This window comes from Marmota flaviventris, chromosome 7, assembly GCF_047511675.1.
Source record: "Marmota flaviventris isolate mMarFla1 chromosome 7, mMarFla1.hap1, whole genome shotgun sequence".
Taxonomy (NCBI): domain Eukaryota; kingdom Metazoa; phylum Chordata; class Mammalia; order Rodentia; family Sciuridae; genus Marmota; species Marmota flaviventris.
In genome coordinates, this window is record NC_092504.1 from 135,709,578 (window position 1) to 135,781,666 (window position 72,089).

Below are 72,089 nucleotides of genomic sequence, written 5' to 3' on the forward strand. Positions count from 1 at the left end.
TTTTTTTTTTTTTTTTTTTTACCAATGACTACCTTCATTGCTGAGTGGTTGATTTCTCGAAATAGGGACCAGACCAGAGAAATAAGTCATAATTCCACAGGCAGTAAGACTGCCTAATGAAGCACCTAGGCCTTCACCTAGTGAAAAAAAAATACTGTTTATCCTTTCTATTATGAAGTTGGGAATAAATTGTGTAAATAGGAAATACAGATTTCACATAGAAGCCTGCAATGCTGTTGAACAACACCAGTTGTTCCAGATGGATCAGTTGTATCTTGCCACAATAATGGTGTAGAACAAATCACACCCTAAGTTAGTGCCTCTGAACAAAAATCAGGTGATCTTAGGTAGGCTCAAGTATACACTTGGTTTATTAATAAGCTCAGTGAATTCTGCCTGATCCTGAGTTTTCCTGCATCCATGGTGTTGATCTTTGTCCAAGCCCAATGAAGCATAGTAAGTAGCAACAGATACTCTGCTAGGGTGATTGATGTAGAACTGGGCTAGGACAAAGACAGGACAGGTGCAACCAATCCCAGCTAGTCAGCAATTTATATAGCACATGAACAGAATAAAAAATGATATAATATGCATCAGATTTCTCTTGGTTTCTGTCATTGATCCTGGTACCCCAGCCTGTCTCTGACTATGTGGCTCAATGTATTTTTTTCTGCTAATGTCAAGGAGAGTTTGCAGTTCAAGTTCTGACCTAAGGTTGCCTCCTCTACTGGGTCACTGCACTGATCCTCCATCGCTCAAAGCAAACATGTTCCTTGCTAGTTCTTAGATCTAAAAGATGAAACAACAAACAATACTTTTCCTTGGATTTTCTGCCCTCTCTTTTGCTCTTGGATGGAGTTGTCTTTAGACATTTTCTAATTTTCCTCCTAGGTCTCTTGATTCCAATCCAATCAGACTTCAAAACCTGCACTGGCTGCACCCTCTGCCCTCAGGCTCCCTGTGCTCCAGCCACTCCACCAGCTTGCTGTTCATGGCGCCCCCTAGCAGCAGGTCCCGCCTTAGCACCCGTCCCACAGCTGTTCCCTCCTCCTGAGATGCTTTTTGGCCTGGCTTTCTTTGCAGCCTTTTGAAGTCCTCTCATTCTCATTGAGACATACCATGCCTGATTTGGTGCTTCAGGTTTTTCCATTCTTTCAAATAACTTGGTTTGTTTGATCTGTCTGCCAGTTTTTAAGTTTAAATAATCTACTCTGAATGTGATGTAGTTAACTTTGTTTTTAACAATGTTAGATTTCGAACCCTATTTTCATGTTGTATTGTTAGGTTCATATATTTTTATTATTATTGTATCTTGTGATTTTCCTGCTTGCTATCCTCACTTCCTTCTTTTCTTTCATGCTCAGTCTTCTTATACTGAGCTTGAGTGTGTATTCCCTTTGGTTAGCCTTTGCCTGGTTCCTCCCGGTGATTCCTCCAATGGCCCCTGTCTGCAGGGATACGCTTACCTGTGTATTTGTTGCATTGTTTAAAAAGCAGTGTGTGGGAGAATTTTTAAATAAAATTTACAATTCTTGTTTCTGGTCAGGGCTTACATTCAATCTTTTATCACTTATTGCCACTATTTTTGCAACTTACTTCATTATTTTCACTTCTTTGTTATTTCTCTTCACTTCTCTTTCAGCCTCTTTCTTTTTGCTTCATTAATCCTGATTTCTGAATGTTTTCATCTCAGGCATGTAGTTTATATCAAGTTTACAGTAATTTATAATCTTTAGTAAGCATCTTCTCATGTCATTATATGAGAAATTTAATTTCTTTTTATTTTAAAACATATACCTACCCTATATATTTATTAGCATATTGAACATACAAATTTGAAGCAATTTCTTACTTATTTATCTATATAAAATTTATTAAAATACAGTTTCACATTGCTCAGTGTTCCCTTTTCCTGTAATTTCTTCCAGAACTTTTTTTTCATATTTTAGTTGTGAATCTTACTTTTTGTCTGAGCAGTTATATTTAATTTTCCAATGTGGGTCTACAAGTTCATTTTCACTAACTACATCTGTTCTTACCAACCTGTTTAGTTCTTGCATTTTTTTTTACTCCAATCTCCTCCAGGACAGCTCTAAACTTAGGCTCATCTAAACTGTTAGGGTTGCTACCACATTATGACACCGGATACATTTTACATCACTTATGTAGACATTGGGCATCTCACCACAGCATAAGTTCTGTCCTGGTTCTACTCTGGTAATAGTCCCCTGTTATTTCCCACATACATCTCATGAGAATAAAGTAGTGACAATAAATCACATACTCACATTTGTGTTTGGGGTATTAAAGTTATGAATAAATTATAAGAGCAGATTCCAAGCCGTCTCTACCTTCCACCACACTTAGGTGCCTCCAACTTGTAGCCTGACAGCACTTCTATTCCAAAATCAACTTGTTTTAGCTTAATTTATTTTTCTTTATTTGTTTAAAAAATGTCTGTTCATTTCGATTTTTAAATACAGTATCATAAAATAAGACTTATTCTGGAGAAACACAAATGAGTTTTCTACATTTTGGGTCCTCTTCTTGAATTTGTCCAGTGCATATGAAAGAAGAGTGCATGGTCTGTATTCAAATTAGAGAATATTCTCCATCAGCTATGGTGTCTACATCCTCCTGCTTCGCAATGCATAAAATAAGAAGATTAATAAGATATGGGACTGCTATTCAAGGAATCTGTAATCCAATAATTGGAATTAAATAAAAGCAAATTACTAGAATGCAAGGGAGACTCATATGATGGTTCCAAGCAAAATTTAACAGAGAAGATCGAAATAGAATCTGGGTCTTGGTGGAAATATCAGCAAGGAGGTATCTGAAATGATAGTCATTCACATAATTAAACAGGGAGGGTGACCTATTTCAAGAAATGAAATAGCATGTGAAAGGCAAAATCCTGGACAAATGTTTTCTTTGGTTTGAAATAGGTCAAAAAGTAGAGATCGGGAAAAGAAGCTCAATGTTAGCTTGGTGACTGAGCTCTGGGCTGCAGAACTCATCATCAATGTTGTTGATAACCAGAATTTTCTGATGGTATATGAGATAAAGAGGATGATTTTTTATGAACACACTCAGTTGATCACATAGTTGAGACATTAACATTATTGAGAACTTAGGGTTGTGCACTTCCACATATAAATGCTACTACCTAGGATTTGCAAGTAAATATTTTGTTGTTTGAGAGTTTTCTCCAAAATCCTTAATGGACATATGCTATGTACATATAACTTAACTATTTTACATGAATTCACTTATTTTCTCTTTATGATAGCCCTACAAATTCTACTTCTCCTTACTTACACACAGGTAAATGAGGTTTAGAAGGTTTCCAGGGCTGGTAGGTGATTCAGTGATAAATGGTAGGAGCTGAGTCTTAGTTCAAACTGCTCACATGTAAACACCTCCCCAGTAGCTACCTGCAGCATGGGGGATACTAAAAGGCATGCTTACGTATCTTGCATTTATCCATCTTGTTATTTTTCCCTACTCTATTGTTTCTCATTTTTGAGTAAGAATTTCAGTCTTTGAAATTATATTTAAGTATAATGAAAAACGTGAATATGGAATAATTATGCTTAACAAGTGGGCTTTTGGTGGGGAAATTTCTGGTGAATTATGAGTCAAACCTATTCTTGAGACTTATTAACATGGGTATAAGTAGAATAGAATAATAATGGAATGATAATGGAAACCACATTTCTGTAATTGAGATAATCCATATTCTGTAGTACCCAGGTTAATTTGTAAAATTAGAATGCAATGATGGATGAATGGACAGTGACGGCGCTGGTGTGCAAAGTTTAATTTGCTGAAGCTGCGATCAGTTTAGTGATCCTACTTGGCATTTGCTCTAGATTTTTTTCTTTGCTGATATGCAGATTACAAGATTTAATGATGTTTAAAGCACAATAAAAAGCTCAGTTCTTAGTGTAATGTGCTTCTCTATGTGTTAAGAATTATTCTCTTTTATTTTATCTCATATCTCATACTTTCTGTGTATATTGTGTGCTTTTGGTTTTAGACTTAATGGTTCTTATAACATAGATTTTATGGTATGAAATTCCTTGCTTCACTAATTTTTACTTATTTTTAAAGTTATTATTATTATTATTATTATTATCATCATCATCATCATCATTATCATTATTATCATTTATATTAGGGATTGAACCCAGGGCATTTTACCACTGAGTTTCATTTCCAGCCCTTTTAATTTTATACAGCATCTAAGTTGATTAGACTGGCCATGAACTTGAAATTTTCTTTTCTCAGTCTCCCAAGTAAGTGGGATTACAGACCTGTGCTACTGTGCCTTCCTGGACTTATATATAAGTATTATAATATTTAAATCTAAATAAAATAGATAATTTTATATTATATTGATTCTAATCATAAACAAGTTTTGTGTCAACTGAAATATCTGTCACTTTGTTGGTGTATAGTAGGCACTGAATTACTGGGTAGAAATTATTTTATATTAAATCCAGGCACAATAAAATATATATGAATATATCATTACTAAACTGCTAAAGTAGCTTTTAATATATCTTTATACTCATTGGCAAATAATATATTTTAGAAAAAAAAATGTGTATGTTTTTAAAATGTAAATCCATTTCCATTGTGAAAACTTGCATACTTAAATCTTTGTAGCTCTATAACCTATTGTGTGTCCTTGAATCCCACAGGGACTCAGAATTTGCTAAGAAAATGGAATCATTCTTAGACAATAATGCTATTCCCTTTACTTAATCAAATTTATCCACAATTGTACCATTCTCACAGTTCTGTCTAATCATTAATCATACCTATATGATGAAATCTTCAGTGCATAAGAAATTTGAATGAAAACACACAATACAAAATTGAGAATTTACTTGATTATAAAACATTAATTATTTTGAACATTGAGTTTTATTTTTAAAGAAACTACTAAAGTCTCTTTAAAACCATTTAAATAACTTTTATTTTCTTCTAAAATTTTTTATAGCTACAACTTTTGTTCAAAATTGAGAGAAATTAATTTGCATTGTAAGAGAAGGAACTTACGAGTCTTACTAAATGTTCTGTAACATTTTGCTGATATCTACTAAGAAACAACAAAAAATATAGTAGTCTAATAGAAAATTTTACTTTACAAATTAGGTATATCAGTGAATATTACTGATTTCATTGATTCAGCAATCTTTTGGAAAGGCAAAGATAAAAAAAATAATCATACTTCTGTTAAAGGGAGCTTTTCAGTTTTTGATAGCAAGAAAGAGCTTAATGATAATATAGTTCAGTTGACACAACTACAGACGTATTTTAAAATGCTGTAGGAGAGAAAAGGAGTGAAATAGCCAACTTTGCATAAGGGGGATGCAGAGAAGGAGAAAGTAAAGTCACACTGTGAAGATGGTAATGTAGGAGTTAGAGAGTTTATGCAAGGTTAACTGCTGGGGAATTAATGCAGGCTTGGAAATAAAAAGACTTTAGACACACAATTCAGGCGGTGCATTTTTTTGGTTGTGCTAGTGGTTCAGTTGCAGAGTGCTTGCCTAGCAAATACAGAGTCCTAAATTCAACTCTCAGTATCACACATGAGTGTGTGCACACACACATACACATATGCACTAAGACATTTTCTAGAGTATCAGGAATAATGCTTAGTATAATATTAAATTTAAAATATCCTCATAGTGTTGCTATGAGTATGAAAGCAAAATAATGTTTATAAGTAATACAGGGCACATGCACAATAAATCATCCCCATTATTTCTCACTCATTCACTCGACAATCCATATCTTGAATGCCAATTGGATTTGGGCACTGTTCACAATGGTGGAAAAACAGTTAGTGAACAAAATGCAAAATTTCCTGCCCTGAAGGAGTTAATATTTTAGTGGGGAGAAACAGAAAACATGTTATTTAAATAAGTTATAACAGAAGAAAATGAATACTATAAGAAAGAAAATCTACAAAAATAAGAAATATGGGTGAGGTGGCTTGCATTTCCAAAAAGCCCTTGCTGAAAAAGCATGTGAGGAGGGAATGGAGAGACACAGATACCTGGGAGGTGAACATTCCAGACAGCAGTAAAAGCAGTGGCTAGTTTTTAGCCTCAGGAGTGACCAGCAGGTGAAAGAAGAGAAAGGACATCAGAATGTGTCTGCAGCAGCATGTCTGATGGAGGTAACCAGGAGATGGAGTCAAAAGTACAAGGGCACATTTGGGGTGTCACTTTCAGTGGTAGGTCTCTTACATGGATGATTTGGAGATGCTGCTGATTTTTTTAAAATGGGGACTGAACCCAGGAGTGCTTAATCATGTTCCCAGATCTTTTTATATTTTATTTAGAGACAGAATCTCACTGAGTTGCTTAGGGCCTTGATAAATTGCTAAAGCTGGCTTTGAACTTGTGATCCTTCTGCCTCAGCCTCCAGAGCTGCTGGGATTACAGGCATGCACCACTGTGCCAGGTATGCAGATGCAGTTTGGGGAGTGGGGCAAAGTTGGAATCAAGATCAGAGACAGGGACTTCAATGAGAGACGAAAGTGGCTTATACTAGTAGTTATCAGTGGAGGTATAAAATGCTCAGATTCTGAGTATTTTTTATTTTCTTTGTATGATTCTTTTTCTATTCTTTTGAGACAGGGTCTCACCTAGTTGCCTGGACTGACCTCAAACTTATGATCCTCCTGACTCATTCTCCCAGGTAGCTTGGATTTCAGGTGTGTACCCCCCTGCTCAGCTTGGAAGTACTTTTAAAGCAAATCCTGAAAAGGAAGGGCATTGCAAAATTTTAAGACTGAATGGGGAAAAACAGGAAATCTCCATGAGCTGAAAGTTGAAAAACTGTAGATGGCCTAGATTTGGGAAAGATGATGGATGAGGACATGTTAGTTTTGAGTTTTATAAAGGCAAATACAAATTAAAAATAAGACATTTAATTTTTCCTGTCAAAAATAGATATCCTACCTCCACCATTTTCTTAGAACATTTCCATATTCCTTTTCTCTCTGAAATATACATTAATCATTGTAAAAGCTAAATAGTCCTCTTGTCAACTCATGACTTAGAGTGACTTTTTTAAAGATCTGGGAACCATCTCTTTGAAATGTAATCATTGAAGAAAAATAATGGTCCTGTATCCCAGTTTGTGTGAGAATATAGGACGCTGAGGTCAGAGGGCTCCTCACCCCAAGTTATAAAACTGTCTCTTGCCTTAAAGATAGGAGTTTATTTTTTTCTTTGCATAAAGTCAATTAGCTAACACAGATGGTCACCCCAATTACTGAAGTGAATTTAGAATGAACTATGTGTGACAAATGTTGCTGTCAAGTCCCCTCACTTGAGCACTAATTACTGTTTATCTTGAGAATGCATATGAGCTTAGCTATATTACAAGGTGAGATTCCTTCTGTCTTTGTTATCTCTTAGTAGAGTGCCAGAGATGCAGATTGCCTTCTGGTTTCACAATTATTCTACAATGAACGTGTTTTCTCTCTCCACCTTGGTGAGAGCAACAGGTTGAAGCATGGTGCTGGGAATGTCCTGAATGGGTAGGCCACCAGAGGGGCTGTCTCTTTTTCAGGTAAGGGACTCCCAGTTATAAAAGTCTCCTTTTGATCTCTTTGTTCCTTTTGAATTCTAAATTTGGACGACATTTTCCAAATTCAAATTTGACTTTCTCAGCTTTTCATGAAATGTGTAATGGGTTCTTGGGAATTGTACTTTTCCCGCTGTGCAGCCAACACTGAAAGGGCTGCACAGTTTTAGAACCCATAACCCAACCTCCAGTTGACAGTTCGTCCTTCCTCTTGTAAATGACAAAGTGAAGGAAATGCTTATTACCCTAATTTTATCAGTGCACACTACCTGCCTTTGTTGAAATAGCATACCGTATGGCATTAATATGTATAACTATGCATCAATTGAAAAAAAAATTAACAAATTCAAACTTGTCTAGTAAGTCAGAGTAATGTGGTTTCCAAAATCCCATCCTGGTCACTGTGTGATTGAAGTGATGAGGAATCAGGAATGGGGCTTCAGGTCTTCCTCTTAAAGTTCTTATAGCTCTCCCTGAGAGTCAACCTTGCAGGGCTCAAGGGTGGTTCTTCTAATTTGAATAAATTTACACATTTGCTAAGACTCTGAGACAGGTCCCATCCCAAACAAATAAATTACTGTTATTTATGAATGGATATCATTCTAAAGAAAAAAAAATGATTTAGATAGCAGAAAAAAAAATATTTCAAACAATGAATCAGTGGAGGGGGAAACGGAACACTAAACATGCTGAGGCTTTCTCAGAACCCTCCTCCTTTTTGCTCTGACATCCTTGTTCCCTTTTCTTGCCTTCTTGGTTTTTATTCATTCTTTCCCCCAAATCAACTCAGAGAAAGGAAGTGATTCTACAACTACAGAAAAACTAAGAATAGCAGAGAGCCCTGGAGACCGCCAGGAGAGAGGCTTCTAATGGCCATCCTGCAGCTTTTGCACTACAGGGAGCTGAGAGAAGTTGCAGTGATGCAACCCGAAGACAGGTGAGTCCCCGCTCATTTCCATCAAAGTGCGCCTAGGTTCTCCAAAAATTTACGGGTGTGGACACAGAGATCAAAATCTCATTCTAGTTCAGTAACCTTTGTGTTGTTCTCTGGCCTGCTGTTCAAATCTAAGACCAAGAATTCTAAAGACAAGGTACTAAGATGCCAGAATATAAGATTATTAAAGATCAATCACAGCCACTCAGTTTGGGAAGAAAATAGAGCAAAATAAAGAAGAAAAAAAAAAAAAAAACGTAAAGACTCCAGTGGTGGCTGTTCTTGTAGAACTCTGACTAAAGAGAGTAATTGTTACATTGGCCACTATGTAAAAGGAAATAGGAAGAGGAAATCATTATCATTATTACCAGAAGCCAGATGGTACAAAAGGGATGGTGGAAAGAGATTCTAGAATATTCAGGAATTTCAAGAATAAGAGTATCAGAAATGCTTCCAAGGACATGACTGGCTCCGAGTCAGGCAACACCAGCAAATGGATCACAATTGACCAGCTGGAATACCCCCAGGGGTGGGACCCAAGATATTATATGTGTCCATGACTCCTTGTCCAATCATTGCTCTTCCAGATAAGCACCAGCGCGACTTGTTCTGCAGTTTTCTCAGAAGCGCCTCCCCTTCATTTGTTGATAGAATAATGCAGGCTGTTGGTATTTGGGGTCAGCCTTCTCCATCTGCCTTTGTCCTGCGTTGCCTTACAGAGAGATCCTCCAACTGAAGAAGTTTTTTTTTTTTTTTTAATTTTCTCCTGATAGTCCCACAAATCAATTGGAAAAGACCTGCTGTGCCATGTAAAGACCACCATATTCTCTGCTGCAGTTGGAGCTCCTGTGGGGCAAGAAGGCTGGACTAGTGACAGAGGATGCACCTCCCAGAAGTAAAGGTATCCAGCAGGTGCTCTCACGCAGTGCTGAAAAGGTGTCCTGGTGAAAACCAGCTGATGCATTGCTTCAGTGCAGGGAAGACAGAACCAGTAAAAATTGTCCACCTGGAGAATATCCATGCCACATGCAGAACAGGGGCCTTTGTGGAAAGCTTAATTTTGAAAATAAAATTAGTATAAAAATACCAGGAAAAAAGGAAAGAATTTGCAAGGGTAGTTTTCACCCTTAAAACTTCCATACCTTTGATCAGAATTTGGTAAAGATGGTCGATTGTTATACTTATTGTACAAAATGTTAATCATGAATCCCTATAGTTCCTAACTATGCAACTATTCGGACTTATGACTTTGATATTTTGTCTGTAGACTTTCTTTGTAATTTATTTATTTTCCTCAATTTCTTTCTGTTCCTCCAGCAGAACAATCTAAGCCATTGCTTGTGAATGAGCTTAGAATTTGTAGCAATGGCTTTCTCAAGAGTTTCACTCGCTTAGTAAGGTCACAGATGTTTGTAATCCCAGCAGCATGAGAGACTGCAGCAGGAGGATCGCAAGTCTGAGGTCACCTCCAGCAACTTAGTAAGACCTTATCTCAAAATAAATAATGGAAAGGGCTGGGTACATAGCTAAATGGTAGGGTGCCCCGGAGTTAAATCCTCAGTAACACTCGTGCACATACACTCATGGACACACACACACACACACACACACACACACATACACACATACAGCTTCAAGACTCATTTAACAACAATAACAAAAAAAAAAAGTTTTAGATTTGTCTTACCAAAGAATTCCATAATTATTTAGCAATTAAAATGTAGATTACTTTCTGAGGATACCAGAAATTAAATTGCTGCTATCCTCAGAAATTAGAAAGGTATGCAATATTATAATTTTGATTTATTAGAATCTGTTACTTCACAGGGGCCTCAAAGCTTCGTAGAAAGATTGTAGTAATGCTCAACTGAGATAAATGTTTGGTAGATTGTTGTCAGCCATGGCACTTTGAGACTACATAGGCCACAGAGTATCACAATCTAGGAGTCAACTCACATTGTGAACCAAATGGCCTACTACTAAAAACAAAAACAAAACAACAACAACAAAAAATTTAAAAAAACAGTAAAACGATTCCTATACACAGATGGCAATGGTGGCACATTCCTATAATTCAGTTACTTGGGAGGATGAAAAAGTTTGAGGTTACAAGTTTGAGGTCCATCATGGCAATTTGGCAAGAGGCTCAACAACTTTCAAAAAATAAAATAAATAAGTAAATAAAAGGACTGCTTATGTATCTCAGTGACAAAGTGCCCCTTGGTTCAATCCCTAGTAGTGAAACAAAAAACAAAACAAAACATACTAAGATGGAAAAAAAAAAAGCCACACACAAATTACATGCCAACTCTTCAGATCCCCCAGATTGAGCTCTAGGATCTAAAAGGGCTTTTGAATGATTGAAATTGTTTTTGGCCTCTCTCCATGGTTGGAGATTGAAACTTTTGACAACCCCAATCCAATTTTTCTGCTCTTCCTATTCATACCGCACATTGGACAGATCACTGAGGTCAGGTATTGGGGATAGAAAGGTCTCCAGTAAGGCCTTCCAGGCTGTGCTGACTTACAAAACTTTGGCAGCTTATATTTTATCTGGAATAAAGTCTGCACAAACAAATGAGTTAGTAGAAGTGACTACAGCTGTCAAATTTGCTCTGGATTCATACCTACCACGCATATACACATATGGGTCTGTCACGTAAGGTAACAATTTTTAATAGTTTTTGGTTTTCTTGTTTGTTTCTACCTTGGTAACTGAGATATCCCACGAGAAATTGATAGCTGACTTGTCAGAGGCTTCACAATTTCCTGCTCAGATGTCAGTAATTCGTTGAAGAACCCTCACAGGGCAGAAAGGTAAAGCTTCTAAAAGCAATAATTACTTAGATAGAGCTACAGAAGTTACAGTTAGAACATTCCAAACTTACAAACTCCACTTTTAATACAATGACATACTTTTGATCATTTAAAAAGTATGCTTCATAAAAGAAAATTGAATAATGGACTATAAAAGGGGCCATTTATTTTTTTACCGCTATTCAATTGCCAAAAAATAGCTCCCATACCCTTGTCCCTGTTAACTTTGTTAATGGTGTTGTCATCAAGAAAGCCACCTGAATAAAAGAGAGATTTTAAAGACACTAGGTGCGTTCCCTGTCAACCACCCAAAAGGAAAAATATACTCAAGACATAACAAAGAAATGTGTAATTTATCAGCATAATTCTTTACTTTCCAAGGTAAGCAACTGGTGCTCTCCCTGAGCCACCTCACTAGGACCCCATGAGTGTTGGATTTCATAGAACTAACACTTGTAAAAAATAAAAGATTTTATCTGATTCTGTTCTGTGATGTGATGCCTGATAACTTGAAGTTTTCCCCTCTTTAAAAACTGACTTTCAGGTGATAGTAGAGGCTCTATTTATACACATAATTGCCAATTTGGTGATACTAGAACACAATGACAAGGACAAAGGAGATAATTTTATTTCTACTGTTTTATAGAAATTACGTAAATATTTGCAGATTCTTTAAGCCTCCGTCTTTTGGGCAAGTAAAGAGAATGAAGCTAAGTATGACAATCTCATTGGTTTAAGGAAAGAGTTTTTCCACAAATGTAGCTAAAATAACTCAACATCCACATGCAAAAAAAAAAAAAAAAAGACTCTGGACACAGACCTTATACCTTTACAAAATTAAGAAGGATCATAAAGCTAAATATAAACTACAAAACTATAATTCCTAGAAGATCTCACAGGAAAATTTTAGATGATCTCAGTTATAAGCACAACTTCCTAGACACAAAATCAAGCACGACTCATGGAATGATGGATGAGCTGCATTTTGTTACAATGGAAACTTCTGATATGCACACGGCACTGTTAAGACTATGAGAAGACATGTTTCAGACTTGGAGAAAATATTTGCAAAAGACACATCTCACAAAGAATAGCAATCCAACTATAAAAAGGACTAATTTGTTTTTCTTTTTATTTCTTTGCATCACTGGAGATGAAACCCAAGTTTTGTGCTAGCAAGGAAGCACAATAAAATGCAATAATGTGAAAATTCACAATTCATTTTAAAGGCCAACAAAAGACTTCCATCCACGAAAGACATGGTAAATAGGCGTCTAAAAAGATAAATAGGCGTCTAAAAAGATAAATGATAAATAGGCGTCTAAAAAGACGCTTATCATCATATTTATGTATTTATTTAAAAAAAATAATATATATATATATATATATATATATATATATATATATATATATATATATATATATATATTTAGATGTTGATGGGTCTTTATTTTATTTGCTCATTTATATGTGGTGCTGGGAATGGAACCCAGTGCCTCACACATATGAGGCATGCACATGCGCTCTACTGATGAGCTACAACTCCAGCCTCTCATTATCATATTTCATTAGGGAATTGCAATTTCCTAAAATTGTTAAATCCAATATTTCATTTTGGGCATCTACTTGTTCCATCTAATACACACCCATGAGAATGGTCAAAATCCAAAATAGTAACACCACCAAGTGTGGAGTGACAAGAACTCTTATTCTCAGCTGGTGGACATGCAAAATTGTGAAGTCACTTTAGGAAGTAATTTGACAGTTTCTTACAAAACTGACTGTATTCTTACCATATTAACCCAGCAATTGTGCTCCCTGGTACTAACTCAGACAATTTAAAAACTTCAGTTGACAGTAAAACCTGTACGTGAGTATTAAAAACAACTTTATTTATAATTGCTCTAAATTTGGAAGCAACTGAGAAGTTTTTCAGCAAGTACTTGGATAAGTACATCCAGTCAATGGAATACTGTTTAATACTAAAAAGAAATAAACTATCAAGCTGCAAAAAAGACATGGAAGACACCTAAATGGCTATTACTTCATGGAAAAAGCCCATGTGAAAACACTACTATGGTATAATTCCAATGGGTGTGTCACTCTATAAAAGGACAAAAGTATACAATCTGAAAAAAATATCAGTGGCTACCAGGGGTAAAAGTGAAAGGAGGACAATGGAGGAGAAAGAAGGATTTGGGGGAAATGAAACTCACCTGCCTGATGTTATAATGGCAGAGACATGTCACCATACATGTCTCAATAGTACAGTGGCTCATAAGGTGGGCTTATCTTTAAGACTTAAGGTTGCAAACAGGATTTCCATATGCAGACATATACATCTGCCTGAATCAGGGCCTCACCCTCTCTAGATGGTGTATACAACCAGAAGTTTGGCTGAGATCACGGAAGAAGCAGATGTGCAACTTTTCTCCAGAAGATGTCAAATTCTAGAAGAGGAACATTCTAGCATTAAAAGTCTTAAGAAGATAAAGAAAAGAAAATCTAGTAAAAAAAGCAGAGGAAGAACAACCAAGGAGGTCAGGAGACCATGAAGAAAGTGGAGAGTCCTGGAAGGAATTGAAGAGAGTATTTAAAAGACTGAAATGAATCCAACTGTGTAAAAAAAAGAAAAAAAATGCTGCTTTTAGATGGAACAAGTAGATGCCCAAAATGAAATACTGGATTTAACAACTTGAGCTCATTAGTTATCTTAGCAGAGCTGTTTTGGGCCTTGCAAGGAATCCAATGCAAAGGAAGTGGAGTCTACTGCAGTGGATTTAAGAGAGCCATTTCAAAGAGGGGCCGGCCCCTGGGATGCAAGCCTGGGATGCCTGAACTGGCTCCTGGGGAAAAGTACCTTAGGGCTGTCAGTCCAGCTCCTCGCCTCCAATCACGACATTGGGCAGCTTCAAATGGACCCCGATGGCTTTGAAATTGGCCTTAGTGAGAGAACATATTTATACCAGGAATCTCAGAAAACACTTCACATCAGAGCTTGCTCTTCAGAAAGCTGGTCAATGAACATTTACCCACTTATCACCAAGTAAAAATCAGGCGAGAGTGAGTTTAAAAGATAGTGGGGGAAATCAATGAGTAAAAACAATGTCCTCTAGTGGTTTCATACAACTGAGTAGTAAAGAAACTCTGCAGACACCGAAAAAAAGAAATATGAGGTTGCTCTTGTTTGGTGTCTTTGTTTGGAATTTTCTTGTGATACAGAAAAAATAAAGTCCATGGGTAAGCATGATAAATGATTTGGTCAAGAAGAGAATGATCTGATACAGGGCAGAGGAGGAAAGATATCAAGAGTGACTGGCTGGGTGTGTAGGAAGGAGTCACCTCTTGAGTTAGAAGGGGCCAGGACAGGTGTCAGTGTCAGGAACTTAGAGGATTGTCAACCATCCCTGAGCACCTGCCAACAGGTGCATAAATCAAGAGGGATCTTCTCTGAAGATGTTCATTTATTTTTTCTTCAAGAGGCTTAAATTCTGAATATACATGGCCTGTGTGCATTTCATTCTTCACATAAGAACTTCAAAACGTAGTTCCTGAACATATGTATTAAAATATACCACATTCCAATACTAGTCCAGTCTGTTAGGTTTGTATATATAAATAGGTCACAGATCATGCCACTTCTGTAAGTAGTCCATAAAATGAGTTTCCAGAAGGGCCAGGTGATGTGACTTTCAGAGTCCAGAAATTCTCTCAGGTGTGTTAAGCTCATTTGAGTCATACCAAAATATACCAGCACCAGCAATGAATGTTTTCTGACACCACCTATCAATGACCCCTTCACTAAATACTGGCTTCTATCTGTTTGCTATTAGTGACTGATTGGATAACTATCATATTTACTAACATAACCTCAAATAACTAATGAAAAAATTAGCTGCTAGTTGAGAGCAGAGAAAAATTCCATTCCTCAGTTTAACTATGTATATCATTTTGAACAAGAATGTTAATACAAAAATTCATATACTTATATATCATACATGTACATATACACTTGTATAAATGAAAGTACTCAATTTGTTAAACAAAACTCACATTATTAATATTATTGCTGAAATAATAAGCTATTTTCTCTTTCTTTGATTGCAGAATACTTAGATGTAGATTGAATATTTTCAGAAATGATTTGGACCATGTATTAAGAGATGTTTTTACTATATATGTATATTTGTTTTAATGAAGATTGTACCTGTTGCTGAATATGCTCAAATTGTTGTGTTTCTAGCCAAAGAAGGCCAAGCACCAATTTAAAATCTCTCTTGCATTTTTTACAGCCCTTCAGTCAACCCAACAAGTCAAAGGGGGAGAGATAAACAGTTGTTATCTTTACCATCTATCCAAATGCTTCAGTAATGTCCTATCCAACTGACAGAGTGACAAGCCCAGCATCTTTATCTTATCCTCATAATTTAATTTGCAAACAGCTAGCTTGACTCCCTTACCCTCCAGACCCAGTGTAAGACTTATTGAATGAAAATTCAATTCTCACCAAAGGCCCTCAAGGGTAATTACTGTCTGTGGTGAGCAGTTTTACAAAAGGAACCACTAGGTGAAATCCAAACAGTGTCGCTTTGTAGTGATGAAAATCCCATCTCTGGATTTACATGTCACTCCTCTTCTGCAGCAGCATAATGACTTGTTTACTTTCTTTACTTTTATTCAGGCACAAGACATCTGTATTATTTTTTTCTTATTACGTTTTTTCTGGTCACCTTATGACACACATCTCGATTTTAGAATTTCACTTTATTTAGGAATTTGCAATTATAGAGTTATATCGATATTTATTGGGGTTTTTAGTGAACAAAAAATAAGTTTCCTAAAGTTCTTAAGAAGTGTCTGGAAGAAAGTATTTGAGAAAAATGTGGACAATAAAGCAAGTGATTAATAATTGCTTGAAAAATATACTTGAGACATATGATAAATACTACTTGATTCATAAGATGCCTTGAGAAAATGGGAATGGCACAGGTTGCAGTTATGAAAAGGTGAAAAGATATTTTTGTTGATGTTCATGATTATGCACATTATCTCTGAACCGGCAAGTTCATTCCAAGATTGTCACATAAAAGGTAAGAAAGAAAATAAATCTGCTACTTATCTGAATCAAATAATAAGAAAATAGTCTTTCTAGGATTTTGTGTGACAACACTTTATTCCTTTTCTCAGTTAGTTATCCAGTCACATGTCTACCTGCAGAACTAATTAGTCAGAGAATCAAAAACTAACTTTGAACTCACAGAAATGAAAATATGATAATATTTTAAAAATGCAAGATCTTAAGACATTTTCTTTCCTGTCATACAGAATTGTATTTCCTCTGAATCCATACTAAATTATTGAGATTAGGGTATCGTATTTCCTTAATTAATCAATTTCTACATATTTTTTACTGGTACTACTCATGCAATTATATGATAATATAACAATATCCATGCTATTCTAAAAAAAAAAAAAAAAAAAAAAAAAAAAAAACAGAAAATGTATCATTGCAAATACTTGAGAGAAAAATAAGGAATTGTGATGTCTTTTGCCTAATATTTTCTTTTCAAAATTAGTATAAAAGTAAAAAAAAAAAAAATCTTTATCAAGTCTTTAAAAGCATCAACATTAGTAAATCTTCAGTAGCAGGTAGAGGAAATGAGCAGAAGAAAAGAGATGAATTGTACACCTCTTTATTGAAGGATGTTAAAATAACAACCACCACATTTAAGAAGTGTGCAGCACTAGAAAAATCAAGAACTCATTCAATCCTTCAACTGTTCGTTCAACCAATTTTCAATCATTACCTCTTTGTTGGCATGCATTCTGCTAGCTATTAGGGAGAAAGCAATGGAGGAGAAAATATTAAGGGAAGAAAAGTGAAATGTAAATAATGAAGGATGAAAATTACTTAATTCAGTTTCAACAAATTTTACATAATGTGAAGGTTAGGTCTATGTGCTCTGGCTGCAGCAAACGTGTTCCCTGCGCAGTCTCCAGACTCTCCACCTGCTCCGAAAGGTTCCCACAGCAGCCCTACAGCCCATCTGAACCCCAAGCCTTTTTGCTAGAACTGCAGTCCTCCTGAATGCCACAGCATTTGCCTGTGTTTGCATGATTGCTGTTTGTGCATTGACCACAGAAGAGCTCCTGCCCAGTCTAACCAGAAGAATGTCTCTCACTTTGGACTCTCCTCTACTGTGTTCTCCTGTGATGTCTCAATCTCCTTCTAGGAGACCACACATATTTCCCTTATAAAATTATCCTTGTATCATAATTTAGTAATACTTTTTATTAAAAGTCCTATTTTAACTACTGTACAGTTATCTCCTGTTTGGACCCAGTCTGATACAGTTAGGTATTGTTATTTTGCTTTGTTTTCCATAAGAAAATCAAAGACACAGAAACACTTGATAACATGGGAAAGTGCACAGCTCTGGTAAATGACAGGGAATTAAACAGAAATATTTTCAAATCCATTTAGAAATGGAGTAAATTGAGAAGCAAGACAAAGAAAATTAAGTATTAGCAAAGTCATAGAATCCAAAAGAAATGAATTATAATTAACAAGAGTTAATTAAAAAAAAAATAACAGGGCAGGGGTGAATGTCACTGAAGGTAAGGGAAGACAGTAGTAGAGACGGTGCCAGTGGTCACTGACCTGGGCTGATGCTGCCAGGAAACCCAGATGGACAATAACCTTGCAAAAGCTGATGTCAAGGGAATAGTGGAGAGTGAGGAGGGTCAGCTGGCAGGATTGCTGTGGGTGACAGAGACAGTCAGTACTGGAAAGACTGCCAGAAACTTCTCAAGGAATGACATCGACAAAGCACAGAATCATAAAACCAAGAAAACAAACAGCCAGCACTATGACGGTGTGGGGAAAGGCCAAAGCTTGAGTCTGCACACCTGTGCAGGTCGGGACCCACCTCCTTCATGTCTGGTAACTGGGGCATCACCAACTTCATCTCTCACCATTCAGTCCTCAGGTCTGCACAGGAGATTGATAACAACGAACATCATGGCTGTTGTGTGTGTTAAGACAAAGGTTGAGGGCTGGGGATGTGGCTCAAGCAGTAGTTCACTCGCCTGGCATTCGTGGGGCACTGGGTTGGATTTACAGCACCACATAAAAATAAAATAAAGATTTTGTGTCCACCGAAAAACTGAAAAATAAATATTAAAAAATTCTCTCTCTTCTCTCTCTCTCTCTCTCTCTCTCTCTCTCTCTCTCTCTCTCTCTCTCCTCTCTCTGTCTCTCTTAAAAAAAAAAAAAAAACACAAAGGTTGACCATAAGTTGCTCATTATAGGACCTGGCCCAAATAAACAATCAGATATTTTCACCAGTGATAAATTGAGTGTGTAGGTAGGTAAATAAATAAATAAGAACCTACTCTTGAATACGTGATGGCTGATGGGATGAACTGCAGTGTTTAAAATACTCTGCAGGATATATTAGTGGGGTTATTTGCTTGCTTGCTTGCTTGCTTGCTTGCTTGATTGATTGATTATTTAGAGATAAGGTTTCATGGAGTTGCTTAGCCCCTGACAGTTAATGAGCCTGGCTTTGAATTCCTGATCCTCTTGTCTCACCCTCCCTAGCCACTGGAATTACAGGCATGTGCCACCAAACCTGGCTTCTTTTAATTTAAATTGAAAAAACTATGTCATTTATTTTATGTGCTTCCCTTAATATTGTACATAATGGCTTATATTCTATGTCATGGAATTGAGTCTTCATAAACAAAATGATTTTATGAAAAAACAGGGTGATACAATCAGCTGTAGGATTTTTGTTAGTTCATACACAACATAGTCAATAACCCCAGTGCAAGATTCCATGAATTGCTAAGAACTGCACCTAAGACTGAAACTGAGATAACTGATTTCCACAGGCCACCAACTCTGAGGCCCAGCTTCTTTCCTCAGGGCATGTTGGAATGGTGCTCCAAGTCGATACAAGGTGAAAGGAGGATTCTCAGAAAGGGCTGAAGTAACAGGAAGCATGTTCCTTAAAGAGGTCATTTTTGACCTGTCAGTCCCGCCTGGGCGAAGAAGAGCCACTCCTGTCTATGGTAGTATCAGTGACCTCAAAACAAACATTTAAAAAAAATGAAGGATGGGTTTATTAATTACTTTCTTATTAGCTCCTCCAAACACTGACCAAAAAAAAATTCTCATTTTGATTTATAGTAAATTTATAAAAAATTTCTACCCAGTAATTGACAAAAATTTAACCCCATTTTATTTTTACACTACTGTCTTTAATTCTTAGGCCTTCCAACCTAGAGCAGTGTTAGACAGGGAGCAGCACATGAAAAAATTTCTGCCCTCCGCTTTGTCACTAAGGTATGTGTCATACCAGGCAATTTGGAGCCAGGTATCCAAATCCTACAATCTCCACCTACTTAGCCATTACAGCTGCTCGTTCCTTCTGTGTTCTATGTTGGTCCAGATTCCTTTCGTGTGCTCCTTCAGATCCCTGTGTGGTGTCCAGCTCTATGTCATGGAGGACTTGCACAGGTGCCTCCTGGTGGTTGTGCCAGGGGAGCCACGCAGGTGACCACAATGAGGGAAAGGAGCAGCTGAGGGTACTCACTGCCTTCATTGCCTCCCTGAGGAGTCAACTCAGATGCAGAATCCCTCCACTGAAAGGTCATCTCTCTCTCTGACTGTGGCCTCCACAGGACACGACTGCATATTCCCATGAACACCCTCCTTGGTTGCCTGGGGTGCAGGGACTGAGGTATGTCTACCCTGTGGCTTGACTCAGGTCCTCCTGGCTTCCTTATGCATATTTCAGAGAACATCTCTTTAAAAAATCATAACAGTTGGAGGGTAACAGTTTTTCTTTTTTTTCCTATTGGGGCCCTAACTAATAAATACACACATTTATTGAATCAGTTATTAAAAGGTTCTGTGAAAAGGTTATGTAATTACCGTGTGTTTAAGTGTTCTCACCGCAGAGTCTGAAGTATAGAAGTGAATTGTAGGCTAAATATTTGCGTGATACATAATTAGAACTTGTTTGTTGAATTTAGATGCAATTATTCGGCACATATTCTTTTTATTTTATTCAATTTAACATGAAAATTTTAATCCTAAATTTCTATTTTTGTTATTCATTCCAAAAGTTCACTCTTTTGGTCTTCAGAAAATATATTTGGAAAAGTTCATATTCACAGTTTAACTTCATGTTTTTTGTGGAATGTTTAAATCAGTTTTTTCTTCTAACTTAACACAAGTCTTAAATTACTTTGGTTTTGTAAACTGCAAAGCATTAGTAAGATATCATGTGTTTCTTTTTAAAAAATATACATCTTTTGCTTATTTTAAGCACACAGGCTATGATGATTTTAGCCTGGCACTTTCAGGCAATAGGTAAGAGGCTACTCTTAAAGCTATTCACACATACCAACCAGCAAGAGGCACAGATAGACTTAAGATTGCATTGCGTGGCCCCTTTAAAAGAAGTTTTGAGTCTGCTCTTTTTCTCCCAAAGCCATAAACAATTTATTTAGACATTATAACTATTACGTTTAGTTTGAAGACAAAGTAAAAAAAAAAAAAAACTTTCTATGGTAAGGTCAGCAGTCTACTATTTACTATTAAAAGCTTGATTTTTTCATAAATTGGCTGAAATGGATTTTAATCAATTTCTAGAAGGTCACTCACATCCCCTCTTGGCCTTTGCACCTATTTACTGAAGCTCAGTGCTGTTGTTCAGTTACCTTCACAAGTAACCTCAAGGGCACTGACGTCCGGGTGACATTGTGATCGCTCAACTTCGATGACTGCACCACTGTCCTATTTTTCATCCCTGTCTCATTTTCCAGCCGCATTAGGTCTAAGTGTGTAATAGCTTAGGCTCCTTATGGATCGTTCAAAGAATATGTCAGGAAACAGCCCACGTTCCCTCCAGGAAAGAAGCCCTCTCTTATCAATGCCATAATTGCCATCCCAGTCAATATTGGCTAATTGAAACACCAGTGATTAATGATCTCTCCTCTTTAAGGCTTTTCTTATCTCGGTGAGCTGTTGAAATGATGCCTGGGAGGTCTATATCATTTTCCAGTAAGCCTTTTTTTTTTCCTTCTTCTTCTCGTTTTAATTTTCCTGTCTTTCATCTTCATCGAAACTGTCCCCATTCAGGAGCCTAAGCTACATGTGTCATTTATTTCTTTTGTCACAGTCTCCTTCCTCCTTCATACCACCATACGTCTTCTTGTCCTGTGGTGTCTATCCCTTTAATAGTTCATATTTATCATAGCATGTTATCCCTTACCTCTGACTAAATATAGTTACAGAATGGACACAAAGAGAAGGGAGTTTGATTAGCCAGTGACAGCTCTAATTGCTTGGGTGTTAGATATATATGGCATTATGGAAGATGGTTTTATCAAGCCATCAAAACCCAACTTCTCTTAAAGATAGACAAAATGTTCAAGGACTTTGAAACCCACAATCATGGGCTTATAAGCAGAATAGTCAACTGGATTTAACAAATACAAAACGTTATTTTGTTGCTTCCACAGAATTCTAGTAGGAAGTATACTGACATCTGTTTTATTACATGAATAGCCCAACAAAAAGGTTCAGCTCTATTGTGATTTCCTCAAGGTCAGGACCTAAAAATAAATAGCATTTTCATCTTAATACTACATGACGCAGCATGAGTGTCCCCAGTGATTAATACACACTTATTGAAAGAATTAAGAATAAGAGATACCTTTCCTTCAAACTCACCTCCCATAAATACAAATCGCTGCACTTCACTTTGTTTCTGTGAGAACGTGAAGCTAAGAAGCTGGCTATAAATGCTGCTTCCTGAATTCCCCCTCTTCCCTTGGGTTGTTTTACAGCCTGAGGGCCATAGTCAAAAGAATGCAAGAGAACACATATTATTCTAATACTAATTTTATTTGATATAGCCATAGTATTTTGGGGACAAATTACTATTATAAATATATAGTGAGACAGTTTCATATTGAGAATCCTGTTATTTGCCATATACTTTCTCTGTGTAAGAAATTATTAAAAAGCAGTGTTCACAGTAATATATGCATAAAATGAGTTATAATACAGACCACTTAGTAGCACTTGAATAAGATCAGTTTTATGATTCTTTAAAACTTGGCTGAGGGAATGAGTCAGATCTGAAACTAGAAGAATCTTTGTTTGGAGAATGGGTCTGGCAGGACTGCCATACATTCCATCACCTGCTCCAAGGCGAAAGGTGGGATTGCTGTTTCTTCTTTCAATCAGAAAATGACTTCAGAAATAAATCTAAGAGCTTACTGTGTGTCATTGAAACCCCAGGGAACTAAGAGAGTCACACTGTGAGTCACACCCGTGGTCTTTGGAGGATTGGGGGGGGGGGGGTGGAGTCAGAAGCCTGAGGATAGAAGGCTAGAAGGCTGCATTGAGATGGAGCCATACTCCCAGACTCCTCTCAGAGAGCTCAGCATCCCTGTCCTGGTGGACCGGATACTGGCATGCTGGTGGATGCATGTGAAAAAGACCTGCTTCTCTGGGCTTCCGAGGATGAAGGCAGAGCCAAGATATTGCCTCAGATGCACCTCAAGGGCTCAGCAGATGAAAATTCCCAGACAAGAGAGGAAAGGAGAGATCCAGAAGGGCAATTCATGAATTAAAATGTGAACTCTAACTCCTGTTGAATTCAGATAGTAGGATTATTTTCCCTGGAAGTGACCTGACAAGAAGGAACTCTGTGACACATTCTTCTCCTTTCTTATTCCAACAGTAAAAAGGTAAAAAATTCGGCTGGGAGCAGTGGTGCCTACCTGTAATCCCAACATCTCAGGAGGCTGAGGCAGGAGGATCTCATGTTCAAGGCCAGCCTCAGCAACTTACAGAGTTCCTAAACAACTTAATGAGACCTTGTCTCAAATGAAGGATGAATAAATAAATAAATAAGTTAATTAATTAAAAAGACGAGGAATGTGGCTCAGTGAAAAAGTGTCCCTGGGTTTAATCTCTCCCCCACCAAAAGTAAAACCTCAAGGGTCTGAGAGCTGGGGGACAAGTTGAAGCACTGAATGGAAAGTGAAAGAATGTACTCTACCCAGGCAGGCTAACTGAGAAGCTCTAAAGGCAGAGTGCTTTAAAAAGTGTGCAATTGCATTAGGATTACATCCCATAAGTCATTTATTGTTAAGAATTCCAGTTACACAAGTTAAGTGACCTTTGGCAGGTAACACAATTGTTTTGATCCTGTTTTATCTCAACAAATCGTGACAGATATGGTGACAACCCCCAAGATCTGGTGACAGGCAGAAAAACGCCTGACAGTATTACACAGAGATGACATAAAACACCGGAAAAATCTTTTCAAAATGCTATGCTTTCGTTGTGAAACAGACTATCATCTGAGGGTATTACAAAGAGAAATTGCGAGCAAATAACCACTGGAACTTTATTTGTGTCTTAAATAACTCATAAAACTATTTTTATTAAATATACCAAATGCAACATGACATGAATCTTAAAATCGAAGCAATTCTGTTGGAACTGTAACTTACACAAGAAAACCATGGCCAGTTGAAAATGATTTTGAGATAAATGGGAGGGAAACAGTGTACTAAGATTTCAGCCCTGGGAGAAAAGTTCAGAGAAAATGCTGATAGAATTTTTAGAGAAACGTCTCATTCTCAGATACCCAAATAACTTGAAAATGTTGCTCCCTTCAAAAGGTAAACAGCATAGCACAATAGACATTTCTATAGAAACTTGTGTCATATAAATCTGGCAAAAAATAGTGCTTATTGTTGTGTGCACATTATATTCTGAAATACCCATGGCTCAAGAGCTCCCATAGTAAGGTAATTTTGTTTCTGAATTCAGAAATAAAGATAAAGGTGCTGCAGAAAGCTCTGCTCTTCTCAAGCTGTCACCTGTGCGAAAGGGCAAAACTGTAGCCCAGGTAAGAGGGGCAGTGGGTTTGCTTGACAGGGACACCACAACTGACTGCTTTGTTCTTTTTCTTCTTTTTATGAAATGATCTAGGGGTGCGGAAGGGGTTGCCCCATATTTTATTGTTCCTAATTAGTGTTAATTTATCACTAGGGCAGATTTATCTTTGATTTGAATAGAACAGAATCCACATGCTGTCCCCTATAATTGAGTAGTTGCAAAAGCTAAGGTTCTAAATATAAAACATCTAGAATGACATTTAAATGGACTTTTCTCTATTTATCAGAAATCATTTATGGGAAAGAGATAGGTTGGTGGGAGAATGTATCAAATAGCAAAGATATGTTTTGGAAGAATGATTAAGAAAATTATGACAGAAGGTCTGTGATTAGCAAGGTGACATAGAAATGTGAAGACACTACCAGGAAACTTCATTTCTTGTCACATGTATGGTAAGATCTACTCTGTAATGAACGAATCTAGCATGTACAGTAAAAATATTTTTATTTATTAAAGTAGAATAGTGAGGAATATTTGGAATGTGGTATACAATCACTTGGCATTTTCTTGTTGAAAAAAGTACAGATGAATCTAAATTATTCCTGGAAGAGCTTTGAGAATCCTTGGATAACAATGACCACAAAAACTCAATTTAACCATTTTATATAAAAATATTATATATCTTGTACTGATAGTCTCATTCCAGGGTGGTATTTTCATGAGGAGACTGAATTATGACATATGGATGAGGCTTTTCCTCAAGAATCAGTAAAGCTGCCTCAGCTCCTAAAAATGTCTGTGTGAGACCAGGGCCTCCCTGTTTAGAGAAGAATGGGTCATGTGGCCACCCTTGAATGGGGCCACAAATGTGGACACTAGGGGTGCTGATTGAGCACTCTAGGGACACATGTGGTAAAAGAGACTTGAGACCTACCCCAAAACATATGTCCTAAGATTTCTTAATTTCTCCCTAAGAGAAAATCATGGTGTGGTCAACAAATGAAGTGAACAAATAAAGATGGCAGAGGGTAAAAGACACACACACACACACACACACACAGCATCCACTTCCTGCTCCAACATTTTGGAAGTGACCGCATCATGGGTGCACAGAATGCATTAATGGGCCATTAGTCCAAATATCTCTTGTTTATTCACACACACTTTTCTGATTTAATCTTAGAAGAAAGTGAGGAAAACAAATGAGGCTGGACTATGTTATTTTGTTGTGGTGGTGGTTTGTTGTTTGTTTTGGTGCTGAGGATCAACCCCAGGGCCTCAAGCTGGCTAAGCAACACTCTACCACTCAGCCACACTGCCCGCCCCTGGACTGTGTTTGGTTGTCATTTCTGTGGGATGGGAAGGGAAGGTGAGAGCATTACTTTGGGTTTTGCTAAGTCAGAGAGCTGGTTAGCAGCAGGACCACAGTGAATTCACTCTGCACTCTAAAATACAGGCACTTAATAATCTTCTGTACTGTTTCCAGTAGGCGTTGAATAAATTTTGAATGAGGTAATGAATAAATGAATAAGTAACTGCCCGAAATAAAAGCTGTAGTGTCCCTGAGGCAGACAGGAAGGCCACTGCCTTGCCCTCATCTGAACCCTTGTTTGGTCATGAACTGTAAACTCCTGAAGAGAATTAAATGATCATAACTACCCTCTGTGCTCTGTGTAGTGACTCTTGGAAGGATGAGAATATCTAAGTTTCAGTGGAAATTAAAAAAAAAAAAAAATCACAACTGGCCAATGGCAAAATTGAAGTCCAAAATTAAAATAGCTCTTCATTCAGAAAGCTTAGAGAATGAAGTCTGTGGGGCCTATCGATGAAAATTTGATCATATCAGACACTGTTTCTTATCAACAACTTCCTGCAGACAATGCATGTTTTTCCTGACAGACTTTAGGGAAGGCAAACAAATGGACAAATACATGAGTTCATGTTTTTGTACTTCATGAATCTGAGAACACAATAGGATTTTTTTTCTTTCACTTTTTTCCCCTTGTCTTTATCGATCAATGCTATTTTTCTTCTTTATGCATCTGTGATTTTCAACCCTGAAATAAAATTATTTATGCAGTGATTTTTTTTATTACATAGAAAGTAACCACAGGAGTACCATTTGATGAGTTCCAAAGTCTTCATAGAGGAAGTGCTTATTTTATTTTATTTTTATTTTTATTAATTTTATTGTATTTTATTTATTTATACGTGGTGCTGAGGATCGAACCCAGGGTCTCACACGTGCTAAGCAAGAGCTCTATCGCTGAGCCACAATCCCGGCCCGGAACTGCTTATTTTAAAGGAACTCTTTGAAACATGTTTACAAATGGAATTTCTGGATACTTCCCCAAGATGAAAAAAAATTGAATCAATTAATATTTGTACTCTGACCAAAAATAAATCACCTTTAGCCATTCCAGCAGTGACTGCAATATTTTAGTTAGAGTTATCACTTCAGAGAATCTTAAAGCTTCAGATGAAGCCCTTAGTAGAATCCATGGTGTTGTCCATTATCAATTTAACTTATAAAATTTTTTGATTCAAACAAGGAATAGACTGAACTGTGCTTTTACGGATAGGGTTTCTTCTATCCTCAGTAAATCCTATGTGGAGTGCAGAAGGAGCAGGCTGTCACAGACACGCTACCCTTCTACTCCCTACACCCTTGACACTGTTCTACTCAAGAGTTTTTGAGCAGGCCTGTTTCATTTATGGATAAGAAACTATTAAGAGATTTTTATCTCCATAGCAAATGTACCCAGCACAGTTATTTAATTTTTGAGAGTTCTGTTGTAAGACTTTTAAATGCTATCAACACATATATCCAGAATGAAATAAGAAGCTCTTTTCTTATTCTTCTGTTTGAGTACAAAGTATCTTAGACCCTGGAGGCAGCTGAGACTGACAGCTGAGACTCCTGACAGGCATCTACCAATGTGACACTATGAGCCCTACTGCTAAGTAAGTTCATGCAAATCTTGAATTATAATCTTCCAAAAAACAGTGCAATCTCTCAGATCAGACTGTAGCATAGTAATCTGACAGTGAGCAGACAGAGCTTTGTGGACAAGTGCCCAAGTTCATGTTCAAACTTGAGTGGATTAAATCCTGTACAGTCTATTTTATGATCTGGAGAAAATTACTTACATCTATCTTTCCATTTCTCCTTATTAAGATGAAAACTATAATAAAGATAACCTAGATTGTTTTTATAAATACTAATTATATGATAAATTTAAAAAAACATTTAGAATAGGTTGTAATCCAAAAATATTACCATTGTTATTTAGAAAATGAAAGAGTTTCATTAACTTTTTTAAAATTCGTCGCTCCAAACATTACAATGATCTTGACATATCATACATTTGATTCAAATGGAGTATGAATTCTTATTTTTCCACGTGTACATATTGCAGGATCACACTGGTTATACAGCCACGTTTATCATTAACTTAAGAAGTGGGAGAACTGGGGGCAGGGGAGTAGCAAGGATGGTGGAATGTGATGGGCATCATTATACAAAGTACATGTATGAAGACTTGAATTAGGTGTCAACATACTTTATATATAGAGATAGAAAAATTGTGGTCTATATGTGTATTAAGAATTGTAATGCACAAAACACACACACACACACACCACAAAGTACATGTTTAAAGGGAAAAAAGAAGTGGGATAACTGATGTAGTCTTAAAGAAAATTACCCAATATTATTTATTCCTCTCTAAAATGTCAAGCATATATTCTATTATTTGTTGTATTAAACCTAAACCTGTTGCAAGTTTCATTTAATTAGCTACCTTTCCACAAACATAATTCTTCTAAAAAAAGCCAAGAATCAACATTATTAATCCATTAAAGTGCATCTGAAAAGCTATAGGCTTCCTAGAAAAATCCTTATGTATATGAGATTTATCATACTGGATAGAGGTAACCATGATATACCCTTGTCTCTTTGCACTTCTAGAATAATGGCCTAGTTATTTTTGTGTCATTATGATGATTCTAACAAAACAATTTTACTGAAATTATGTTCTTATGTTAGCAAGATATAATATGGAGTAAAATGTAGTTATCTGGACTGCTAACCACTATAACTGATCAATTGTTAGAAGGCCTCAGAAATTTCTATGTCTATATGGACTCTTTTCACAACCTAAGGAATAACTATGGAGGATTTGGAGTAGAAAACAAGCAGTGAGATCAGAGATAGTCTGTGGATTCAAAAAATTATAAAATAAATGCAGTACAAATTGTTTCATTTTAATGTATCAGGAATTTTAATGGTTTGATTATAGGACTTGTATTGAACATATACAACGATTTGAATATTTTTTTGTCTCTGAAATAAGGATTGGAATAATTAGGTCTAGATAAAACCTACAAATTTGGGGCGGGGGGAAGCTGTTTTAATGTATATACATCCTACATATATATGTATATATGTGTGTATATTTATGTATGTGCGTATATGCACACACACATATACACACATGCACATTCACAGGATATAATTTACTTCACACACTGAAGTATTTATCAACACAGTTAATTTTTATCACTTCCCTATAACATTCTGAGTTTTCTTTCAACAACTATCTAGGTGTAACACTAGCACTACAGCTAATCCAAGTAAAAGGAATTCCCTTATAAAATCTGCAGGTTTCAAATTCATCAATATTCTCACTTAGTGTTGTCAATACACATGTGAAAGTTTCTATAAAAAAATCTTAAAATAATAATCTCAATAGGGGTGTTATCTAACATATTTTTAAACTTAGGATCTATTAAAGTACTTTAATTTGAATAAAAATGGAAGAGCACTGAGACATTTTAAATATCTTATATTAAAATAGTATGAATTAATTTGTTGGAGAAATAGAGTCCAAGGGAAATATCTATTTTAACAATTGTCCTCCATAATCATAAGTTTTTCAAACAGGATTTTTTTCATGAACATTAGTATAGATGATAATAAACATAATCTTTTTAATAAATATTGAACACTATTTTATAGCCTAGATGTGTTCTAATTATTCTTGGTTTTATTTTTTATTTTATTTTATTTTTAGGATACCAGGATTAAACTCAGAGGTGCTTAACAACTGAGCCACATCCCCAGCCCTTTTTATATTTTACTTTCTAAATTTTGAGACAAGGTCTTGATAACTTGGTCAAGGTCTTGCTAAATTTCTGGCCAATTGTTAGAAGGCCTCAGAACTTTCTATGTCTATATGGACATATATTGTGATCCTCCTGCCTCAGCCTCCCTAGCTTCTGAAATAACAGTCATGTGTTACCACACCAGGCCTAATTACTGTTTCCTAAGCACTTCAGAGATATTAAATTAAACATGAACATAGTTATATGAGGTCAGATGAAACACACAGGATACTAGATAGACATCTAAATTTATTAAATTATCAATATCATTTAGCTAAATTTTGCATGTTTTATACCAATCTAATTAATATTCTAAATTATCTTTCAGTAACTTAAAAATGTGCTTTTATTAAAAATAATGCTATGTACTATTAGTCCTAGGAAAATTTACTGAAAAATAGGAAGCAGATCTAAAATCAATATGAAAATCTTTAGCATTCATATGCACTCACACAGGTGTATGTACATGTGTGTAGATATAAATCAAGTAGTGGAAAATATAATAAAGGAAATTTGCATCAGAAAAGACATTAAATGTGGCAGAATTCTGAAAAAATAAACTTAAAATATTTTTTCAGGATATGTATTTAAAATTAAAAAATAAAACCCATCCAAAACTGGAAATTTTTTTTTGAACTGGTCTTTGCTAAATCAGTATGAACTGATTTTGCAAAGGTCTGGTGGAATCTTAGTCTGCAATGTTGGGGCAAGCCATGCATGTCCGCCTGCTGGCCTCAGGCTGCATAAAGAAGTGATGGAGAGTTTTACAAAATGCTATGTACTCTACATTTGTTGGTAGGAATAGGGTCATTGTAGTTAGAGCCAGCAGTCTAGAAAAAGAGATGAGCATAGGAGAAGGTGAAGCTCTTCAGTGCCTCTGCATCTGTCCCTCTCCACGTCTGAACAAGAAGCCCTGCAGAAGGTAATGGCTGCCGCTTCACTCTGACCTCCCAATTTTGTGCAAATTCCCCTTTGGTTATTTCTAACTTGAAACATACTTGTAAGGGAAATCTGTGTATCATACTTTGAGTTTTGTCAAATTTATCCACTACAAAGTCACTACTGTTTATAACTTAGTCTATTTGACTAATGCACATCTTCTTTAATTGTGCTGAATTTTCAAATATAATGGAAAAATCACGCTACCATTTAATATGACACCATTATCAACAAGCCTTGATAGTTTTACTAATTACACAGAAGCACATGAAGTCTATAATAATAAATTACAATAATAATGGTTAAGGAACTAAAAATATCACAATTATGGATATATTCTTAAAATAGAATCAATAGAATGGCTGAAGCTTTTTATCATATTTTTTATTCATCATTTGTTTAGTTTGGTCCTCATAGCCTGACTCTTCCAGTAGGATGGGAGGGATGGACAGTCCACAGGAGTCTACCTGCCCTTTGAGCTATATTGACAGCAACAGATTGGTCCTGGCGAGGAGGCTAGTCCTGTGCCCTGTGATTGCTCTCCTGAGTATCCTGAGACAAGGCTGTGTGAAGCCCCCAACTTTGGTCCTCCTGATGGGCCTTGCTATGGAAGAGCTGGTCTCTGTAGCTTCCGGGTCTAGGATGAAAGGGAAGCCCCAGAGTCCAGCAAGGCATCATTAGGGAGCCCTTGTGAAGTTTGGGCTGGCAGGACTTGGTACCCTAGGGCTCCTGTGCCATTTTAATGCTCCATATTTTCCAACAGAATGAGCATCTCACAGTAAGGGGCCTGATGAAGCAGATTCATGGCCACAGCTTTGACTGTTTGGAAGGGAGAGCCCTTGACCTGGTAAAAGGGGCCCCTGCAGAGGTCCACAGAATTACCAATAGCTGCCGGGGGCTGCATGACATACAGGAAGCACTTGAAGTACTCACCTCTATGGATGGACAGGACCACGTTGGGATGCAGGGCAGTAAGGAGTGGGTCCAGGATGGCCACAAGTTGTTGGGAAGGCAGACTACTCACCAGGTTGGGTACCAGGTCCTTGACCCTGCCACAGTTGAACTCAGAGTTTCTCAGCTCATCTGGACATCCACCCAGGGGTGGACCACAGCCTCCTGAAATGGCTCAGTCCCAATTACTCTCTTCACCTTCCAGGCAAGGGACAGACCCATGGTGCCTGTGCTATAGCACACATCCAACATTACTTTCCTCATCCAGTGGGGCCCAGTCCTGGATGACTGTGTAGAGCACCTCATCTGCAGGTGTGTTTGTGCCTTGTGGGGTAGATGCCCAGCTCCAAAATACAAAATAGTGTCCTACCTGGAAGAAGTCGTGAGGAGAGATCTGGAAGGCAACCCACATAGGTCCTCCTGGATGCACTGTTCCCCAAACATGCTTCAGGGACAGTCCCCCATGGCTGGGAGTCTCACTGTCCCTCCTCCACAAAGTAGAGGTACGCCAGTCCACTGGCTCTGTCTGGTCCTTCCATGAAGTATTGAACCAGGCAGGCCTTCAGCCTGGTCAGCTCCTCCAGGCTCAGTTTCTGGGGTTAGAAGTAGGTGGTGGCCATGGCTTGGCCACAGTGCTTTCAGGAGCCTGCATATGTCTCAGGTCCATATGTGGAGTATGATGGGAACCAGATGACTGTCTGGAAGGCTTTTACCCACCATTTGCTGACTGCTTGACTGTCTGACTTGACTGCAGCAGGCCTTGTTCTTGCTGGTCTTGCTGGTCCAGGGCCCAGGGTATAATTGGTCTTCCCAGTTTCCTTGGCAACCCTCTACAGCACCTGCTCACACTCCACCCACTTCAACTTCTCAGCTTATGGCACAGTCCAAAGAGGGGTCACCACATCAGCAAAATGCATTCCTGGTGTCTCACTCTCCTGCTGCCTCTTTCTGGCCTTGGGATTTGTCTTGGACCAGGCCAGGTGCACGCTGAATGGGTGCCTTTCCAAGGGCCTTGTCCTACTCAGCAGCCCTGCAAAATATCACCAAGGTTAGGCAAGTGTTCTACCACTGTTCTACCCAGCTCCAAAATACAAAATAGTGTCCTACTTAGAGTGCCAAGGAGGAAAAAAGGGAGCAAATTTTTTTTAAAAAATTGCTTGACACAATTCATAAGAATATGCAAATTCTGTTTATTTTTATTAAAGATATTTAAATAATTTTTACTTTTTTTGGATTAAGGTTGTAGTTAGACCAATCAGAGCTTTCAGAGAAGATGACTTTTTTTTAAAACATGAAATATATAGAGTTCTACATGGTTTGAGCATTTGCTTTTTATATTTGTGAATTTTTAATTAGATTTTGTACAATGTTTATAGAAATATCATTTCATTAAACTTGTGCTAAATTTTAATTTAAAAATAGGAAATATTTTTAGTACATTGTGGATGAGATTCTTTACCTTCAGTAAAGGTCTGTAATCACAGTGTCTCCTGAAGCTGAAGCATTGGGATTGCAAATTCAAGGCCATCTCTGACAAATTAGCAAGAACCTGTCTCAAAATTAAAAAAATAGAAAGGTCTGAGGATGTTCTTCAGTGCTAAAGCACCCGTGGGTTCAATCACAGTATCAAATAAATAAATAGATAAATAAATAAATAAAAATTGTAACTCAAGGAGGTTAAAAGATCGAACTTATAGCAAAAACTAGTGAGCAGTCATTTTAAACCAGAGTATATCTGACACCAAACTGTTTACAATAAACATTCTGATACTTGATTTAAAAATATTTTAGGTAACTGTAAATAAACTATGAAATTCAAATATATGCTAACCTTATATCAGTTAAGTAAAATATAATTTAAAATAAATATTTTATTCAAACTTTCAAGTAAGTATATATATTAGCATTTTTTTTTCCTGATCAGTACCTAAATCCAACTTGGAATGAATTTAGCTGTAGACTTTTTAAAGTTTTTCTTTCAGCATCATGCTGAACTTTTGATTTATGTATTGGTTTCATTTATTGATCAACAGTATTTGCAATAATGTTTAATTGTTGTCTCTGCTTAGGACTCTTGTGTCCAAAGTTGAAACTAATTGACGTATCAGTGATTGGTTACAGAAAGAAAAACAAAAACACAACATCAGAGTTACACAGTAATTAAATTTATAATTTTAAAAATATTTTATGGTCTCTTACTTGAAATACTGAATACTCATAAACATACAGAAGATTTTCTACAACTGTAAATGTTGGAATTTAACATTCCTTAACTACTTCAACAAATTACCCATCCTTTAAAATCAAAATTGCATTCAGGTCTGTGTTTTTAGTCATCAACTTGTATTTCTTAACTGCTGTGTGCTTGAAAGTCACAGGTCTCCAAAGCACTTGGGTTTTCAAGTGCCATTATAAAACATGTTATTTTATGCACTCATCAAAATTAGTAGCGGTTTAGCTAAAGTTCAGCTATTGATACAGCATATGCAAAGCACTTACCAAGCAATGTGGAATAAAGACTTGACAGTGAATATTTTTTTATAAGTAATGCAATTAAGGAATAGCATTTTAAGGTCATAAATCTTAAAAAGTGTAAAATCAACAGTTAATAATATCATGAATCTGGAAACCCATCTCTTTACCTTGAACTTAATAATTGGAATGTGAAGAATGACCTTGATTAATTGGGCTTTTGTAACCATGTTAATCACAAGTGAGAGTGATCCTGTACAATAAAACTTGGTGATAGAGCACCTGTATACCATTTTTCATTAGTGGATTTTATTTCATTTTTATTTATATTATTTAAGCCTAATATTTTAGAATAGTGGGGCCATTGCACTTTTGTACTTTTCAATACTTTCATATTTTATGGGGAAAACAAGGCTTCTCATCCTAAACAAAATAAGAACCACCACAAAAAATAAAGTTAGGTGAATCTTCATATCCTCAGAGTATGAACTGCGGAGAACTCATATTTTTCAGGGAAATACTTTCAACTCTAAAATTATTTGCTCTATATATTTACTAGACCTTTGCCACTAGTTAAAACCTTTTGCTGTTTTTGATATCAAAACTTGAAAATTAAACTAAAGATATTTAGAAATGTATTTAGATCTAGAAACAGAATTTTTAAATAAACTCTTCTATGAGCAACAGAGAACATTGTTTTAATCAGAAAATTCTATGTTCCACATTTGTAATTATGCATTCCAAATTATTGGCATATTTACACTTTGTTCTCTATTTTTAAATGAGTCTCTCTCTAGATTTTCTGATGTCTGTAAATAATAAACCTGTTCATCATTTTAATTTTTTTGCAACTTGATTTAATATTTAGAATGAGAGTCATCTGAATTTTCCTTTTACTAATATTTTCTCCTCCAAAGTGGATTCAGGTACAATGGCTTTTATTTTGCATGCTGGAAATGATATGTAAGCAAAATCATAATTCTCAAACCTTTTTATTACTGAGAAGAAAAATCCCAGAGATCAGTGTTTTTACAAGCAGTTTTGAGACAAAGTACTGAAATTATACTGTTTGCTATATCAGTCTATTCTCCTAATAGAAGCATAATAAAATAAACCATCAGAGAATTATTTTCCACCCATGTAAAATAATGTATTAAATGTCATTTTAGAACATGTAAGTGCTTTGCAAGCAAATAAAATAAATATAGTATGTAAAAAAGAAAATATTAGAGTCAAAACAATGCTATTAAAGTAGTTTGTTTAATACTAAGTAGTGAAAGGACATCTGGAGGAAGAAAAAGAATGGGTGACCGATTATAGTTCATCAAAACAAATTTCAAAAAGAAACATTCTTTCTCACTAATGCAAGCCATAATGTTTTATGGAGCCATCTATTTTAAATATTAAAATAAAACTTAAAAAAACAACCTTCCTCAACCTAGGAGGCAGGCACATATTATTCCATAGATTTAATAAAAATTTATCAACTTGCAAATTGTGTTTGTATTGAATCTTTAAGATTGTATGACATCTGCACAATTTATCCATATTAAATTCTTATGTTATTTTTTTTTTTCTTCATGAAGAAGTTTCCGGTATAACATCACGTTTTGGGAGATAAGCAAGTGATTTGCCATTTATAGTTGGTGGGACAAGATACAAAACAGTGAAGAATAAGATGATAAGAGGGAAAAAATCTGAAAGGAAACATAGGTATAGAGCAAATATGATGTGTTTTAAAGGAGGTTTTTCTTCAAAAGCAATTATTATAAGATTCTTTAGTTTTTTTAGAAAATTGGTTCCACATTTTCTTCATTTTTAACTGTATGAGGTACTAAGAATTATTATTTTTATTAAAAAAAGCAACTGAAATTATCAATCATAAACACATTTTTTTATTTTCTTGCTAAAATATGTAAATGAGTTTGAATTGCTGTTCAGAGGATGGCTAAATTTTTAATATGACAAACTAAATTTTCTTGGCACTTTCTTATCCTCGGTCCCCTTCAAAGCTCACCTTTATCTCTGTATCTGAAACATAAACATCTCTTGAAAATTCCTTAAATATGCAAAAATTTCCCTGGCAAAGCTCTCTCTCTTCCCTATTTTGTTTCCCTAGTCAGGGCCTTGGGAAAAATAGAGGCATCTAGTGAATTAAACTATTACATAGTGCATCTAATCTCTTTACTGAAAATTTCATCGGCTAGACATCTTCAAGTTCTAGAGAGAGAACATTTCACCTCTGGGAATACTGCTCCAGTGTATTTACTTGCATGAATAGATGTGTCAGCCTTGAAATGAGCTCCAAGAATGAAAAGGCTCAATCGTAGGCGTCGGCTGTGGTGTATGTAGCTTTGCAGTCCCAGCTATGTGACGTGGCAGACTCCACAGCACTAAAGGCATCAGGGTGAGAATGTGCGTTAGGGTTCCCTACTTGGTTAAAGCATGGTATCCATCCTGCAGGGTATAAAGTGAGACAAAGAAATCTAGCAGATTACAAGGTACTGCCTGGAATATTTCTGAATCTGTGTTGAAAGCAAGCATGGGACATAAGTCACTATAAAGCCAGAACTGAGCATCATACATTGAGTCTTTTTGGATCCATCAAGTACAAGGTGAGGTGAATTCATCAGCATTATATTTTGTGAGGAAGATGCATACTTGGAATCCAGCTTAAGGAGGGTCAAATGGCACAAGTAGGTCTCACGACAGGGGACCATGTATTCAACACTGCACACTCATGCCTGTCTGTGAGGTCACAACCATGACCCCAGGAGGGTTCCCTCATGGACAAGTAGTAGAGAACAAAGAAGGTCAAGTTCAACTCATGGGTGGATTGACTCAGCATGTTGTGTACAGCCCAATTGGGTATCTCTAAAAGACAGTAGGAGAAGACATTTTCTGCAACAGTAGAGATCAGAGCAGCATACCTGTATGTTTATTCTCTGTGAAAGAAGATATGCCAGAAGATTAAAAAAAAAATACACAGAGACTCTTCTTCAGTGGAAAAATATTTGACTGTTCTTGGAAATAAAGACTAATTAAAAGGCTGGGATCTGAGAAAATGACATATAGTGACCTATGGGGGGCCACAGAGGTGTGGTGATACCTGGATAGCAGGCTAATAGCCAAATGGGAATATCTAATATGGGAGACCAAGAAAAGAGCCAGGTGGATAAAAAACATTTGGCCAGGTAATGTCATGCAGACTCTTGTCAACAGCCATTCTGCTGCATGCACAATGGGTATAAGAACAGAAGAGCAATGACGACAGGGACAGAAGAAAGAGATGAGCACAGCCTGGACCCTCTCACAGGGGGAGATCTAGCTTTCCGCTAATGACAAAAGTCCATCATGTCATCAACAGAGTTCAACAGTGAGGGTAACACAGGTTGATTCTTCACAAACTACTAAATTGAACCATTTCAGTACACTGAAGTCTTCCCTTGCTGGGAGGGACCAAGAATAAGATTGTTTCATATCTGTGTGCATCCCCTATGTGGGTTTTCCTTTCCTATCCTAAGACCTCGGTTAGAACAACTGTCTGAAAACTTACAGAAGGCATGATCCCCCTCGGCTACGATGTGGCGTCATCTCCGAAAATAAGGTCTATACTCCATCAATCAGTGGAGGAGAGGAGTCGTGTTCCCAACAAAGGTTACTAGCATTCATCATCAGAAGGAGGGGGGCTGAGGTATAGAGGGTGGGGGAGAAAACGTTTGGCCTTCAGATGGTCCAACGAGGAGTATCTTTAGCGCTCTTCTGTCTACAGTGTTAAGTAGAGAGCAGAGACCACTGCGAAGAGGGCTGAAGTTTGGGAACAGAAACTTTCCAATTTTCTCTACAAATTACTAGTCAATAAATTTACTGTCTCATCAAATTTACTGTCCCCTTCAACTTGTCTAAACTTTAGGCAGGTTTTTCCTTACTGTTGGAAAAGTCCCTGCCCTCCCTTTTCTTAGAGCATTTACTTTAGAAAATTTGAAATTGCAATTCTTTCCCTGGAAGTCTTTGAGAATAATTCTCCCCATCTACCATCAGTTTGACAACATAGGAATGTCCTTCTCAAAATATCTGGGAGGCATCCTTTTGGAATGAACCATGGACCATGGTAGAAACACTGCTCCTCTTGGTTTCTGTGAGTAGGTGGGAGCCTAACACTGAGAAACAAACACAGGCAGCCTGATCACACTGATCACACTGACCAAACTCCCCCTAACATCCTCCAGTACTTTTCTTTTTGCTCACTCCAGCATTTAAATTTCAATGAAATAGGAGAAATTAATGTAAGTGATCTTATTGCACAACATGGTGACTATGGTCAACAATATATTGTATTCATGAAAAGCTCTGAGAATGGATATGAAGTGTTTCCACCCCAAAAATGATAACTACGTGAAATTGCACATATTAACTAGCTATATTTAGCCAATCCATATATATATATATTCATACATACATATATATGTTTGAAATATATATATATTTCAAAACAATGTTTGGCACAGGTAAATGCCCATAATTTTATCTCTCTGTTTAAACAATTTTAAATCCTCTTGCTTTTCGTTTCAGTTGACATGGTCCTGACCCCTGTTGCCATAGTTTTGAGTCATGTCTGCCTTGCATTGTAAACAGTGACTGATACCATATTTGTTTGACAAGTCCTGGGGAGACATTCTATGTGCAATAATATGACAGGGACCAGCAAGTGCATCTGAGGGGCATGAGTTGTGGCCACATCAGAGGACTTCCGGTGCGCCAGGTAGATCCTCCCTTCCATCAGCACTCCTCCCAGCTTCCCAGAACCTGGATGGCTGACTGCTCACTGTTCTTTCTTGCTGGAGAACACTTTGGACTGAATGCTAGTTGCTTCTTGTAGCTAATAATCAACTGAGGAGGGGTAGTGTATACCAGGCCCTCATTGCAATTCCAGTCCCTGATGGTACAATCTAGCTCCAAAGTGCTCTGTGGATTAAACTTAAGCCTCGATTTCAATTGTATCAAAGTTCAAACTTCTTCCTCTGTGTGCAGTATTCTGCTTTATGCACTATTTTACAAGTATTGATTACCAAAGTTCTTCCCGGTAAAAACTGTTAGCATGCACTTTCCTACTTCCGTTTACAGGGATCACCATTTAAGTCATTGTACACATACAGACATTTTTAGACAATATGCATTTACCACTATTACAACAAAGTTAAACTTCCCCCAGCCTGTGATCTGGATTATACAACTCATTTTCTTAGTGGATAAAAGTACTTCCATATTAAAAAAAAAATCTAAAAATAGCTACACAAACAGAAATTTTATTTGCCAGATTACATTGCTGTTCTTGATCTTTATATTTCCAGCTTTGACCAGTCATTTTCTTGATGTTGTTGTTGTTGTTGTTTTTAATATGATAGGAAAATGAAAAAACATTGTCACACTGAATATTTAGAGGTATATTTCCTAGCTTGTTTCCTTGCCATGTATAGGTTCTAACATTATGAAAATTGTAAACTGTGAGAATGAGTTATAAAATATTCATTCTATTAATATCCAGGGATGATTAATTTCCCATTGCATCTTCTCTAACTACTTATTGTACTGATTCCAAATGTTTTATGCTTTTTTAACTAAGTTGCTTGAATGTTTTTAGTATATTTAAACACATTCTAATTATGAAATTATTGGAGGATGTTTGTTTCTCTATGTTTATTTCTTTACTCTTGCTTAGTAACAGGCAAAACATGTGCAAATCTATTAAAGTGTAATCTCATCATCTGAACCAGTGGTGTTACCAGCTTGTTTCCCCAGGGTTAGCTGTGTAGGATGTGTGTATTAGAAGGCCAGACAGCAAGTTCCCTCAGTACTCTGGAGGCCCATTTCTATCATCACAACCTTATGAACATTAATGGTTCCTCTTCTCTTTATTCTTCTTGCCTTGCTATTTATTGCTCCCATAATAGGACATTTGATAGAACTATTCAGTGTTTCTGATATGTTTTAACTTTGTGTTTGTTTTCATCTTTCTTGTTATAGTGACTGAGCTGACAAGGCTATGGCCTCCCCCAAATCCCCTAAATCTACCAACACAGGACATGTAGTGTTTACTCCAGATGTTCAACAAATGTTTCTTGCATGGATGATATAAGTTCCATAAAGATTGGAGCACTGTTTGAGCATACCTTCATCTTCTAATGGGCACAGTTGCACATAGAACTGTGCTTTTGGATTGGCAAGAATCTATTTGATCATTCTGATGCTGCCTAGAATTTATCAAGGCTTAGCAAGCAAAAGCTCAGCTACTACATCAGAGAATTTCTGGAGCTCAAACACAAATGCTTAAGAAACAAAAGCAATCTAACTCCAAATCTAGTTTCTGATAAGGCCCCATTTCCAAGTCCTCCTGCTTCTCTGCAATATGATTTCTGGCTTACACAATCTACCCAAAGAGAGAGAGAGAGATACTGCATACATTTTAGCCTTAATTTTATTTTCCAGAATCTTACCTGAAGCTCAAACACATCATCAAAAATATTTGGCATCAATACCACTCAAGTGACTGATAACAAACTCCCTTAATGTCAAAAGCCATTCCATTTTTCTAAGAGGAAGAATAAGGCCATACCTAAACATATTAAAATATTATTCACTTTGACAATAGAACTAGTTCCAAGACATGAGCTATTGCTATATTAGAAAGGAGAAGCAATCAGTATTTTTCATTGCCTAAGAATCTCCATACTACAAAAAAAATCCATCACTTATAATGAAATTGGTAAGTACCTAGGAGGCAAATGGCTTTTTAAAAATAATTTCTAGTCTGGAATCTGGTTCAAAATGAGTAGTTGTAGTTAACTCATATTCTCATTAACAGAAAAAATTTAGTCCCAAGTGAGTATATTTATAAAAAAGAATTGTAAATGAAGTGGAATTTTCATTAAGATTGTAAGGACTATTATTGTTCTATTTCAACTAGATCTGTAGATTGTTCTGGATATTAAAAATTGGGAAGAACAGTAAATTTAGTTTGATTTAAATTACCTGAATTACTCAATAAAAATGTTACTTAGATGCATTATCCATAAGATAGTTATATTTTTTAGTTATATGAGAGTTTCAAAATACAGATATCACTTCAATTCCTGCTGTCAAAATAATTACATAATACATTCATGCCTTCTTCAGTGTGTAACTGGTTTTTCATTAACTATGGTGTTGACATCATATTATATTTTCTATGCATTTGTCTTATGTATTTTTTACTTGACCAAAAAATAAATAAATATATAGATAGATGGATAGATAAGAGAAAATGAATCCATATGAAAATTTGAAACAATTTAAAATGGAATAAAAATTTCTAGTAGAGTTTGAATATATTTCTATAGTTAACAGGAATTAAAGAGCAATATTTTATGACTTCCTATATATGCTTAAAATTTATTTTAATTCAAAATTTATATTAGAAATTTTCTGTAGCTATTCCTTAATGATAACTTAGGGACAGTTGGTAATTACGTTATTAATGCCAGACTGCAATGCTCTTAAGGAATAATTTACTACAAAGAAAGAATACCCAAGTATTGCTTTAAATTGTAAAGTTAAACTGTAACATTTTATAATTTTTCAGAAAAATAAACTGGTTATGTATTTTACTCTATATGTTTATTTCCATAGCCATGATTTTCCTTCATGGCACTTATTTACTGTTGTACATTTATTTGTATGGTTGTTTGGCATCAATTTGTCTCTTTAGGGAGGAAACTCTTTAAGAGATGAAATTTGAGTCATGGTGATTTCAAACCTTGTCTTTTGGAGGATCTCCATGTGGTTTTCCTACTATGATGTTATTATTTTACTCCCTGGTGTTTACATTGAAGAATTAAAATCATCACACACTTTAGTGATAAATGCATACCAATGTTTATAGTGACACAATTGGCAATAACCAAGTTATGGAACTTCCTAAGTCCCCATCAGCAGGTGAATGGATGAAGAAAATATCACACAAAAAAAAGTTTTACTTGGCTATAAAGAATAATGAAATTATATCACTTTCTAGGTGGAACTGAAGAACACCATGCTAAGTGAAATAAGTCAGACTAAGAAAGTAAAGGGTGAAATGTTTTCTCTCATATGAGGAAGCTAGAGAGAAATAATAAGTTAATAAAGAGGAATCTCATGGAAATGTTAACAGTGGAGTTCAGGTGGAGGGAAAGGAAAGAGGAAGTATTAGGAATTTAAATAAATAAATTTATGTTATATGACTCCATGAATTTGTCAAAATAAATCACACTATTATATATAGCTATCATATCCTGATAAAAAACATTGAATGTGGAGGAAACATTTCTAGATTTGTTCTCTGTTTATCCTCCAAATTATACTCTGGTACATGGAATTAATTTAATATATTTGATGAATAATTTTAAAATACACGAAAAATATAATCTGAAAAACTACTCACCTTTCACGAAACTAGTCCAATAGAAACAATTGTAAACCATATGAGATGACATGAGTTTAATGGCAATACAGTGCTCAATATGTTCAATACTTTGAGTATAATCTGTAACAAACTAAATAATAGATATTGATATTTTGATACTTATGGCTCAACTTTTCTAATTTCAGAAAGAGATTTGAAACCAGGATCGTTTCACTTTATGATTATTCTAGAATACTAACTGCTAACAATTTATAATTAATATTTTTATTATGTTGAGTTTTTTTATAAACGTATTTGTCTGTCTTAATATAAAATTTCAAAACACATTTAATCATACAGAATGAGAAAAAAAGTGAAACCATGGAAAGTCTTTTATTTCCCTACACACTTGATAAAGCTTAAAACATGACATATGTCAAGGTTTGTAGTCTAGAAGCCATGCAAATATATGCAAATTAATAAAATTATCATGTGATCACATTTGTCCCGGATAGCCTTTGAATTGTAACTGTCTTAACTGATTAAAGAGTTATATTATCTTTTCATAAGATCTAACATTTTACATATTTATGTAATTCATCAATATATAGTTTTGAAAACTTGTATGGATGCAATTTACATTGCCAAATGCTTTATGAGTTGATTTAGATATAAATTATAGAGATGATAGATATAAATTTTCTACTTTTTACCTTGTACAGATAGTAATTTCTTCATCAATCTGTACAGTGTATTCTAATATCTTTATCAGAAATTATACAAAATCAGTATGATATAATCAGGTGGTGAATCAAGATAATATGCATGTATACCAAAGCATTTGGTTGATTATTGTAATTCTTGTTGAAAAAAATGCAGTTTGTTGCATAAGTAATATGAACATTTAGAAGAGAATTTTTCTCATACATATATGCATTAATCTACTCAGGCTTCCATAACAACATACCACTGACAGAATGGTTTAAGCAACAGAAGTTTATTTTTTTCACAGTTTGAGATACTAAAGTTTCATGATCAAGCTGCTGGTGAGGCCTGTCTTCCTCAACTGGTAGAAGGCCCAATCTCTCTGTGTCCTCACATCTACTTATTCAGAGAGAGAGAGGAAAGTCTCTCTGGTTCTCTTCCTCTGCTTTTATAAAAGACCCATGTTATTGGATGAGGAACCCACTCTTGTGACTTAATTTAACCCAGTTCTTTCCCTAGAGGTCCCATCTGTATTTCTGTATAGTCATATTGGGATTGGGGTTTATTTTAGTCAGCTTCCCAACTACTGTCATCAAAATATGTGACAAGAACAACTTAGAGGAGGCAAAGTTTAACTGACATCTCAGTCCATAGGTGGTTGACTCTGTTGCTCTGGGCCCACATTGAGGCAGAACATTATAGGACAGGGCCCAGCAGAAAAAAGCTGTACCACTTGTGGCAGGATCAGGAAGAGGAGAGAGACAGAAAAGGGAAGGGGCCACAGGGAAGATGTACCCTGCCAGGGCATGCCCCAGGGTAACCCCTCCTTCTGCAATTACCACCCAGGCATTTCATTCAAACTAGGTCAGACTGATTGGGTTACATCTCCCATAGTCCAATCATTTTAGCTCTGAATATCCTTTTACTAACACAAGATCTTTGGGGAGATACCTGTATCCAAACCATAACAAGACTTCAACAAAAGAATGTGAGAACTTTAAGTCCTTAACTATAAACTGTCCCCTTTATCTTCCTATTAGTTTTTTGTAGGACTTGAATGAGTTTTGTGTTGGTGTTTGCAGTCTGTTATGTTTTCCTATTGCCATGTGAGTAAATAAGATTCAATCACCTACCTATCACCATGGATCTCTAAAATTGCACATACAGTGCACTTTTTCAGAATACATAACTTGCATAATGTTAACCAGTTTGTATATTTTTTTCCAAAAGGCAAAGTATGAGTCAATATTCTATTTTCTGTTGAAGATATTTTCAAAAAGAAAACATGATTGCAGCTAGCTTGGCACATAGCTAAATCATTGCTATGATAATAATGTCATGAAATATGATCACCTGTGTTTTTAAAATCATTACACCATTTCTCATTAAGTGGGTGAGTACAGTGTTTTTCCAAGTCTATCCAGTTATTAATAGATCAACTCAGGTTTTCCTCTGCTGGAAACCTCTGACAGTCAAAGGGGAATCACAGAGCTTTAACAATAGTTTTAGAGTGACATGGGATTAAAATAATCAATAAAACTCAACACTGCATTTTCATTTTAAATAAAATGCTAAAGTTTCATTTTTTTATTATCTCCTGCTAGTAATTGTGCCAGATTGACTTCTGATAAATTTCTACCATGGAAAATAAATATTATCAGTTCAAGTTGCTTCATAATTCACACAGCAGAGTGGCTATGGTTATTTACACGATGTCACCGTATCTATCTCATATGGCTCTCTCTTGTTGCCATGTGATGCTTATCATTCAAGTCAATATGTACATGACTTCTGGAACATGTACTTATGTTTTTTTTTCTACTAAGCTTTTATATGTCAGAAAAGTAGAAGCATTTATAGCTTTTAGACTGTGCAGAATTATAACGAATGAAATTTATTTAGTTCATTCTCTATTTTACACTATAGACAATCCTTTGACAATGAACAGATTAAAATATGATTAAGTCAAAAGCGATTAGAAAAGACTTAGAATTGGGATGGACTTTAAATGTCATTAACTGAAATACTTTATCCCATGTACAATTAAATTGGTAACACCAGTTTGTGATAGGACAGAAAGAACAAAGAACTAGACATTAGGGACCTGAATTCTAATCCCTTCTCTACAACCAATTCAAACTAAGACTTTGTGTGAGCTGTTATCTTCTTTGAACCTTGGTCAGCATAATTACTATGGCGTTAACTCGTTTTCCAGTGCTTGGCTATCAGCAAGCTCCATGGATGTGATTCCTCTATTTTGATCTAACTTAGTGACACATATTTAGACTGTCAGGACCCTGGTTTCAGAATTGTCCTTCTTCCTCACTGACCATTTCTTTTCATTAAGAATCTTCTTTCTTCTTCCCCTCAAAGTGCCTCTAGTTGTGAACATGTGAGGTTCTCGTTGAAAGGACATCTGGGGTCCTAAGAGTAATTGATAGAAGGCATTTTAATATTATATTTTTGTAAAGATATATTTCAGTTTAAAAGGTATGGATGCATAATGTACCAGGCTGACTGCATGTGATTTCCTTCTCCTGTTATCAATTGGTTGTTACGTGGAAAGAGACATAAACTATTAACTGCAAGGATTTTATGTACACTTTTTTTAGGAGCAGAAATACCAGTTTTTATTCAGTGTTCCAACTTCTGGAAACTCTGAAACTCAGGACATTTTCAAGATCAACTGAACAGTAACAATTTCATACTCTAACTGGGACAACAGTCACATTTTTTGTTAAAATACCTCAAGCAGTTGGTGGATAATGTCAGAAGGTTCATGCGTGTTTTTCTAGTTTTGGAAGAAGGGATTCTTTGAGAATCTCAGAATTAAATGACATGGCTCATGTATCCAGGGGAAAATTGCTGTTTTAACACATGCCATACCTAAATCTCAGCTTACTCTTTCAATCCTCAAGTTCCTCAATATGAAATTAAATACTGTGGACATCAAAGATCTTTTGAGGTAAGAAATTTCTTCCTTTGAAACATTTTTAAGTAAATGTGTTTGTCAATTGCCCCAAATAACTTTATGAAATATTTGGCAGTATCTTAGAAAAGGCAGTCATTAAAAATATGTCTTAGAAATCATTAGGTTCACCTCATAAGAAATATGAAGCTTGAGTATCTTTTCTTAGAGAAATAAAGAATGCTTTTAGTGACAAGCCAATATATGACCAAATAAAGCAACATATATCCAAAGTTTCAAAGCAGTGAAAAAAATCTTCACTGAAATTCCCATTTTCTATATAGTTTTCTAACTATAGAAACCACAAATCTAACAGTGGACCCTTGGAAATTTTGGGTCACTAATTTGTGCATGTATGTGTGCGTATGTGTACTCCTCACAATGAGTACAGTCTGTTGCTACCATAATTTTATAAACTTGAAGCTCTCAAAACCATCAAGTCAAAGGAAGTTGCAATTATTAACAGGAAAACAGAAGAAAATGTTTAGTACCAGAACTGCTCTTTGAGACAAAATTATTCACCACAAAAATGTCAAGGTGATTGGAAAACCATAATATAATCTCCACTGCCTACCAGAAAAAGGTGCACATAGGTATAAGTGAAGAATTAAAGGGGTGCTACTGTATGAAACCCAGAAATAGGATGTGAAAGCCAGAAGAGAAGAAAAATGAAAATTCAAGACGTCAAAATGAAATGTAATAAAACTATGGGACATTATTTTTCACTATGATACTTCCTTAAAAGCATGACAATTAATCTTTTCCAAATGTAGTACATATAGGATGTGTGTCTTTTATTTAATTATCCCCCATTCTATGACCTAATCTAATGATATGTAGAATGTGTTCAGGCTCCTAGTGACTCATACATGGCAAAGTTAATGAGCTTTAAGTAAACACTGTCCAGTGATTGCAGTACATTTATTATATGTGATTTTCTTCTCTACCTGGGAACAGAACTAAAGTGAATTTCTCAGTCATTCTTCAGACAGCTGAGGTCATACAGCCACATATTACACATGAAACATTGAAGAAGTGATGTGTCCACTTCAAGGGTTGGCCTGTGGAAACCTAGCAGACATGATTTCATGACCTCCCTTTTAAATCTATCTTTGTTTAACTCCAGGAGAGGACCATTTTATATTAGATGGCAGAGTTCAAAGTGGAAAGAGACTGAGCTCCTAGATATAGTTTTGAACAGAGTATATTCTGTTCAAAGTTAGTCCTCCGCAGGGTGACATGAGATTCGCAGCAATGTAGTTCTGAGATATTTTAGATAATCAAGCCCTAAGATGATGATATGTGTGTGTGGGGGCGGTGAATATCATTGATATGCTCTAATGATGTAGACAGCAAGAGGAGGCCATGAATTAGGAATTTTGAAGTCTGTATTGTCAAATCCAGAAATTATTATTATTATTATTATTATTATTAGTTTTATTGATTTTTTTAAATACACAACAGCAGAATGCATTACAGTTCTTATTACACATATAGAGTACAATTTTTCATATCTTTGTATATAGAGTATGTTCACACCAATTCATGCCTTTATACATGTACTTTGTTTTTTTTGTATTACAATTTTATTATACATATATACCACAATTTTTCATATATGTTTATATATAAATTATGTTGACACCTAATTCCAGTCTTCATAACTACACTTTGGATAATGATATCCATCACATTCCACTGCCCTTGCTAATCCCTTGCCCCTCCTTTTCCCTCCCACCCCTCTTCCCTATCTAGATTTCATCTAATCCTCCCTACTCCACTATGAGTCAGCCTCTTATATTAGAGAAAATATTGGGCATTTGTTTTTGGGGGGATTGGCTAACTTCACTTAGCATTATCTTCTCCGACACCATCCATTTACCTGCAAATGCCATGATTTTATTCTCTTCTAATGCTGAGTAAAATCCCATTGTGCATATATGCCACGTTTTTAAAATCCATTTATGGGCATCTAGATTGGCTCCACAGTTTATCTATCCTGAATTGTGCTGCTTTAAACATTGATGTGGCTGTGTCCCTGTCGTATGCTATTTTTAAGTCCTTTGGGTATAGTCCAAGGAAAGGGATAGCTGATTCAAATGGTAGTTCCATTCCCAGATTTCCAAGGAATCTCCATACTGCTTTCCACATTGAATGTACCAATTTGCAGTCCCTGCAGCAATGTATGAGCATACGTTTTTCCCCACATCCTCACCAACACTTATTGTTGTTTTTCTCCATAACAGCTGCCATTCTGACTGGAGTGAGATGATATCTTAGAGTGGTTTTGATTTGCATTTCTCTAATTGCTAGAGATGATAAGCATTTTTTCATATATTTGTTGATTAATTGTATATCTTCTTCTGAGAAGTGTCTGTTCAGGTCCTTGGCCCATTTGTTGATGGGGTTATTTTTTTTTTTTTTGGTGCTTCCATTTTTGAAGACATTTTTATCACATTTCTACAAGATTTGGTGCTAGCCAGTAATGTTATTTTTCTTGATGTCAACCAAGACAGCCTGACTCAGGTGATGTTTATCATAATGTACACAGTAGAACATTATATTCAATTTTTAGATGCTGGCAACAATTACTATTTTCTTTATTTGTCAATTGCATGTCAGTAATAACCTAGAAATAGTTCTCATTTCTTCCCAACACCAAAAGCTATTTTCCCAAAAGAATTCTTATTTTTTTCCTGCCAGACTCTGAATCTTCAATTATTTTGAATTCATAAATCTGTATAATTATTTTATACTAAATGCAAATATATTCTCTCTCTCTCTCTCTCTCTCTCTCTCTCTCTCACACACACACACACACACACACACACTCACACACACACACACCGGGTGAAGAGGCAGTCTCAAGAGGAATAACTTCAACAAGGTTATGTGCAAATTAAAAATAGAATATCTAATGAGCATCCAGTCAATACTTGTATTTTCTCAAACTCATATACATCCAAAATCACTACATGAGCCATGCCCTTCTAGCCATGTAATTTCTGTGGTATTGGAGTTATTGATTTCTATAGAAGCTGTTTTCATACATCCCTCTCCCAGCCAGTCTAAGTTACATAGAATTATTTTCTGTATGTAAGAAAATCATTTCCAATATTTTACTTAGTGCATAACTGTGTGTCTATGTAAAAAGCTACATAGTACTCATACATGATGACATATGATTCTATATGGGGTATCATTGAGTTTTTCTTAACTTGAAAATTAAGAAACCAAGAAAACCTTCTAGGTTTTCTCGTTCTCTCTTTCTTCCTTCCCTCCCTCTCTGTCTTCTTTTGGTGGTGATTCTAAATTAATCAACTCTCAGTAAATTTCCAGTATATAATACAATGTTATTAACTATAGTCATCATACTCTAGTAATCTCTAGCCTATTCATCCTGATAACAGCAACTAACAGACGAACAGAGGGGATATACATATTTACAATAGTTTTTTTTGAAATATTGCAAAGATAGTACTGAGAGCTCCCATATACCCCACATCCACTGTCTATTTCCATTCACAATTTACATGACCTTGGGACATTATTGGATCATTGGGTCATTATTGATACATTATTATTAACTGAAATGTATGTTTTATGAAATTGCCTCAAACCCAAACCAAATTGCCATATTACATTAAATGTCATATGTGTCCTCCAGCTCCTCTGTGACTTTTTCTCAGACTTTCCTTACATTAGATGATATTGAAAGTTTCGGGAGTGGTAGGACAGGTATTCCTTGAAGTGGTCCTCAACTGGATTTTGCCTGATGCTTTTCTCATGATTAGATTAGAACCACATTTTTCTGGGTAGGAAGGCCACTGAGTGCCATTTTTATCACATTCTCACATGTGTGCGAGGTTCCAACAAGTGATGTAATCATTGTTGATTATTTCATTGGTGTGAGCCTGAGCATCTGTCCATGCAGTGTGGTCAGAGCAGCAGCTGAGACCACTCTGTCCCTCTTCACACTGTGCCAGCTTGAGGAAGTGGCTATGTGAAGTGCACATTGGAGGAATGAGGGGAATGTGTGTGAAGTATCTGGAATTTTTCTACTTAAGGATTTGCCTGTTTGTCCCCATTTATATATTTATTCCATAATTTATTTCTATGAACTCAGGGCATATATTTTATATATTGGATTATAATTTAATATATTTTATTATTTTCTTATTCAAATTTACTTTGACCTTTGGGAGCTCTTTCGGCTGTCCCTATATTCTTTGATTCATTTTGAGTGAGTGTGAGTGTTTGTGGATGTGAATGTGTCATGCCCATACTTTGTAACACTACAGGATACCATACACTCATTTTGTGCATTCTACCTGAAATTAGGCATATCTTCATGAGACCTGGTTACTTTATCAGAGCATGGTAATAAAAACTCATATCTAGGCATTAATTATTGCTACTGGGATGCTGTTACTTTAGGCTTTGTAACTAACTGAGCAATGAAATGGTTGTGTGCATAATAACTGATATGTGTGTGTGTGTGTGTGTGTGTATTTTTTCTCTGCATATATATTCTCCTGCAACTATTTAAGTGTTTGATGGCTCATGACCTGACTCTGGTCTAATTCCATAACATCATTGTAGCCTCCCTTACTGCTTGGTCTATAACCTCCTAATACATTACTGAGGTACGGGTCCTGCCATCCAGCATTCATGTAGGAATATGTCTTTAGCAGTATTAGAACTGCCAAGCTGCCTCCTGTGGGGAACAACCTTACAACTGGATCCCAGTGTGTATATGTAGTTTTTTTTTGCATTTAGCCTTACAGTCTTGTTTTATCCCAAACTTACCTAGGATGGTACCTTATCACCAATTCCCTTGGTAATTAACACATACCTTTGTAATACCATTACATTGTTTTGTCATATTCTGCATCTTCATGATTGACTTTATGAAATATTTTTTATATATATATATATATATATATATATATATACACACCAAGTTCTTTATCCAATATGTGGTTTGTACATATTTTCTCCCAGTGAATGACCTAGAATTTTTCTTATGGCATCTTTTTCTATATGACATAAATTTGGATTTTAAAAAATTGTAATTTAGTTTAAATTATTTTTTAAAGTTCATCTTAGTGCTATTTAAATGTATGATGTGTCAAATGTTTGATAATAATACTTTTGGTATTGTCATTTCAAATAATAAGAATGTTTTATTAAGATGTCATTTGTCTAAAATATGTGCTTAAACTGGAAGCCAGGGTGGTTACTGTGAGCTCTAATATACCAAATAATTTTAGCTAAGGCTTGTACTCTCCCTGAGCATTTTTTTCTGTGATATGCTGTAATTAAATCTTAATTTCCTTCCTCAAATTATTAACAGCTATATTTCTAAATACATTTTTTTAGTGACTTGATTCTACTATGCCTCAAAATCTGCTACCCATGATCTGTCAAATTAACATATCTACAACTTTGCTTATTTTCTGTTTCCAAGTCAGGCTATATTGCTATACAATAATAATATAATATTTCCTCTTTATAATTATTTGTACCTTCAGTGACTTATAATCTCAGAGATTGCTCTGGAGAGAAAAGGCAACTATACTGTTTGACTATATCTGTTTGGCACAGGAAATTAAATAGTTTTACTATGAAGTAAGAAAGGAAGAAAACTAAAAATAAAAAAAAAAAGAAATGGGGAAAAGAAATGAAAAGTAACTTATAGAAAAATGATTAAACAAAATAGGAAAAAAAAGAAATAAAGAAAAATTTAGGTCATACTGTCTTAGTTGATTTGGATTGTCAACTTGATTGGATAAAGAGATGTTGCAGATTAAAAGGTTTCTGGGTGTGTCAATGAGGTGTGTCTAGAAAGGATTGGCATGTGGGGTAGAGAACTGAAGGGGAGACCCTCTGTGGGCAGCACTGTCCCATAGGATGGTGGTGTGGATGGAATAAAAACTGGAAGAACAAGGAAGCAGCAGCAGATGCAAGTTCAATTCTTGGTGAATGGGATCTCGATTGCTGCTGTGATTGCTTGAGGACATCAGAATCTTACTCCTTCACTCTTCCAAAGTGGCCTTTGGTAGTGATTCTCCAGGGGTTTCCAGAAGCCTTCAGCTTCAGACTGGTAGCACTATTGATTCCCTCTTGTTCTGAGGCATCAGCATCTTGGACTGCACAGCTATTGGTTTCTCCAGCCTTCAGACAGCCATTGTGGAATCTCCAGCTTCTGGTGGTATAAGGCAATCTAAAAAAAATTAGCATTTTATAATCATACTTCCTGCTGATTCTGTTCCTCTAGAGAACCCTGAATAGTGCATACACCTATCCTTCCTGTATCCATATTGTTTGGCCCTAGCATTACTTTTAAACTCTGCACCTCTGAAAAAGAGGAAGGTATCTTTTGATTATAATTGTTATGATTGACTATTAAGAAATTTTCTCAAGTTCTAAAATTTCATTTTCCAATTGGCTAAATAAAGATAACATATTTCCCAACAGTGTTCTCTGGTTTAAATGTTAATATATTAAATATTAATAAATATATATTTATATTAAACCAAGAGCAGTGTACTGTAGAAATGCAGCCAACGTCCAGCACCTTCTGCATAGAGAGATTCTCAGAGAATGCTGAGCCTACAGTGTAACATCTGGCTTCGATTCATGGTTCTACACTGAACTATAGTGTAATTCTACATAATTTATTTAATTTTCTTAGCCAACACCTCATTTATTAAATCTGAATAATGCTACCAAATCTGTCACCTTTCTATTGGTTGAAAAATCGAGCCACTGAATATGCTCATGAAAGTTTAATGTCCAGGGCTCGGGCTATAGCTTCATGGTAGAACGTGAGGCACTGGGTTGGATCCTCAGCACCACTTAAAAATAAACAAATAAAACAAAGGCATTCTGTCCATCCACAACTACAAAATTTTTTTAAAAATATATATTTAAAAGTATATAAATAAATAAACATTTAATGTCCTTCATGTCACTGAAATCCATATTCCCCAGAAATCCTTTATTTTATTTTTTGTGATATGATCTCTTATGAGTTATTTGTGGATCATTACTGATACATTTAATAAGCTCTTTACTGACTACTCCAAAATATTTTAATGATTTTTGATAATTGAATCATAAATTTTTCATGAAAATGGGAATTACAATTTAAGATTTTGTTTTCTTCAGCAGGTCTAACTAAATAAGACTAAATAGAGTTGAGCTTGACACAGTCCTTAATTTATACTTATTTTCAAAACAATGAAAAAAGAACATGAAATCAATATTTTAGAATTTCATACTCTAGTTTATTTCACAACTAAGCTCTCAAACTTTCTCTATAAATTTTGATGTAATAATGTTGTTTGTTTTGATCTGTTAAAACAATGTCAGTAAGCAGTTTAGCACCAAAACTATATAACACATTGTAAGAAGGAATAGATACCTCAGATATATGAAAAACTAAACTGATTAATTTCAGGAATATAATTTTTAAAAGCAAACTGTTCCTGAAAACATCAGTTTTATTTCCAAGGTTTCAATATTTAATGTAATACTTGCTATTGTTCATTATAATAATATCATGGAACCAAGGTTTGTGAGATTGCTTAAATATTTTGCAATCATGCAATAATTTATAAATGACTAAAATTATTTTTAATAGAAACTATAGCATATATATTTTAAAACACATATTTCACAAATTAAGTTTGCAGTGATATTTCCACTTTCATAATAGTAAATTCCATTCAGAAAGTACATGTAACATATTTTTACATTGCAATTTAAATGCTAACATAAAGCATGAAAAATAAAAGTTTATTCAAAATCATATACTCAATTATTTAAGAAAATAAGTTAAAATAGTCTCACATTCAGTGGATAATATATAGTAAGTTATTTTCATGCAAACCTGTGTTAAGTACAAGAAAGCTATTCATACTAATGAATGAGATGTGGAAAACTACCTGCAAAGTGAAAGGATTTCTGTATTTCTTTTCCTGGAAGCTGCAAGTACACTATGCTATTAGTATATGCATGAATATCGTGGTTAAGCAGCACTACTGTTTATTCCAAATGCCCCCTCCACTGTTTGATGTAAGTATATCTTCTTTGTGGATGGGGCGTAATTCCCTACTTTGTTGATGTTGGGTTTGTACATGGAAATAGTTTGTGCAGCGTAATGTGAACAGAAGTGACAGAACGCCACTTCTGAGCATGCTTTTAGAGGCATGGAGATTCCCACCATCTCTTTTTCTCTTCTACCATCTACTTTGAGATGTTCAGACAAGAAGAGCCATTGACTCTACAGCATGGATCAGAGAATAACAGGTACATTGAGAAATCCTAAACACAACCTTTGGTCTACAATCTGGAGACTAATTTGGCTGAACTCCCTGACCCAAGACACCACTTTGCAGTTGCAGATGACTTAGATTTATATGGAAAAAAGAAAAAGCCGCTTTCTAAAAGCCTCTGATTTGAGTGGTGTTTAGTTATGCAACATGATCACTACAAAATCCTATTAGTAAAGATATTAGTTTATAAATTGACAAAGAGATGGATTTCAGAGTCTGGACGAATGAGTCAGTGGAAGGCACTCACCAGCATTATAGAAGCAGAATCACCACTGACCAAGGCAGAGGTTCTTAATTGTGATCATATTTTAATTACCTAGTTAGCTGGGATGCTTTCACATAAATATATGCTCAAGATCCACTCAAACTTTCCAAACTGAATGGTTTGCATAGTAGGGATAATTCAGGTAGAGCTATTGTTGTTTATGAGTAGTCTTGAGATGTCTTTATTTAGCAAGTGGGTTTGAGAAGTGTTGACCTATAGTGTGTTCTCTCAGATCTACAGGAATATGAAATCATTTTTTGTGAACAGACTCCAAATTTTATTAAAAATGATTTTGTCAGTGAAACTCATGAGAAACATCTAGGGGTGTGTGTATGTATATATATATATGTGTGTGTGTGTGTGTGTGTGTGTGTGTATGTGTGTGTATTTTCACATACACACACACATATATATGTAAATGTATAGAACGAAGTTGTGGTATATACATCCCAAAATACCATATATGTATGTATGTATGTATGTGTGTGTGTGTGTGTGTGTGTGTGTATATATATATATATATATATATATATATATATCAGATAAACATTGGTCTAAAATATATCAAAATCAATTTCCTAATTTTCAGTTTGAAGATGTGCATGTGAATTATCAAGCTCTACTTCTTTTATGACCATTAGGATGATCTCTTTCTTTTCTCACTAATCCACTTTCACCTCCCTGCTTGTCCCAAACCCAAGTAAATGCCAATTCTCCAATATGTTCATTTATATAAGTATAAAAATCTCTAAACTGAATGTATTAATAGTGCAAAATTATTTTAAGTGACAACTTTTGGTTTCCTTGCAGACCCATAGAAGGTCTAACTTATTTAACTATTTTTCAAATATGGCTTGGAGGAAAAGAGAAAAAGGATCTCAGGAATTTCTGATGGTAGATCTCCATGAACCTTTGAAAAACATGGTGTTAAGTATCTAGATTCATAATATGACTAAGCATCAGAGTTCTGAAGTATTCAAATAAGCTGAAAAAGTTATGAGACTCTTGGCATACTCAAAAAGAGATCGCATTATCAACGAGTCTTACCAGGACCTCAGTGGAGTCCTTCCAGAAAAGGGTGCTGGCCGCCTGGCACCTCCACCTTCCCTGGCCCTTGCCAGGGCAAGCAGCCTGTGGCCCAATAACACAGGTCACTGCTCTCAGTTTCTCTGCATTCTCTCAAACAAGTCACAGGTCCTACAGAGGCTGAAAAGGCATGAAGTAGGCTTTGTCTCTCTGTGGAGGAGTGGCAGAGAATTTCTACAGATATTTAATCCATCACATTATTTGTCATATTTCACTTTCAAAAGAATGGAGACTTCAAGAAAGAAAATACTCTTATTTGTTTCATTCATTGCTGTTCTGGTATGCTAACTTTACACAAGCAAAACTTAAGGAGTATTTGTTGAATTTCTTAAAATATAGAAATCAGATAAACATTGGTCTAAAATTTTTGTTTTGTTGTTCAAAGCTATCATGACCATTCAGTCTCACATATAAGTACCACATTAAAGTTCTGATTTACATAACACATGGAAAATAAAATTCGGTGAGCTCAGTTTAAAAAATTTTAGACAACCACAACCTAAAGTTTTGTGGCTGCATTATCAATTGAAATAGGTGTGCAAGCAAGTTAATTGATGGAAAAAGACCCAAAAGATCTTGATTCATTTACTCAGGAAATAAAAGCATTTGCGTGACAATAAAAATATTGGATACTTTCAAAATATTGTTGATTTGTAAGTATAATAGAAAAATAATTGTATTTTTCCTTAAACAAATACTTAAAAACTTAAAAAAAAAATTTAACACTTGTGTTTTTGAAGATTCAAAATGCACCAGAAGCAGTTAGTATTTTTTGTATTCAAAAATTATTTTATACTTTTCCCTGAAATTTGCCTCACAGCAGTTAAGAGGTGGTCATTTAGTTTGTGCAGTTATGAAAGTCATCCTCTATAATTGCGCAATGCTTAACTTTTGATGTATGTGTTGGTAAATAGCCCAGGGTTTAAATAAACATTTGCTATTCATCATCTTAAGAAATAGGACCATTGATTTATAAATGTATTCATAAGGCAGAGCTGCAGAAGTCATGGGTGAGTAATTTGGAAAGGTATTTGCTCTCTATTAAACACCATATGCTATACATACACAATTCTCATGATGGCATATTTCAATTTTCATGAGAATATAAACAGAGAGGGATAATGAAATATAATTGATCATTATGTATATCATTACTACTGCTTGCAGTAAGCTATGCAGTTTAAAAAGAATCACACTTCTCCCAAGGAAAAAAAAGTAGTTATATGCAATTTCTTTGTAAAAGAAAAATGACAATTTCAACTTTTATTGTTTCATGCTTATAGATAGGTATGCATTATTCTGTGAGTACACAACATATTATTTCTAAAATTGAAAATTATGGCAATAGGTACGTTTTTGCAAAAATCAGTATTTGTATTGTCTGTGTTTTTCCCTTTGTGTACTTGACTGTATATGTATATATATATATATATATATATATATATATATATATATAAACACATAAATATGTGTATATGTATATACACATACGTATTTATTATATATACACAATAAACTAGTGGTGGATCCAAAACTGTATGTACACAACATACAAAAATTTGCTTCTATAGATGACAAGAACCCATTTGGGTAAAAAGAATCCTTAGTGTATAAATAACTAAATAAACAAAATTCATCAAATTCAATTCAGTACATTCAGCAGACAACTACAAATTAAGAGACATTGATTTCTCAGTGATTCCTAAACTGGACCACATGAATATGGGTGCTGTTTTGATTTCTTCTGCCCATACCCAGCAATGCCCAAGGAAACACACACCTCATGTTAGTATAGTTCAAGAGCCATATACTATCTCCCTTCATTTCTATACTTATGCTACCACCCACATCTACCTTTTGGTTCCATTTGAAAACTTTGCTTTACTAGGTAATATCATAGAAACATTTTGTTATAGTTTCGAAGCCAGCCTCAGCAATTTAGTGAGACTGTAAGCAAGCTAGTGAGACCCTGTCTCAAAATTTAAGAAAAAAAATTAAAAAGAGCCAGGAATGTGGCTTAGCGGATAAGTGCCTCTGGGTTCAATTCCTGGTACAAAAAACAAACAAACAAAAACAAAAACCTGCTATAATTTTCCAAGATTTACCATGTAGCTAGGCTTATTATTATTATTTTTTAATCTGGGAGTAGTTGTTTTTCATTCTCTATTTTTTTTACTGCCATGGAATTTACTAGTGTTATTTTTTAAAATAATTCTATCAATCTTTTTTAAAACCATGTATGCATTATGAACAATTTCTGCATTTTAGTGAATACATGTATCTTTGGAAAATCATTAACTCATATATCACAAATTAAATTAATGAGATATTATTGAAAGTTATAATAAATGGAGAATCATTTTGCTTTATGTAAGATCAATTTTTAGTCCTGACAAAATAATTCACAGAACTTTGAAATATTTTTAAAACTTTATTAAGAAAAATAGAGATCTGAATTTAAAAATTGAAGACATGTAAAATATAATAAGTATTGTCAGTGTAAGCACATATTTAATATACACACATATAAAAATATACATATATGTATTAAAATATATGTGCTTTGATTAAAAGCTGTGTGCCTATTCTGTTCAGAATAGGAACGGGAATTATTTAGGGTACCAGAAACTTTTCCAAAGCAATATTTGAGCTCAAGAGACCTAATGTATAATTTATTAAGAAAACAAAATGCAATTTTGAGATGCAGATTAAGTTAATATTACAGAATGTAATCTTGATAAATTGAAAACAGAACAATGTTTGTATCTTTGTACATGCAATTTCAGAATTTCTCTCTAGTTCCAAAATTATTCACTGAGCCCCCACAACATGAGATGCAGTCCCATTGTGTTAGGCCAATCACCAGACATGCAGGAAGGACACAGGACAGAGGGCTGTGTGTTCAACAGGACCTGGGTAAATATCAGCACTTGGAGCTACTGCAGCCCAGAGGGCGGTTACCCAATGGAGTAGATGAAAGGTGCTTGACAGTCTTGCAGACAAAGCATTTCTAAACCGAATCTTCAAGAAGGAGGAGAAGGGAGTTGGTCTCCTGGTAGGGGGGGTGAGGCACAGACACCCGAGTCTCCTCAATTTGTCCTCGAGCCAGAGGGGAGGAGCCGGGCCGCCGCCAGCGCCCGGAGCAGGCCCAGCGGCTTGCCAGCGTGGTGACAGCGTGACCCCAATTGGAGAGGGGGCGGAGCGGAGCCGCCACCCGCACCCGCAAGGTGGGCAGACCCGCGACCCAGTGGTACATGGGTGTGGTAGGAGGGGCAGGGCAGAGCCGCCGTTCGCGCTTGCAAGGTAAATAGACCTGTGACAGCCTGGCGGGTCAGGCCCAGTGGCCTGCCAGTGTGGTACACACGTCACCCCAACTGGAGTAGGGGCAGAGCAGATCATTCTCCCACGCCCGGATCAGGCCCTACCGGTGTGGTGGCCACGTGACCCCAATTGGAGTGGGGGCGGAGCGGAACCGCCACCCGTGCCCGCAGGGTGAGCAGACCTGTGACCAACCTGCAAATCAGGACCAGGGGTCCGCAGGCGTGGTAGGAGGGGCAGGGCAGATCCGCCGCCCGCGCCTCCAAGGTAGGCAGACCTGCAACCGACCGGCGGATCAGGCCCGGTGGCCTGCCGGCGTGGTACACTCATCACCCCAATTGGAGTAGGGGCAGAACAGAGCCGCCGCCAGCTCCCAGAACAGGCCCAGTGACCTGCCGGCGTGGTAGCCACGACACCCCAATTGGAATAAGGAGAGAGCAGAGCCGCCGCCCGCGCCTGCAGGAAAGATACGCAAGCAGTATGAAAAGACAAGGAAAGAAAGGACCACAAGCAATGCAGGTCAATGCAACTTTAGAAGAGGTAACAGCTGCAGCAGATGGAATGTCAGATAAAGAATTCAGGATATACATGCTTCAGATGATCTGGAGTATCAAGGAAGACATTAAACAGCAAAATCAGACAATGAAAGATCACTTCGACAATGAATTATGCAAACAAATCCAGGAAGCAAAGGATCAACTATACAGGGAGATAGAGGTTATAAAAAACAAACAAACAGAAATCCTAGAAATGCAGGAAGCAATAAACCAACTTAAAAACTCAATGGAGAATACTACCAGCAGAGTAGAACACTTAGAAGATAGAACATCAGACAATGAAGACAAAGTATTTCAACTGGAAAAGAACATAGACAGCTCAGCAAGACTGTTAAGAAACCATGAGCAGAACATCCAAGAAATATGGGATAACATTAAGAGACCAAACTTAAGAGTCATTGGGATACAGGAAGGTACAGAGCTCCAAACCAAAGGAATGAGCAGTCTATTCAATGAAATAATACGAGAAAACTTCCCAGACTTGAAGAATGAGACAGAATCCCAAATCCTAGAAGCCTACAGGACGCCGAATGTGCAAAATCATAAGAGATCCACACCTAGACACATTATAATGAAGATGCCCAACATACAGAATAAGGAGAGAATTTTAAAAGCTACAAGAGAAAGGAAGCAGATTACATTTAGGGGTAAGCCAATCAGGATAACAGCTGATCTTTCAACACAGACTCTGAAAGCTAGAAGATCCTGGAATAACATATTTCAAACACTGAAAGAAAATGGGTTCCAACCAAGAATTGTGTATCCAGCGAAATTAAGCTTCAGGATGGAAGATGAAATTAAAACCTTCCACGATAAACAAAAGTTTAAAGAATTCACAGCTAGAAAACCATCTCTTCAAAACATCCTCGCCAAAACATTACAGGAAGAGGAAATGGAAAATAACAATGAAAACCAACAGTGGGAGGTAGGACAGTAAAGGGGGGGGGAATAATCAAAGAGGAAAACAAACCATGTTTAGTAACAGAAATAAACAAATATGGCTGGAAGAACAACCCATATCTCAATAATAACCCTAAATGTTAATGGCTTAAACTCACCAATTAAGAGACACAGGCTAGTAGAATGGATCACAAAACAAGACCCAACAATATGCTGCCTACAGGAGACACATTTGATAGGAAAAGACATACATAGGCTGAAGGTGAAAGGTTGGGAAAAATCATATCACTCATATGGACTTCGGAAACAAGCAGGAGTGTCCATACTCATATCAAATAAAATAGATTTCAAGCCAAAGTTAATCAAAAGAGATAAAGAGGGACACTACATACTGCTTAAGGGAACCATACACCAACAAGACATAACAATCATAAATATTTATGCCCCAAACAATGGTGCAGCTATGTTCATCAAACAAACTCTTCTCAAGTTCAAGAGTCTAATAGACCACCATACCATAATCATGGGAGACTTCAACACACCTCTCTCGCCACTGGACAGATCTTCCAAACAAAAGTTGAATAAGGAAACTATAGAACTCAATAACACAATTAATAACCTAGACCTAATTGACATATATAGAGTATACCACCCAACATCAAGCAGTTACACTTTTTTCTCAGCAGCACATGGATCCTTCTCAAAAATAGATCATATATAATGTCACAGGGCAACTCTTAGACAATATAAAGGAGTAGAGATAATACCATGCATCTTATCTGATCATAATGGAATGAAACTGAAAATCAATGATAAAAGAAGGAAGGAAAAAGCATACATCACTTGGAGAATGAACAATAGGTTACTGAATGATCAATGGGTTATAGAAGACATCAAGGAGGAAATTAAAAAATTCTTAGAGATTAATGAAAACACAGACACAACATATCGGAATCTATGGGACACATTGAAAGCAGTTCTAAGAGGAAAATTCATTGCTTGGAGTTCATTCCTTAAAAAAAGAAAAAACCAACAAATAAATGATCTCATACTTCATCTCAAAATCCTTGAAAAAGAAGAGCAAAGCAACAGCAAAAGAAGTAGAAGGCAAGAAATAATTAAAATCAGAGCTGAAATTAATGAAATCGAAACAAAAGAAACAATTGAAAAAATTGACAAAACTAAAAGTTGGTTCTTTGAAAAAATAAACAAAATCGACAGACCCTTAGCCATGCTAGTGAAGAGAAGAAGAGAGAGAACTCAAATTACTAGCATACGGGATGAAAAAGGCAATATCACAACAGACACTTCAGAAATACAGAAGATAATCAAAAACTATTTTGAATCCTTATACTCCAATAAATTAGAAGATAGTGAAGGCATAGATAAATTTCTTAAGTCATATGATCTGCCCAGATTGAGCCAGGAGGATATAGAAAACCTAAACAGACCAATATCAATTGAGGAAATAGAAGAAACCATAAAAAGACTACCAACTAAGAAAAGCCCAGGACCGGATGGGTATACAGCAGAATTTTACAAAACCTTTAAAGAAGAACTAATACCAATACTTTTCAAGCTACTTCAGGAAATAGAAAAAGAGGGAGAACTACCAAATTCATTCTATGAGGCCAACATCACCCTGATACCTAAACCAGACAAAGACACTTCAAAGAAAGAAAACTACAGACCAATATCTCTAATGAACCTATATGCAAAAATCCTCAACAAAATTCTGGCGAATCGGATACAAAAACATATCAAAAAAATTGTACACCATGATCAAGTAGGATTCATCCCTGGGATGCAAGGCTGGTTCAATATACGGAAATCAATAAATGTTATTCACCACATCAATAGACTTAAAAATAAGAACCATATGATCATCTCAATAGATGCGGAAAAAGCATTCGACAAAGTACAGCATCCCTTTATGTTCAAAACTCTAGAAAAACTAGGGATAACAGGAACATACCTCAATATTGTAAAAGCAATCTATGCTAAGCGTCAGGCTAGCATCATTCTGAATGGAGAAAAACTGAAGGCATTCCCTCTAAAATCTGGAACAAGACAGGGATGCCCTCTCTCTCCACTTCTGTTCAACATAGTTCTCGAAACACTGACCAGAGCAATTAGACAGACGAAAGAAATTAAAGGCATCAAAACAGGAAAAGAAGAACTTAAATTATCACTATTTGCAGATGATATGATTCTATACCTAGCAGACCCAAAAGGCTCTACAAAGAAACTATTAGAACTAATAAATGAATTCAGCAAAGTGGCAGGATATAAAATCAACACGCATAAATCAAAGGCATTCCTGTATATCAGCGACAAATCCTCTGAAATGGAAATGAGGACAACCACTCCATTCAAAATATCTTCAAAAAAAATAAAATACTTGGGAATCAACCTAACAAAAGAGGTGAAAGACTTATACAATGAAAACTACAGAACCCTAAAGAGAGAAATAGAAGAAGATCTTAGAAGATGGAAAAATATACCCTGTTCATGGATAGGCAGAACTAACATCATCAAAATGGCGATATTACCAAAAGTTCTCTATAGGTTTAATGCAATGCCAATCAAAATCCCAACAGCATTTCTTGTAGAAATAGAGAAAGCAATCATGAAATTCATATGGAAAAATAAAAGACCCAGAATAGCAAAAACAATGCTAAGCAGGAAGTGTGAATCAGGCGGTATAGCGATACCAGGCTTCAAACTATACTACAGAGCAATAGTAACAAAAACAGCATGGTACTGGTACCAAAACAGGCAGGTGGACCAATGGTACAGAATAGAGGACACAGAAACCAATCCACAAAACTACAACTATCTTATATTTGATAAAGGGGCTAAAAGCATGCAATGGAGGAAGGATAGCATCTTCAACAAATGGTGCTGGGAAAACTGGAAATCCATATGCAACAAAATGAAACTGAATCCCTTTCTCTCGCCATGCACAAAAGTGAATTCAAAATGGATCAAGGAGCTTGATATCAAATCAGAGACACACCGTATGATAGAAGAAAAAGTTGGCTACGATCTACAGTCGGTGGGGTCGGGCTCCAAATTCCTCAATAGGACACCCATAGCACAAAAGTTAATAACTAGAATCAACAAATGGGACTTACTCAAACTAAAAAGTTTTTTCTCAGCAAAAGAAACAATAAGAGAGGTAAATAGGGAGCCTACACCCTGGGAACAAATCTTTACTCCTCACACTTCAGATAGAGCCCTAATATCCAGAGTATACAAAGAACTCCAAAAATTAGACAATAAGAGAACAAACAACCCAATCAACAAATGGGCCAAGGACCTGAACAGACACTTCTCAGAGGAGGACATACAGTCAATCAACAAGTACATGAAAAAATGCTCAACATCTCTAGCTGTCAGAGAAATGCAAATCAAAACCACCCTAAGATACCATCTCACTCCAGTAAGATTGGCAGCCATTAGGAAGTCAAACAACAACAAGTGCTGGCGAGGATGTGGGGAAAAGGGTACACTTGTACATTGCTGGTGGGACTGCAGATTGGTGCAGCCAATTTGGAAAGCAGTATGGAGATTTCTTGGAAAGCTGGGAATGGAGCCACCATTTGACCCAGCTATTCCCCTTCTTGGTCTATTCCCTAAAGACCTAAAAAGAGCATGCTACAGGGACACTGCTACATCGATGTTCATAGCAGCACAGTTCACAATAGCAAGACTGTGGAACCAACCTAGATGCCCTTCAATAGACGAATGGATAAAAAAAAATGTGGCATTTATACACAATGGAGTATTACTCTGCATTAAAAAGTGACAAAATCATAGAATTTACAGGGAAATGGATGGCATTAGAGCAGATTATGCTAAGTGAAGCTAGCCAATCCCTAAAAAACAAATGCCAAATGTCTTCTTTGATATAAGGAGAGTAACTAAGATCAGAGTAGGGACGAAGAGCAGGAGAAGAAGATTAACATTTAACAGGGATGAGAGGTGGGAGGGAAAGGGAGAGAGAAGGGAAATTGCATGGAAATGGAAGGAGACCCTCAGGGTTATACAGTGGAGGGGGTAGAGAGAGAGGAGGGGAGGGGAGGGGAGAGGTGGGGAGGGGGGAGGGTGGAGGATGGGAAAGGCAGCGGAGCACAACAGACACTAGTATGGCAATATGTAAATCAATGGATGTGTAACTGATGTGATTCTGCAATCTGTGTATGGGGTGAAGGTGGGAGTTCATAACCCACTTGAATCAAAGTGTGGAATATGATATGTCAAGAAATTTGTAATGTTTTGAACAACCCACAATAAAAAATTAAAAAAAAAAAAAAAGAAGGAGGAGAAGGTAGCTCATAGGAGGCTCCAAACTGGCACATATCCCAGTTCATGAAGCTACACTCTACAGTGGGAAGAGTAAAGAGAGAGGAACCCTACAGAGGAAAACAGGCAGTAAACCATGAAGAACTTTGCAGTGTATGCTGAAAGGATTTTACACACTTGATGCATAAACCAAGGGAAAGCCACTAAGTGTTCCTAAGCAAGAGGTAAGATGGTGAGGCCACTGAAGGTCGATGCTCAGTGGTAGAGAATACATCAGCAGTGTTCCTTGGTTTGAGACTATTGCAATATTTAAGGCCAAAGACTACAGTGGTCCAGACCAGGAAAGCAACAATGGGGAATAAGAGATTAAGATTCATTTAAGAACTATTAAATGAAAAAACTACTGGAATTATTAATCTACTCAAATATAATTTTTACCAGTAATTGACTTCTGTGTATGCTATTCATAGCTTGCTAATATTTACATAGGGAATGAGATACGAGGCCATATAATTTCAAGTATTATCTTTGCATATAGGAGGACTAATCAAAAATTATTTTTACATTTTTCCTTGATAGATGATCATATTTATAGTTACAATTAATAAATTGATCATAGAGATTTGAAGACAAAAATCTGAAAAAAATTTTGTTATAGTTCAGTACAAATATATCCCTAATGGTAGAAGCTGTTATTTTCTGATAATGATTTTGTATTTATTAATAAGTAGAAAAGCCTTCTCCGCATTACTTAAATTATCTAGTAAAATTCTGCTTTATATAAAAATTAAGACCCAAAAGTAGCATTCCTTCTATTATTGATCTTGAAAATGATCCATGGAAAATAAGTCCAATGGAAAATGAAAAGGCTTGAAGTTTAAACTAACACACTGCTTCTCTTCAACCTCCATAAGGTTCTTTTTGTATTGATTTAGCTCTCTTAATTATATTTTAGTTACAAGAAGCAGAAGACAAAAAATGTCTTTTATTTTTCTTAAAAGAGTGAAGAAAAAATACCTGGTCATTTCCCCCCTAAAATATGCAAGAATGGTATTTATAAATAAGCCATATTACTGCAGTGTCCAAATCATATTTGTGTAAAATGTTCAGCTCATCTGGCTGAGGTGTGTGGTCCCTTGTTTCTTCCACTCCTTTATGGATCTACCTGCTTATCTAAGCTTCCCAGAGATTAACAGGGGACAGAAGAGGAAACACATTTCTGCTCTCATGTGGTTTCTTCTCTCAGGTAGAAGTGAGTCCCCACGGAAGGGGTATTTAAGTAGTGAATTTTCTTTTCTCCAAATTGTTACAGCTTCTCATGCATTTTCATTATTCCCAGTATATTCCCCAAATAATGTGGTTTTGCTGAGATCTTGAGATAAGTTTCATTTCTCTTGTTATTTTTTTAATCCTATTAAATTTTCCCTAAAACTACAGAGAGTATTTTTTTTTTCCTTTTCACTGAACCACATGTGTCTGCATGTAGGCTAAGAAATAATGAGTTAAACTACAGTGTTAATGGACTTCAAGTAACGGTCAGTGATCAAGGATGCAAAGTGTGTTGCCCTAACAGACCATTCTGCACTCACAGTAGGAAAGTTCTTGAGTTACAAGCAAAATACATCCTGCCATGGGACTATCACATTGGCCTCATGAATAAGGAAATCAGATCAAGTCTATTTGATTATGGAAACATGTTTTCTATTTTGTGACCAAGAAGTAAAAGAACAAATTGATTTTTAAATGCTTTGCTTGACACTTATAGACATTTGGCTTCTTTACCATAAAAAAACAAACAGAAGGGTAGAAGATGTGACTATTAACGCTGCCACAAGGAGGGGCTAGGGATGTAGCACAGTGGTAGAGAACTTGCCGAGCATCCTGGGCAAGGCCTCCATTCTTTGCACCACAGGTGCACATTTTCCACAGAGGTCAGTGAGAGCCCTGGACCCTGTATCCTGCACCCTTGCACCCTACAAAATCAGCCAATAGCTGTAGCCCAGCTCTCTCCAGGTACACAGGCTCAGATTGTTGAGCTGACAAAGGAGAACTGACTGGTGAGAAAAACATGGTAACCAGGGAAGTAACTCTTTGCCCCAGCAACTATAGAAATGTTCACAGGTATGAGTCACAAAGTCGCCAGTTAAGTCGATTCTCATTAGATTCACAGGAAATACAGAGGAGCACCTGGAGAATACCAGCTACCACCTGGTATGGCCAGATACATGTCCACTGATCTACAACCTCTTACTCTGGGGGGGCATCAGTCCTTCAACCCCCACGAACCACCCAGTGACACACCAAACAGCCTACAATACCTCTACTTCATTTGCCATACTCTGCACACTCCAAAATATACACTCTGAAATATACGAGGGGTAGTGCTCACTGGATACACAGGAGGACACACAAAACCACACTCCCTAACAGGGAATGACCTTGTTGCTAAGTCACAGACCATTAAGATGAAACACCTCAGACCTAACAGAAAGCTAGTATGTATCTAAACACACCAAAATTGGATTGGGGCCTCTGAGAATTGTATTGAGGTGAGCAGACATGATCACTGTCTCTGTACACAAGGAAACATAAAGGAAAAGCTGCAAAGTGGTGTGTATTATCTAAAGGTCCCAAATTGTGATGAAATCTAGAGAAGGAGCACTCAATAAGAAATGTCTCCACCTTGGTATGAATTATTATAAATAGGCCTAACGTCTATTTTGATCTTACATATATTACTTTCATATTACATTGTTAGATGTTCCCCTATTCTTTGATACTGTTGCCTTCCCCATTCATTATATTTATTCTATTTTTTTATTATTGTTATTTGTTCTAATTAGTTATACATGATAGTGGAATATATTTTGAGATATTATACATATATGAAGTAGAACTTCTCATTCTGGTTGTACATGATATAAAATTACATTGGTCATATGATCATATATACACATAGGATAGTAATGTCCATTTCATTCTGTCTTTCCTATTTCCATTCCTCCAACTTTCCCTCCATTCCACTTTGTCTAATCTAAATTACTTCTATTCTTTATTAACTTGCCCCCACATTTTTATGAAATTAGCACCTGCATATTAAAAAAAAAAAAAAAAAAAAAACATTTGGCCTTTGTTTTTTTTTTTGTGTGTGTGTGGGAGGGGTAGGGGTGGGATTGGCTTATTTTACTTAGCAGGATTGCCTCCAATTCAATGCATTTACCAGCAAATGCCATAATCTTGTTGTTGTTTTTTTTTTTTTTTTTTTTTTTGTGACTGAGTAATATTCCATTGAGTATAAATGCCACATTTTTTAAATTCATTCATCTGTAGAAGGGCACCTAGGTTGGTTCCATAGTTTACCAATTGTGAACGGAGCTGCTATAAATATTGATGTGGCTGTATCATTGTAGTATGCTGATTTAAGTTTTTTGGTATAAGCTGAGGAATGGAGTAACTGACTCTAATGGTGGATCCATTCCAATTTTTCTGAGGAATCTCCATAGTGCTTTCTAGAGTGGTTGCACCAATTTGCAGTCCCATCAGAATGTATGAGTGAACCTTTTCCCCCACATCCTTGCTAACATTTATTGTTGCTTGTATTCTTGATAATTGCCATTCTGAATGGAGGGAGATGAGATCTCAGTGTAGTTTTAATTTACATTTTTCAAATTGCCAGACATGTTGAACATTTTTTTCACATATTTGTTGATTGATCATATTTCTTCTTCTGTAAAGTATCTGTTCAGTTCCTAAGCCCATTTACAGATCAGGTTATTTAACTTTATTTATTTATTTTTGATGTTAAGTTTCTTTCTTTTTTATTTTTAAAGAGAGAGTGAGAGAGGAGAGAGAGAGAGAAAATTTTTAATATTTTTATTTTTTAGTTATCGGCAGACACAACATCTTTGTTTGTATGTGGTGCTGAGGATCGAACCCGGGCCGCACGCATGCCAGGCGAGCGTGTTACCGCTTGAGCCACATCCCCAGCCCCTGATGTTAAGTTTCTTGAGTTCATTTTATATCCTGGAGTTGAACCCACTGATGTGCAGGTGGCAAAAATTTTCTCCCATTCTGAAGGTGCTCTCTTCACATCCTTGATTATTTCCTTTGCTGTGAAGAAGTTTTCAGTTTGATTCCATCCCATTTATTGGTTCTTTAATTTACTTATTGCATTTTAGAGATTTGTTGAGGAATTCATTTTCTAAGCCAATATGATGGAGATGTGGACCTACTTTTTCATCTAATAGATGCAGGATTTTTATTCTAATGCCTAAGTCCATGATCCACTTTGAGTTCAGTTTTGTGCAGGGTGAGAGATAAGGATTAAATTTCATTTTGGTACATATGGATTCCTAGTGTTCCAAGAAAAATTTGTTGAAGAGGATATCTTTTCTCCAATGGATGTTTTTGATGTCTTTGTGTAGTATGAGATAACTGTATTTATTTTGGTTTGTCTTTGTGTCTTCTATTGTGTGCCATTTGTCTACATGTATGTTTTGGTGCCAGTATCATGTTGTTTTTATTACTATAACTCTATAGTATACAATTTTAACAGATCAATTTCAAGCAGTGAAATAAAAAACACCATCAAAAGCCTATCAACTAAGAAAATACTAGGCCCAGGCAAATTCTCAGCCAAGTTCTACAAAACCAAAGAAGTAACACCAATATTTCTCAAATTATTCCATGAAATAGAAAAGAAGAGAATCCTTCCAACCTCATTCTATGAAGCTAGTATCACAACCAGGCAAAGTCACATCAAGGGAAAACACTTCAGACCAATATCCCTGATGAACATAGATACAAACCTTTTTAATAAAATTCTGGCAAATTGCACACAAAAACATTTTTTTAAAAAAAGCACACCATGATCAAATTGGGTTCATCCCAGTGATGCAATGTTGGTTCAATGTACTGAAATCAATAAACATAATTCATCACATCAATAAACTTAAAGACAAGAATCATATGGTTATTTCAATACATGCAGAAAAAGCATTTGACAAAATGCAGCACCCCCCTTCATGTTCAAAATGCTAGTAAAACTAGGGATAGTAGGAACATACTTCAACATTGTAAAAGCTATATATGCTAAACTCAAGGCAAACCTCATTCTAAATGGAGAAAAATTAAAATCATTCCTTCTAAAATTGAGAACAAGACAGGGATGCTCTCTTTCACCACTTCTGTTCAACATTGTCCTTCACACTCTAGCCAGAGTGATTAGACAGAAGAAAGAAATTAAAGGGATATGAATAGGAAAAGAAGAACTCAAACTACCCTATTTACTGATGACATGATTCTAAATATTTAGAAGATCCAAAAAACTCCACCAAAAAGCTTCTAGAATGCATAAGTGAATTCAGCAAAGTAGCAGGATATAAAATTAACACCCATAAATCAAATGTGTTTCTGTGCATCAGTGATGAACCTGCTGAAAGATAAGTTAGGAAAACTACCCCGTTCACAATAGCCTAAAAAAAAGAAAATTGGAGAATCAATCTAACAAAAGAAGTAAAATACCTCTATGATGAAAACTACAGAACATAAAAAAAGAAATTTAAGAAGACCTTAGAAGATGAAAATATCTCCCATGTTCTTGAATAGGCAGAATTAAGGTTGTCAAAATGGCCACACTACCCAAAGCAACATACAAATTCAATGCAATTCTGATTAAAATCCCAAGGTCATTCCTTATAGAAATAGAAAAAGCAATCATGAAATTCATTTGGAAAAATAGGATGCCTAAGAATGGCCAAAGCACTCCTTAGCAAAGAAAAAATTTTTTTAAAAAATCAAATTAGAAGAGGAGGATGAGGAGGAGGAGGAGGAGGAGGAGGAGGAGGAGGAGGAGGAGGAGGAGGAGAACGAAGAAGGAGGCATCACAATATCAGTACTTAAGTTATTCTCTTTTGAAGCATTAACAGGAATCTTTCTATATTTGTTTGCTTAGATCAGAAGTACTGTATTCCTCTTGGTCCCTCTTTTCCCTTTCACATTTTCTGGTTTTGCCTCAAAAGTGCCCCCTCCCATTTAATTTTTTTTCCCTTTATACCTTTATTAAATCATTATTTTCTATCTTTTCACTTTTTTTTCCCTTTGTTCAATATTTCTTGCCTGCTCTTTTCAACCCCTATATAGTGCAATAGCAGTTTTACCATTTTTAATAATTCCTCAATCTATTTCAAAATATACAATAATTGAATACCTACATTACAGGCACTGTGGAGAACATTTTCAACAAGCCCCTCCTCCCTGATGGGAGTGGTCACCTTTGTTTTCTAAAGTATTTTAGAAAAAATGCTTTTAGTTTTTTCTGTTCAATGCAATGATGGTTTTGAATTTGGTACATATAGCCCTTATAATATTGAGGCAAGTTTCTTCTAACTTTTATTTCTCTATGCTTTTTAACATGAATGTTTCTAGAACTAGACAAAAGTTTTCTTCTACATCTATTAAGATTGTCATGTGATTCCTACCCTTAATTCTAATTATGTTATAAATTATATTCACTGATTTTTGTGTGTTGAACCAAAGTTTCATCCCTGGGATAGACGAAAATCGCTTTATCATAGTATTCTAGCTTCTTTTTATAATTTGTATTTATTTTCTTTTTTGTTATACATGACAATTAGAATCTATTTAGTCATAATTATACAAATTGGAGTACATCTTATTTGAATTAGGATCCCAGTCTTGTAGATGTGCATGATGTTGAGATTCACTGTGGTGTATTCATACTGTACATAGGAAAATGATGTCAGATTCATTCTACTGTCTTTAAATGTATTTTTAAATGTGATTTTTAAATATTTTATTAAGGATTTTTGCATCTATGTTCAACAGGGATATTGATCTATGGTTTTCTTTCCATGATGACATGATTCTAAATATTTAGAAGACCCAAAAAACTCTACTCTGGTTTTAGTGACATAATATTCATTTCATAGAATGAATTTTTTGGTGTCCCTCTTTATATTTCCAGAAATAATCTGAGGAGCATAGGCATTAGTTTTCTTTAAGAGTCTGGTAGAACTTGGCTGAAAACCCATCAGGTCCTAGACTTTTCTTTGTAGGAAGGTTTTTTTGTTGTTGTTGTTGTTTGTTTGTTTATTTTCTTTTTCTGGAGGGTAGCCAGGAGTGAACTCAGGGGCACTTCACCAAAGAGCCACATCCCCTGCCCTTTTTTTGTATTTTAGTTAGAGACAGGGTCTCACTGAGTTGCTTAGCACCTTGCTGTTGCTGATGTTGGCTTTGAACTCGTGATCCTCCTGCCTCAGCTTCCTGAGCCACTGAGATTACAGGGATGTGCCACCACACCTGGATGTAGGAAGGTTTTTTTTTTTTTTTTTTTTTTTTTAATTGCTGCTTCAATATCATTGCTTTATATTGCTCTG

At 35.9% G+C, this 72,089-nt stretch overlaps 1 pseudogene; it reads right to left on the minus strand.

The window, feature by feature from the left end:
- Positions 1-31,041: 31,041 nt before the first annotated feature.
- LOC114085400 (tRNA (uracil-5-)-methyltransferase homolog A pseudogene) lies at positions 31,042-34,057 on the minus strand (annotated as a pseudogene).
- Between the last annotated feature and the right edge of the window lie 38,032 nt (positions 34,058-72,089).